We start from the raw sequence: 72,089 nt of genomic DNA, 5'->3' as shown, positions 1-72,089 counted from the left end.
CATATTAGCCATTGGGTTATCCTTTCTTACTATATGTTGAGATTTAAGATTCGACGTAGGCAATCCATTGTAACATAGTAATGTTAGGAGTGGAACAATTTGTAATCGTCCCAAGAAGAGGTAAACAATCTGTCTCCACAACCATTGGTACCTCGATAAAATACACCTCGTCACATTTCAAAGTGATAACCACTCCCCACAACTCTCTCTTTTGACTCTCATTTAGTACCTTTGCCCAAACCTAATCGCATACCTATTTCCCTCATCATCATCTTGCCCAATAGCCCAACCAGTGCCTATAGGACTTGTATCAATAGTGGTGATAATGGGTCTTCAATTTACATAATTAGATTTTCTCAAAGTAGATATAGTTTTGAACAATCTCTTTAACTCCCTCATAACCTTCATGTGCATTTTATCCCATTGGAAAATTTACCCTTTTCTCTATAACTTATAAGGGGCATCCCCAATATGCACAAAGAGAGGTATCTTGATAAGATAAAATACACATGCTCCCAAATGCCTCTTCACCTCTAAAATTGATGAGTAAGTCTCTTCTATCTTGTCAGTGGTGTCAACTTTTGATGGCCTTATGACGTATGGACCACACATATGCTTTGCAACAAGACCTTTCATATCCATGTTCATCCAATTCTTCATATTTACCTCTTTTGCATATCTTTTTATTGATATGTTATCCTAATAGGCATGGTAAGATGTACAATGTAATCCCACAATACTTTATTCATTACATTCATCATTTGAGCAATAGAACGGGTTACCCCCTTAGGTAGAGTGCACATCTGTACTAATCATAGTGGTGTCTTCATAGTAGTGAGATCCTTGCTTTCTATTGCCAACTGGAATTGATCATAACAAGAGTACAAGTCACCCAAATAGTATATAGCTCTCCCCCTAAAAGCCTCTGCAAACTTATCCAATAGAACTTGCTTCTAGGCTCCTAAGGGTTACACTTTATTAACCAATTGCATATCTTGAACAAATCTCAATGTCCCGGTTTTCTTAGGCATTGTAGAGCACATGTTTAAATGAGGAGCCAAAGAAGGCTCTAAAATCCACATCTTAATCTTTTCATTCAATAAATCAATCAACTTAGGCAAACGAGCCTTTGGTATTGGAAGTGGCCGGGAAGTTCCATGATCTATGTGGAATAGTAAAAATGACCATAGGTGCAACAATTCTTGGATCCACACAACCAATCTCATGTGGAAAAAATGCAAAAGCTCTTCCATGCCTAGACAACATATCCACAAAACATTACTTGTTTGCAATGGGTAAACAAAATTCATTGCATCCAATTTTCAACTCCTTGAGAGATTCTATAGTAAACTAGTGTCCAATCCCTTTCGGATCCTTCAAATTTGGCTAATAAGAAGCAACTCAATCATCTTCTCAATGTCTAGAGACAAGGGCAATGCAACTAGTTTTACCTTCTATATATGTAGTCTTGTACTTTGTGTTGACCTTTACTTCAGCATTGTCATCTGAGCATATGCATTTCTACTTCAGAAACTTTGCTATCACCTTATATATATCTAAATAGCATACTTATACCATGTTATTTTTAGATTTCAGCCTAGATTTTAGCATACATGAAATTCAAGTCATTGCATCAATATAAGAGGTCCTATCATACATCCCAAGTATGCACTCTTTAGGTTCCAATAGTCCATGTTCTTTCATGTTTTTCTTTGCCCTGAAAACATATTGTTTTGTAGCTCTCCTATTCATAGTTTCAACCCTTTGAAAACATATACAATTTTTTGCAAAAAATCCAATAAACCCTATAGAAAAAGTGCATGTCCCTACTATATGAGGTGAGAGCTTTTTCCATCTTGCACCATCATAGTTATGCTCTACAATGCTACCTACTCTAAACCCAGTTCACAAGAAAATATGAACTCCCTCAATGTATCACAATTCCTTGCATAATCCACACAAAAGAGTAAGGGAGGAGGATAAAAGAAGAAAGAAAAGGGTAGAAGGAGGAGAAAGGAAGAGGATAGAAGAAGAAAGAAAAGGGTAGAAGGAGGAATAAGGAAGGGGATCGAAGAAGAAGAGATAGGGAAGGAAGGAAGGGAAGAAGAGAAGGCAAAGAGGGGGGAGTAGTAAAGAGAGGGAAGAGGAGAGTTGAAAAGGAAAGAGGATTGAGATTATCAGTCCAAGAACCACTACCTTCGACAAAACTCTACTCACCTCAACTATATCATCTACGAACATCTCCTTCGTCTCTACAAGATCTCCATCTTGATTCAAGGTTTCCAATTATACTCTTCAAGACTGATGAAGCTCAGAAGACTAGCATATGAGAATCCCTATTGCGATGGCCCCAAAGAGAAGATATTATGAAGCGGGGAGGGTGGGAGTTTCAAATGGAATTGCAAGCATGGACAACATGCCATCTTTCCCAATACAATACCATGTTCCTTTTGTAGGTTAATGTTCATTTGTATATAAGGATTATGAACATAAATAAAAGATATTTCAAATGTTAGATGAAAAATCTATAGTTTAGCAAATAAGCAAGTTAAAATTTCAACAATAAAATAATGTTGGAATAAAGTAGGAAACATTAATTTATATTATAAATTTTGAAAGGAATGATAATTGCATGGCATCACAATGTATTGAATAAACTCATACTTTTTAGCTGCATGTAAGCAAAGTGCATCAAATAAATCAATATTAGATTTAGAAGGATCCGATTGTAAGTGCATCAAAATCAATATTAGATTCAAAAAGGTCCAATTGAAAATCCACAAAAAAATTTAACAAGAATTAGGAATCAAGTAATATTATCAAAAATGTTTTTGACATTCATGAATCATGTGAACATAAGGAAAAAGTGAATTAAGGTAGTTAGAAGTAGTTCATTAAATTTGTTGAGTAGAAGCACCCTCTTTGATAGGGAAAATCACACTTTTATTAGTTAAATTGAAATTATTGAATTGCCTATGTAGCCGTGAGAAACCTAGGATTTTCAAATTGACCTGTTTTGCCCATATAACAAAGTAAAGTACGAATCCTAGTTCAAAAGCAATCGAAGAACCGATGTGATCCTCTTTCGAGAAATTAGAATCTTAAATTTCTCAGAGAAAATGCTCGCCTTGTTAGCTTATTAGATTCCAAATATAAATTCAAGATTCCAAGGGTTCCAACTTAGCTTCCACAAGCTAAGACAAGTCTTAACCATACCAAGACTCATAATAAGGTCAATTGACCAACCTTCAACAAAGGTTTAGATCAAGAAAGATTGTGAACAAAGATAAAAACAAGCTAGAAACATTAATAGTAACCAAGGAGAGATCCAACAAAAAAGACTAATTAGACTCGAGATTTAAAGGGAGCCTAAGAAAAATCCAAGAAGAAGATGGACCAAGTTCAAAAGAATTGCTGCTAGCTTAGATCCTACTTTGATTGCCTCCTTGTTTGTGTTTTGCTAAAAAAGAATTGCTTGTGATTGCAATAATGCAAGGTTTTCTTGATGCACTTGGGAGATTTGATTGTACAAGATAGAATCCTAATGTACCTAATTTAGAATAGTTTAAAAGGAATCTCACTAGACCTCCCCCCCTAGGGCTAGCTATAGAAGTGTTCACCAAGTGGGTTGGTTTTTATTGTCTTTGAGAGAGTTTTGATAGGCCTTGATGGTGGCGAGAAGTGAGGGTGCCAAGGGGGCTTAGACTCGTAAACCCTTATGCTCTTAAGAATCACCTGATCCTTGCATGACTCGGGATGGACTCATTAAGAGCTCTGCTACTAGTTAGGGGCAAAATCTTGGTGGTAATAAGACCTTTGGTTCATTCTTCTGTATGGGTACAAGATGGAAAAGTTGTGTAAGAATTTTTGTGATAAATAAATTGGTTTCCAAAGGATTGTTTTTCTTATTTGTGTGTTGTTATTTAAGTCACGTGAATGAACTCTATGACTTAAAGGGATAATTAAGGAAGTTGATTTTATTTATTCAACATAAATGTGTTGGATAATTAGTTAACTAAAGTTATCCAATCAAGGGAAGCATGAGGACAAGATTCTCGATGAATCCATCCTAAGGCAAGGTAGACTTGGCAAGCCAAGAGCTTCTCCACAATTCAAGGCATTATAGTATAGGTTACATTGACAATATAGAATCAATTAGCACCCTGATTCTGTATCATTTTAGGGAAATGGAGTGAGACTTTGCCCAATGGACAGAGGGGTCGACGTGTCCATACTTTCCCTAATTCTCACTATCCTTGAACCAAGTGTGACGTGAGTCGGCGATCTAGCATAAGCACATGCTTGAAGACTTAAGCTGACTCAGTGAGACCATAGTTTACTTAGGATTCTTGCATTCAAGTCAGTTCTAGTGGGACCGGCCAATATCTTGCATTATGAAGTAGATTTGAGAGATTCTAAGCAACAAACCTCGTGTTATTCTAAAGAGTATTGAGTAATGTTGCTTAGAAACACATCTCAATGGACTACTAAGTCATGTCGTTCAGGATGTCTTAGTTGGGCACATCATAGTTTTTTCAAAATAAGTAATAAACCTTTTGAATAGCCTACATGACCTAACAATCCTCTTAATTGCTTCGAGTTGGTGGGTGCAATCAAGGCTACAGTCTTCTTTATCTTTGGTATATCCATTGCTATTCCTTGCAACAAGATAATGTGGACTAGAAGCACTCCTAAGAAGACTCCAAACATATATTTGTCGAGGATTATTGTAGATGCCCCTAGTGGCTACATAAAGAATTAAAGACATAATATTCATCCATATATACTTCAATAAACTCATGTAGATGATTCTCAAAAGTAGTCATCACATGTTGAAACATAGTTGGAGCATTGTATAACCCAAACGGCATTACTCTATATATGTAAGTTTCCCACTCTATAGTGAAAGTTGTCTTAAACTGATCTTGTTCTACAATTTGGACTTGATTATACCCACTAAATCTATCTAGCAAGGAGTGCAACTTGTGTCATGCAATTGTATTAAACAATTGATTTGTGGAAGGAATTGGAAAGTTGTGTTTCTTTGTCTTGGATTTGAGTTTTGGGAAGTCCATATAGATGTAAATCTTTTATTTCTTCTTTAGAACCACCACAATAGGAAAAACCCATTCAGTATTGGCAACTAGTAGGTAGTTGAAATCAACATCTAAGAGTTTTAATAACTTTGCTTTTACCAAAGTGGAATAGCTGGGATTCATACAGTGCTAGTGTTGTTGTACTAGCACATAATGGAATCAATCCCCTTCAAATCCTTATAGGACCATGCAAACACATCTAGGTTCTCCTTGAAAAGATCATGCAAGACCATCAACTCCTCATCAAGAAGATTAGTTTCCACTTTAAGATGTCATGTCCATTTGCAATAGTGAAAGTAGGTTGTTTCTCACTTTTCACTTCTCCTATAATGAAATGAACTTAGCCTAGACTAAATTAAAATAACAAGAAACTTAGGCAACGATAATTGAATCAAATGGCCTTAACCATGCCATAGATGAAAATGTATTAAATCTGCAACACAATGAAGCCATAGCTAAATGATATCAAAGGTACAATGAATTATGGATAAGAGGCTGTTGCAAGAAATCCACCTCTTGCTATGGTGGGCATTGAGTACTCTCAATGTTGGTGGGGAAGGCAAGAACCCTCAAGCTCCAAGAAATAGAGAAGTTTATAAATGTACTAAAATATCTTTACAATGGCACACTCTTGCTTTTTATACTCCAGGCCCAATTTTTCCTAAGCTAAAGGATACATAAATTATTTTATTATAAAGATAACCTATGTCATAGTTGATTTAAAGTCCTCCAATATATGAAAAAATTGCCCAATTTTCATCATGTATCTCCACATCTCCACCATATATGTGCATATCCCTCTAAATATAAAGCTACATAGCAAATTTTTGCCTCATCATGGCATGGATAGAGGGTAAAATACATTTTCAATTTATAAATCCATTCTTCAAGATCTGTTGGTGAGAAATTATCCCCTTTGAATTGTGGTATGTTGATTTTCTATTTGTACTCTCTATCATAGTAGTAATGATGATTGTTGTTGTTGGGTAAACCACTTGATTACTACCGTAGAGAGAGATTATCCAATATTAGTTGTCCATGGTTGTTATTAAAGGATTGTTGATCTTTCTTGTTGTTGTCAAAAGAGTAATGACCAAATGAGTTAGTTCCATGTGGCTAATGACTATGAGGGGACTGAATAGGTGAAATCATTTCCTCAAGATCATCATCATGCTGAAGTCTATTCTCTCTTCTTGAATCTTCATGAAGGTATTGACCTTGTCTATTCCTTGCATTAGGCATTTGTGAGTTTTGTGAATAAAACTGCTTATAGAAGGAGTCACACCCATGAATGTCTTCTTCTTTTTCAGTGTGCTAAGCTTTTTTAGCTATCCATGATCTTTTGAAGATTCAAAGTTTGTTCTTCCCCTATTCCAAGAGTTAGAAGGAGGTTGAAATGTTTCCTTAACTCTTGATGCACCACCTTGCTCATAGGTTGAGTATATGAACTGATGGGTTGTCCTTGACTTCACATTGTCATGTGAAATTGATGTCCCATTATCATTGAAAGGTGGAGTACTTTGGCACTTATTGCCCAAGTTTTTGAAAATAGAGATCATTTTATCAAACTTAGTGTCCAACAATTGATTATACTATCCAAACTTATCAAAGTGATTGACCATTTGTCCAAACTTATCATCAATTTTTTTGTTCAATTAAATGGTATCCTCGTTCATACATTCAATCCTATGAGAAAGTTGTTGGAATTTGTTTGAATCATGTGATCCATTCACTTGAGATATATTTACCTTATCAATAGGGTCTCTTAACCATTGTGATTCTTCATGTATGTTGACATCATTCCCATCCTTTTTTCCATGATTTGTGGCTCTAATGGATAAGCTTATCTCTATTTGATACTCAGCTAATTCCTCATTTATGCTCTCCAACATTTGCTCTATCTTCTCATATCTGCCCATTGAAATGGGTGTAGTAGAAGAAGACTTTCTGTCAATAAATGGGCTAGAACAAGAGTTGTACCCCTTCAATCTATGTGTTTATAGGGTCAAAATGAAGCTTAGTATCTGTAGGTAAGGAAAAATTTTTGAAATTTTGTGTGAGCTTCCGCTCGACCACCAGGACCCACGGACTGCTTGTTGCTCAAGCATTTTGAGCTGAATGCTAATGGATACCTCTTCTCACATAGCCGTGCGTACCCTCTATCCTATGAGTGTAGTGAACTTACCTCCATACCCAATCGAGTACCCTTGTCTCTTGAACCTTTCGGTAGCTCCATAATTCAAGATGCAAGCTCAATCAATCTCAAACCTCCACCTTCAAGCTCCATGCTCCATTGCTGCGCAAGACAATAGATGAGAAGAAGAAGGAAAGAAGAAAGGAGGAGAAAGTGGAGAGCTTCTCCACCACAATCCCTCACCCTCACACACTCACTCCCTCACTCGCTCATGCTCCCTCACTCACTCTCTCAAGCACAAGCAAGAACAATAAGAGAAGAAGAGAAGAAGAGAAGAAGAGAAGAAGAAGAGGAGAGTCACTTTTGCCACACACCAAGAATTAGCTTCTCTATTCACTTTTTGGCTTTTATAGACGCCCTAATCCCTTTTGGACACCCATCCCCTTTTTTACATGACTGGCCATCTAGCCTAGGTCCTCTTTTCCTATTCTCTTCTATTTACACTGTCCCTTCACCTATGCCCATCTACACATTACAAATTGCACAGGAGGGATCCTGTCACTGTTTTACAAAAATTTAGGGGTGCCTTTGCATTTTAAAATATGCCTTTTCTTTTTTTACATTTGCCTTGAACTTTCAAGGCTACCCTTGTGTTTCTAGACTTTTCTCCTCCTATTCCTTTTGTCGGGCCACCTTTTTCGCATTTTTTAATTTTCTTAAATTTTCTTTTGCTTTCTTTTTCTTTTTCCTTGCATTGGGGTTAACATTACCCCCTCCTAGTTGAGTCCCAATCCCATTACCCACTGATGAGGGCGGTGTGGTTGAAGGATTGCCATATGGGTCGATGATGGGGCCTTGTGGGGATTGGATGAGGCGAAGAAGCAATTTAAAATGGTGGAGGTTGTGGATACCAAGAGTGAACTAAGTGGGTAATGGGCCTCTGAGGTTGGTAGTTGGTTAGGGGGCATTGGATTCACCTAAAAAGGAAAAGAAGGTGCACTGCCAAGGGGGTGTGTCTATTTTACCATGCAGTGCATGTGAGTGGAATTGGGAGTTGGGTCACAAGTTTGGGGTGTTGTCCCACACTTGAGGACCCAATTCATGCATAGGGGAGGTGTGGTGGGTATAGCTTAGGGAGACAAGTCTAACTATAGGCAAGTGTGACCTCCCTAGGTGTGTCCTCTTGATGCGCCCTAAGCATGTGAAGTGGGGGAACAAACAAGGCTAGGGGGCTTATGCCTACCGAGGCCACTGGAAACACCTAACTCGGGGACCCCTAGGTGTGGTGATTGTGGCACTCATCAAAATAGAGATGCATTGCTTATTGCCTCTTTTGATTCTCTTTTCGTTTTCTCTACTCTTTTCCTCTTGCTTTTTCTCTTTTTTTTTTTGAAGATACGTGAAGAACTAGTCCTCATGTTCCTGGTCATGGGAGGAAGATGTTGGGGGCTTGAGGACTTACTAAGAAAGTTCTTACTTTGTATGTAGTCCTTTAGGTTCATACACACATTTAGAGGGGTTGTAGACAAGAATGGATGATTACATCTAGTGAACCCGCTATCATTCATATCTTCTAGTAGAGCCATGCAAAAAGATGGGAGAAGTGTGGCTCACATCATAAGTCTATCCATTGCGTGGTTGTCTATGCTGGCGTTCAAGTCAAAAAAGAGGGGTGGTGGTGATATTCATGAGAGGCAAGAGCCTGTGTGAGCAATACCCTAAGTAACCTAAGGTCATTGTAGGTTGCAATGAAGGTTGGGTCAGGGCAGGAGGAGAACTCACTAAGAAAGTGGGAGATGGAGGGCCTAAGGTCATCTATAGAGAACATGAGAGCTTCTTTTGGTTTAGTAGCATTTACATTATATATTTTGGGAAATTCATAGCATTCATGGATATTGGAATTGAAATCCACTCCTACCCTTCTTGGATATGGCATGTAGGTCAAGTCATTTCTCTCATAGGGTAGGGTGCTACAAAAAGACATCCACGTTTGCATCCCAAAGTCTTCTCCTCCACTTGGGTTGTGCTTCATATACCTTCACAATCTTTGGCACTTCCATGACCTTATCTTCCAAATTGTCTAATGATTTTGTTCTCCACAATGTTGGGTTATTTTCTCTTTCTTCATTCCATTAGTCCCCAAGTCTTCTGCCCATGTTTATCACCTCTTCCACCACTCTAGGGGATAGCACTGGGTTCATTACGGGTGGGAATCAAAAGGTAAACTCAAAGGGTTTGCATTTATTTTCCCATTATTCCCACGTCATGAGTTCCATGTTCCAATTGACAAGAAAGCACTCTTCTTTTTGTGGGGTAGGAACTTCTGGAACTCCTAGAGGTTGCACCGTTAGCCTTCTTCATGTTGCTCTAACATCTTCGCTCTCTTCCTTCTAACTTAGGATTTCCTTTTTGGAGTTGGATCTTCTTGTTGCGCTTCTGATCGTGGAGGGCTTGGTTGTTGGACTTGTTTTTCTTCTTGCTGGTCCACCTCGAAATCTAGTCCTCCTTCAGTGGGGGTGGCACTTGTTGCTGTTCTCCTTTTGTAGGCTCCAGTGGTCTTTGCTCCGCCTGATACCTTACCAACTCTACTTCTTGTGCCATCAAACCTACCCTTAGGAAGTATTCTCTTTGTTCTAGCTAGCTTAGACTGGTTTTTGCTTCTTGCATTTGGGCATACAAACCATGCCTTATGGCTATGTGGGAAATCTCTAGCCTCTTCTTCAAAATTTTTGTGGCCTCCTCTTCTAGTTGCGTGATATCTAGGATGGTGTTGAGGAAATCACGTTACTGGCTCAGCATCCTTGTCTCCACAGTCTCTGCCCTGCTCTCTACTAGCACTCTTTTGCTCTCCGCATGGGCTAGACAGCTTACCAATTCTTTCACTCTTTCCTTACCCTTAGCTATCCACTCTTTGGCTCTTTGCTTTGTTTCTTCTAGAATTTCGTTTTGTCTTTTGGCCAAAGCCACCATTCTTGGCTTTTCCACATCTGGGTAGCTTGTTCTATCTCCTCTTCCAAGTGCTTCATCTCACCTTTCAGTCTTTCTTACACTTCCAGTGCCGTTGACATCAGCCTATTCTCCATTTCCTCCATTTCTTTACAGTGATTTTCCTCTTTGTGAGATTTTCAGGTGTCTTCAACTACAAGCCTATACATTGCCTCCTCTATCCTTTCCAATTGCTCTCTTAATTCTTCCTATTGCACATAAGGAGCTTATACTCTCTTTGTAGCCCTATGAGCTCTTAAGAGTCCTTCTTCCTTGAACCATTCTTGCCAATTGTCTTTTTCTTCCTTAGCCTTAAGTTCTTCCTTCAGCTCGTAGATCTCCTTTTTTGATACCTTGCCACTTGATGCATCCTCTCCAATGACTAGAATGTTGTCGAGGCTTCCTTTTCAACCTCTAGCTCATCCACCGCTATCTTCTTTTATTTCTTTTCCCTTTCCAGTTTTGCATGGAGCTCCTTGACATACTCGTCATACCCCATCGACAATGGTAGTGTTGTAGGTATTGACATTGTTGATGCCTCTATTTTCTGCTTTTTAGGATCCTACCTTGATTCGGCATCCGCAATTTTCCAATCTCTTCATTCCCGTTGTTGGACCTCCTCCACTTTTAAGGATCCTACCTTGATTTGGCATCCGCAGTTTGCTAATCTCTTCATTCCCGCTCTTGGAGCTCCTCCACTTGACTTTGGGGCTATCTCTTGCACTCTACCCACCACTAGATACTACACCTAGGCCATCATATTGCTTTCATTCACCATGTTTGTGGTGCCTTGGGTGGTTGTTATAGTTGCAATCAAGGCCATGAGAATGGGTGGAATCGGATGTAGCAAGCCCTTGTCTTTTCCTTGCTCACTCTCTACTGCCTTGGCATTGGTGCTTGGTCCTTCGTTTATGAGCGGGCTCATGGCGGCTAACTTCTCTCTAGTGTGCTGTTCTATTGACATGCAAATAGCTTTCATCGTGTTTTCTTTCTCCTTCTTGTGCAATCTTTCTGCTTCTTCTTCCAATTTCATCACCCTCTCTTCTTTGGCCCTTCTTGACTCTTCTTGCACCTTTTGCAGGTCAGCATGTTCTCCTCTCCTTGGTTTCCTCTTGCTTCTTCAGAGGAATCTTAATTTGCAACTTCTTTGGCCCTCCTTGGCTAGGTGGCATCTCTTATTCTCCACCCTCACTCACTATTCCTTCACTTTATTGATCCTCCCTCATGGAGTGGTGATCTCTTAGGGGTCTTCCCCACATCCTCTGCACCTGCCACTTCTTCTACCGCCTCTTGGATAATGGTAGTTTAGCACCCCGCCAAACCCTATGATCAATGCTTTAGATGTAGGCATTCTGTGATTAGATTCGGAGGTGGCAGTCGGTGACTCACCCCCTGCCTGGATGCTAGTGCCTTGGCTAAAGTTTCAATGGATCTCCAAACATAAGTATTCAGGTTGACTTCCTTTAGGGCTCCTACCACGATGCTTTCAAGCATGGGCACTTGGATTCTCATAAGTGTATTGTACCTATGATTGGAGAAGAGTGCATGCACCAATTTCACTTGTAGCTAGACGATAGCATCAAGAATGTCCGCTAAGCTAATTCCATTGTTAGTGTGTACCCTTTCCTTCTTCATCTTCAACGTGCTATAAGACATCCCTCTTCTGTCTTTTTCCTTGGACATTTGCATCGAAGGTTCTCAAGAACTCTGTGCATCGGTTGTGGTCGATTTCTTGACAAGATTTTTCCACATATTTGTGAAGGTTGTACTAGTAAATTATCCTCTTCATTGCATCTTCAACATTTATCAGGTCCCTCAAGTTGACGATGCTACGGTACTTGAGTTGCTTGAAGACTCTTGTCTTGACAGCCAACCGATACCTATTATGCTCTTCTTTCGAGAATGGAATTTGTGCTGCCATTTTGGGTTCCTGCCAAGATACAATGTCTTCTATTAGTTCACTTCCAAGGCCATTTTCCAACATGAAAGCAAAAATATTGCAACTTTACACAATGAAACAAAGGGACTTCAAGGATAGAATGGAAATTTTTGCTTCAAGCAATCTGTATATTCCAAGCAAGCATTTCATGAATATTCTTCTTAAACACAAAGTACATTTATCCGTCTTTTTACTTTTTGGTTTTTTATCTTAAATTTTTCTTCCTGTTTGCTTCCCCTTTTTATGCTTTATCATTCATGTTCCTCCTCTGAGGTTTTCTTTTCCACCTTACTCCCCCTCCCCGCCTAGGAATGATGCAAAACCTTCCTAGGATTGAAGGATGAAGGGTTAAGGGCATTAAGTGCATGGGTGTGATGCTTTTACTTTTTCATGAGCCAAGCATAAAATTGTGGCCTATACTCTAAGGTAGCATGATGGTCCATGTCCTGAGGTCTTATGCCGATGCGTGTGATGTAGGTCAAGACATTAGTTAGGAAGTCACCAGAGTTGATCCGACTAGTAATGTATAGTTATTTCTCACTCAGGATATGATCCAAGTATCCAAGTAAGGATGGCCCATAACATGATCTTCTAAGGGTCGATTACAGGTGATGCTAATACTCTGAAGGAGGTAGGAGCTACATAAGTTGGATCATACTCCAAGGTTTTGATAGCGCATCTCTGCTTAGCATTCGTCATGATTTGGCAGCCCTCTTGTTCCCATTGGAGATGGAGAGCATACCATTTCCGTAGAAAAGAAGAGTCAGAGTCAGCTAGTGTTTTCAACTTTGCAAGTCCCTGACAAGTTGTAGAGACCTTGCTCTTGCTATAGGATGTGATTAGCCATTGTTTGCGAGCTCACTCTCGAGAAATTTCATTAGCAATCAACTCATCAGCTACCATGGGGACTTTAACAAACATGAATTCTAATTCTTCCTAGGTGCATGGTAGTGTGTGTACTTCCGTTGCTAATGGCTTGTCTAGGAGACCTAAGTCCCCAACTGGTCCCCATATTCTCAACTAGATCAGAGGCCAAAGTAAGCTGACCCTTTAGGGCACATGGTAGCCACTTGTGTGATAGATGTTGGTTGTGGCACAAATGTTGTGTTGCTTGCTCCTTGTAAAGCCGTTGGGATATTAACAACATTGGTTTGAGTTGGTTTAGGGGCAACAGGTTTCCGTATTGGTCATGAGATCGATTGCGGCTCTATGGGTTTGGTGGCTTTTGGCTCAAGTGACTTGTCAGCTCCAAGTGGCTCAGAAGGTCTTGGAGATGGATAGGTAGTAGACAACTGAGGAGCATGTATGCATTTCATGGGCTTAGGCAACGAAATCCAGTGGTTGTCTTTGTAGTAGCCTTAAGCACACAAGAGGTCTTTGGGCACCCATTGCAGCTTGGCTATTTGTTTGGTTTGATAGTGGTGCCAACTATGTCTCCTCGGCTTAAGGCGTGATGTTCTGTGGTTTTACGGGTTAACCTAATTTTTCCTCAGCTAAAGGATATAGAAATTATTTTATTACAGTGGACATGATGAGTTGGGTAGCTTTCCACATGATCATTTAGGGATAGAGTCGATCAATCACAATGGCCTAAGTAGTAGGATGATGGAACCCAAACAACCATTTGTTTAGGGGAATGGTGTAGGTAGAGAACTAGTCCTTGATATGGCAAAAGTTTAAACACTACCCCCATCTCTATCAACCAAGTGTGATGTTCATTCTCTCATCCTTGAGAGGCTGGGAAGTGGTCTCTTTAGGATGGGTGTAGACTCAAGGGGCGCACCTCAAAACATATAGTATACCACATGCAACCAAAAAAAGGAGTTACATTATTTGTCACAATTTATATAAATTTGCTACTAGTGCACATTTATAAAATGGGATTTGCAATTTGAAAAAAAAAATGTAAGTTTCTTAAGAAAAAGGGGTCATTTTTGTTGCCTTATGGCATGGAAATAAATACAATCTGAATGCACATGATATAAATGGCTTCCTATAGGCATAACCCCCAACGTGTTAGACTACGTTTCAATAAATCTTACAAGTTTATGGATTGGATATATAGGACCTTGATATTTCACTCTAAGATACACTTGGACCATTTCAAGAATGAATCCAATTGAGATCTTGATCTTCTTGCCCTATTGTTCATCTTTTCCTAGAGTTGCTCTCGACTTGCTTGGTCTCTCACATTCCATGTGACAAAGTTTTTTGTTATACTCCTCCAAGTCTTTGCAATTTGATGCCCTCAATTGATTCCAGGTGCGGTCTTCAATTTCATTGAAAAGGAACTAGTAACCCACATGTTGCAAAACTCCTACTTGAAGGATACACAACCTTTTGGTGCTTTTTTGTGAATCAAAATATTTCTCCACCATTTTTGACTATTATGTTTTACAAAAATACATGTCATATACACCTTGGACCACTAGGTATAGCTCCATTTGAATAAGCTATGTCAAATTGTGGGACAAAAGCAAAGCTCTCAATTTGTCATGCATGCCATGAAGGTCTCAAATGTTATTAATCATCATCCTTATTTATAGCCTACATGGCTACAAAAGTCAAACCTGACTTGCATTATGAATGATTTGGTCAATATCCCCAACCATGGGTGCAGGATTTGCATTATCGAATTGATACCAATAAATTTGGTAGAAACATCATCCCTCTAATCCCCATAACTAGATAATAGATATAAATTGTTTAGGAAAACCTTCATTCTATTCCTACTCCTTCTTAATTACTTTATTTGTTTGGTTGTATTTACAATTTAAGTATTTGCACCATGAGAAATGTTGGACTCAGTCTTATAAAATTGTGATGTCCTAGCAATGGAATGATGAAACCAGTGTTAGGTGAATCAAAGGACATTGCACCTTCACTTTGCAAGCACTTATTCTTAACCACAAAAATTCAACAACTAAAGGGCAAGATAAACAATGGAGCTAGAATGCTTCTACATCAAAACACGAAGAGAGATTGGCTCCAAAACTTGGCACACCTTATGATATTTCTTTATCATTACAATTATTCACAGATTTGTTGTGTTTTGCACCTATTTTCTTCTCCCACTAGTTGAGACCAAAAGCACTAAATCTAAACTAAATTAACTAAGACCTCATGAAGACACAAGAAGAATAATTTTCTAATAGTGGATCCTATAAAAAAGACCTCATTTGAAAGAGCCTATCATGAAAAATCTCTACAAATAACATTGAACCTAAGCACAAATTAATATGTGCACTTCTAAGATCCATCAGATAATCCAATAACTACCACTTCCAATAAGAATAGCTCCACCCTTGTTAGGATAGCCATCACCTAGACTAGGATAGACATCACCCTAACTTCCCTCAAGCATCAATCTTGTTTGGAAAGCTTTGGCTAGTGAATGCCACCCCATTTGGAAATGACTTTTTCAATAGCAAGAATGAAACAATCAACAATGGGAACAAGATCGTCATCTCTACAAAGCAAGGATCTTTTTCCAATACATTGATCTTTGAAATATAAAAAGCTATGTTCCTCGGCTTTCATAACTTAGCTTTTTCCTACATTAAAATTGCTATCCAAAAGAGTAGTTTGATAAAAAGTCGTGACTCAATTATTCAACCTCTTGTTCAGTTAATGTAGGTGTCCTAGCATGAAACTTGGACCCACACCTAAATTCTTTTAACCTAGATGAGACTTTGGCTAAATTATTTCTTATGACTAATCAAGGTGTGCATCAAAGGTACACATTGATTAGTTCCATTTGTAATTCTTAGTTTAATCACAGATGCACTCTCACTTGTCACACAACTCAATCAAATTTCTTGGACTTGTCTAAGGGAATGCCAAAAATCATGTCCCTATGACATGCTCATCATCATTTTCCCTTTTCTGCACTCACACACTCTCTCTCTTTCTTTGTTTGTGTGTTCTTACTTCCATAGCACACTCACATGTTATCATCAACACAAGTGTGTTGCATGAAGTGATACCCCTCACTTGCTTAGCATCAACATGTTCCCCTAATAGGGGTTTCTCTTGAAAATCAACTTCATCAATATCAATAGGGGCTCTAGTTAGCACTAAGGTTGCAAAGCCAATATAAGATTCTTTCTTTTGGACAAACCAAACTTTCATCGTAGTGCTCCATATATGATAATCAAGACCTTTAAGTAGTCAAGAGCCAAAGAAACAACACAAAGTTCAATAATTAGTAGTTCAAATTCTCTAAGAAAAAAACCAGTGGTGAAACAATGAATGGACTTTAGTGAAGACGCACTAAATCAATGTATAAGAATCCTCTAATAAGATCAAAATCTACATGGAGTCTGGAAGGCGAAAATGTGTGTAGCTACCAGAGTAACAACATAAAATTTGAGTCTAAGATCATGGATATCAAGGAAAAAGAACCCGTGTAGCCACCAAAAGGTGAGATAGAGCCATGCAGGGCAACGGAGGACGGCAGGACCCACTCCCAACACAATACAAGTTTCCCCTTAGAGGAGAAGGCCTGGAGCAACAAGAATAGAGCAACAATCTCACCACAATCCCAAAACACATGTACACCCAAAACACTAGGTTCTAGGATAGACTAGAAATATGATACCATGTGAGTGCATAATGGAAGCAAAAGCATAAAATATAAACATGAATATTGACTACATTGATTTGTTTTTTGTTTCAACAAGTTGTTATGCTTCAAAGTTCCCAATTTGGAAAAAAAAAATTAATAGATGAGTCATAAGTTTGAGCACATATTTTGCATGGGTAACCCCAAGAGCTAGGACAACCCAATAGACCATTTTGCATCAAGTCCCCTTGCTGCTAAAGTGTTTGCATGGGCCATTTTGATGATATCCAAATTGGGTTTCCATTTGTGAATATGGTAAACTTGATTATTATTGTCTAGTTTCTCTACAATTTGTGGCAGATCTTTTGGGTTACAATCTATGAAATGGAACTTCTCCTTCAGAAAGGTGTTTAGGCTCAAATTATAAGAATGGGTGTTGAGCAAGGGCCCTTGGCTGCACTAGATCTAAGGATGATGCCAATTGGATGTGGATCAACACTCAAGAGGAGAATTGATGCACATATAAAGTCAATTGCATGTGACTTAGCATGCAATGACAATTACGAAGCTTTAGCTCAAATTATAAGAGTGGATGTTGAACAAGGACTTTTTTAACACATGAAATCCAAGAATGATGTCAATTGGATGTGGATCAACACTTAGAGAAAAATGAAATCCGAAGGATGATGTCCATTGGATGTGAATCAACATGCAATGACCATCAAGAAATTGTACCTTAAAGTGCCTTTCTAATACAATTTTGGCACCTATAATTGATTGCAACTTTTCCAAAAGTATACCAATACTCCACTTCACTTATGTGCATTCAAGCTTTCATTCGTTTGGGACTAAAATGTGTTCAAAACCTCATGGATTAACCTCAAACTCTAAAGGATAAGTCAATTGTGCTCACGTAACCCAATATAGAGTGAAATAGGAAGAGAGTTTATGAACTTTAGATCCATCTTTGTGAACTTTTTTCATAAACCATTGTTGTCACTTGAATCGCCCTTTAGAGTAAGGGGCTGGAAGCATGGAAAGGAAGTTCTCTCTAGCACCAACTTAAAGGACTACTAGTACACAAATCAACACTTGAATCGAGAAATGAAGTGGGTGAATTACGTAATGGTATGAGAGTGGTACCAACTTGGTCTAGCAAACTTAAGCGTTACAAAATCACCAACCAACAAAAAAGAAAGCAATGTAATTGCGAGATGCTTTGAAAGTAAGATGTTCAGTGCCAACAGGGTCATGGCAATGGATCGTGTGTGGGTTGAGTTCAATGAGTGCATGAGTTCAATCCCTATGTCCCACATCCCCAAAGGCACAAATCTATTCACATCCAAAAGTAAGATGTTCTTTGTTCCACTCCAAGTTTATTGAAAGGGGGATTCTTCCAAGTGGTTTGCTGGCTCAAGCCGCACAAGTAGAAAGGGATTGGATATTGTCATGCTGAGTTTGGTACAAAGGAAATTTGGTGCACATTGTACCATGGTTTGTTGGCATCTCATGGTCTAAGATTCTTCTCTCAGAATGCTCATCTTGGGCCTCCTTTCTAGGGTTCAGTTTCTATTTTTGATGCTATAGTCAAGAGAATGATAGCTCTCTTGGCAAGGTTTTGTATGTATTTGCTCTCAAAACTCACAATCAATTTGGAAGTTTGAATGATTATGTAACATTAATTATCTACCTTTCCTAACATATCCTATGTGTGTCATCAAGTAGGCCCTTTGCAAGGGAACACATGGAAAAAGAAGGCAAAGATACCTCTATTTCTAACAAGTTTCAAAGACTGTTGCACCTCAATAAAGGGGGAAGGATAGGTCCTCTCAACTATTCCCATAAAGCCTTGTTAGTAGTTACTAGTAGGCAACCTCTACAACCAAAGGAGAATGTCTGATCGGTTAATAAGGAGAATGTTACACCTAAGGAGTAGATCAAGAGAGAAGAGGGGAAAAACCCAGATAAAAGAAAAGGTCAACAACAACAAAATATCACTTAAGGTGGTTAGGAGGTCAATGGGATTTAAAAATGTGCATGCCGCAGTGGAGAATCTAGGAACCAATTCTTTATTTTCTTCCAATATGTAAGGTAAGCCCATGGATGGAATGTTCAAAGCTTATGCTTCAAGGGGGAAAAAGGTATTGTTAGGTTTTCGTGCGATCTATATAAGCAAGATATCTTAAGTCTGCAAGAGGTAACAAGTTGATTCGACCCTTTATTGATGCTCCAATAAAGGGTGGTAGAGGTATTGTATTATTTTGTATATGTTTCCTAAGTCCAAATTCTTGACTGTGTTTTCCCCTCGATAAGGAGCTGGTGGATAGATTGAGTAGAGGAGTTGTGATTATCTCCAAGTTCGCTTCATCTGATCACATTTTAGTTCTCTTAAAGCTTTTCTTTTTCAAGAAAGGTTTTCTTAAATATTTCATGTCTAGCTAGAGACAAAGCTACAAAAAGGCCCTCCCCCCTTTAAACTTAACCACTCTTTTCTCTCTCACGCAGCTTTTAAATGTCAAATTGTTGATGTTTGGGTAATACTCTTACTAGTGAAGACCTTATTCTTACTCTGATGTTTGGGTAATACTCTTACTAGTGAAGACCTTATTCTTACTCTGATGTTTGGGTAATACTCTTACTAGTGAAGACCTTATTCTTACTCGTGATAGCAAGATTTTATGAATTACTTAGTATGAATTGTATCAGGTGGTATGTCTCATGAAGGAGAATAATCCCTTGGTAAAGATGGCCTTCCCATGGAATTCTTTTAACACTATTGGGATGTTTGTGGGGAAGAATTGACATTAATTAATGATGAAGAGGCAAGATCTCTACACAGGTTACTACTAGTGTGATCAACTTGTGGCCTAAATCAACTAGAAGGGCTCATTGCAAAGATTGGCATCTCGTGACACTTCTTAATGCAACATACAAAATATTAGCAAAGGCTTTGGCTTGCAAGATTTAAGTTCTTGCTTGCAGATATTGTCAACCATAAGCAATATGGCTTTGTTCATGGAAGGAAAATCTAGGAGGACATTCTCAACCTAGCCTTCTCAATTGACTTTTCTTTGGCTTCTAATTGAAATTTCATGGTGATTAATCTAGATCTTGATGAACCATATGCTACGGCTCATTGGAACTTCATCGTGCTAATACTAGCTAAAATTGAGTTTTAGTCTTCTACAAGATGGTTGGGGCCATTTTTCCAAATATGTCAACTTATCTATGTATTAATGGATATCTTTTAGGAGCCTCCCTCTTTTTAGTTGTTCTTAAGAGGCAAGGGCTTCCATTGGCACCCTTAGTATTTGCATAGGTCTCCAACCCCCTACTTAGATCTCTTGATTTGCTAATTCATAAGGTCCTAAAAGGGATCTCTTGAAGATGGCTCGACATTCAGTACACAAAAGTTTGCTAGTGATAATGCAAAGTTAATTAGTGAATATGAAAGAAACATTTCATCCCCTTTTCAACTATATGACAAAGTCATGAAGTGGTTTCATGCTATATATTGGAAAAGAAAGTATATACATTGGTCAAAGAAAGGGATCTCTTGAAGATGGCTCGACATTCAGTACACAAAAGTTTGCTAGTGATAATGCAAAGTTAATTAGTGAATATGAAAGAAACATTTCATCCCCTTTTCAACTATATGACAAAGTCATGAAGTGGTTTCATGCTATATATTGGAAAAGAAAGTATATACATTGGTCAAAGAAAGCTATGAAGCCACCAAAGTTTGAATGGCTATACCTTTCTCCAAAATTTTATCCTTCTTTGGAAAGTAACACAAAAAACTCCTTGCAAGGGACAAGTTAATAAAATGGACACTCATCCTTGTTATGAGTCTAACATGCCATTTGAAAAAGAAAACTATGTTCCATTTAATATAGAAATGCAAGAGCTCCAAAGATAATTGGAAAGAATACATTGATATGATTGGTCTCAACAAGTTTTCTAATAGAATAGCATAGAAACAAGCATTACTTCAACTTAAAGGGAAGATGGGAACCTAGATTTATCCCTTTTTTAAATGTGATTAGGCGTGATTTACATGCCTATATCGGATGTGATGAACAACTTGGTGTTCAAGGCATCTTCTTAGCTGATGGTGAACCTCCCACACCATTTTGCAAAGATTACCTCTTGAATACTTGAGTTAATCTTCAACTTAGAGAGAGAATTCAACTATGGTTGGTTATGTAAAGCTTGCCAATTCTCTCTAACCTTTCAACAAAACTACGATGCATCCATCTACCATTACCTCAAAAATATATATACTATTACATTTTTTTAAAAATATGTTATACAATTCAAATCATTGAATGAGAATTAATCAAAGCAATAATAAGATTTTAAAACCAAAGATATATTTCTAACCATTCAAGTAAAAGCAAATCGACACCTGAACGAAAAATCAATAACAATGGGAAAAAACATTACATAATCATAAAAATCCTATGTATTTGTTTAGTAAATCAATTGTAGAAACTAAACGTAGCTTAACCAACAAATTACACGAGAGACATTTGGAAACTTGATACTTGAATGCATAACACAACATTTAAAAAACCATGTACATGCTAAAGACATTTTAATGTACCTAGAATGAAAGATGAAAGTGACAAGCCATGTTGATATGAAGTGACGTCATGCAATCAATTCCATTTCATTATTGACGCTCGCTAGGATAAACGGACCAATATAATATGCTCCACTCAAATTTAGTGATAGTTTGCACAGAAGATGAATCTCTTTTAATGAGTTAAAGCTACAATACAAATTCTTTAAGCATCACATATGACCTTAATGTGAGTCAAATACCTTAACCATGTAAAATTGTTTTCCAGAATGGATTATGTAAAACCTTAAAACACGATATCCCATGGTACCACTATATTGGCCCCTCATGGTCACTCTTTTGTGAATACACAATTTAGATTAGGTTTGTCTATTAATAAGAATATCAAAATGGCCCAACTCCGTTTATACAAGTGCCATATGATGCATATAGTTCAACTATCAAAACAATTTAAGTAGCTCACTTGGAAAAGAAACGATATAACGGGAGATCATTAGATGCAACTCTATTGGCCCCTTCATCCTAAGGATCAAAGTGTGTCACTAGTGAAAACTGTCTTAGTATTGCCCTCATACCCTGTGCCTAGTGTTACACTCCATGAATATGCATGCCCCCCATCCCCCCAAAAAACAAAAATTGATTACACTCATTCCAGCATACAACTCAAACCAAGAGACACTGCTGAAAACTTGGGAGCTGTATGTTAAAAAATGAACCTCAAATTATTCTTAAAAACTGCATACAATCAGACATCAGAGATCAAATCCCTTCATCTTCCCCTCACACTGTTTCTCCTCATCACTCCTCAGTACCCCTTCCCAAAGTGCTAGATAAACCTGAAACAAAACATACGTCAATGCCAGAATTTGGAATGTGCAATATCCGTTACACACCTGGTTCTGAACATAGGGTTATATACACTGAAAAGCTATGTGAACTAGAACATACAAATTGTAGGCGCTTAACAGGCACATTACCATTTCTTACGAAATAGACCCAAACTTACGGCACAAGGTGTGTATACATGGGTCAGAGCTAGAAACTTCTGTTGAAAAGACACATTCTTGAACTCAGAATTATGTATTTGGTTGAATAATTATACAACATACTCAAGAGGGCAACACATGCTCCTCTGAAATAGTTGATATAAAAGGGGGAAAATCCTTTACACTGATGCTTTACACACAATTACCAACAACAATCCTGATATGGTAACTTAGTAACCTTTTCGAAGGGGAAAATGAATTGCAACAAACTTTGTGACAACTTTGTCACACACCTGGTGGCTTCATGATGGTGGCAGGATACAGATCATATAACTAACTTTCAAACAACAACACTATATTGAAGATCCTTTAAATCAACACTATACAAAATCATGGGCCCCTAGCCTTCAAGCTCATTTTCACCTCATGCACCCTGGAACCTGTGTGGTAGTAACTGCTGGGTATATCAGCTCATTAACCAAAAAGGATAAAAACACTGATAATACAGAAAGGTGTAGAATCATAGATCATGAAAAACCAGTTTCAAGTCACTGCCCTTGTAATTTAGATCACCACCACACCTCTTGAGATGTAGTTCGACTGCTGATATCAAGTGAATGGCATCAGTTTCAGGCAACGTCAGTAGGCATTTCTGACTACTTTCCAATAGAATGAACTGTGACATCAAGCTTGAAGCTTCAGTCTGTTGAAGAGGACAAGAAAATGTCGATCTGGTATTGAATAAACAAAACCAAGTTCCGCGCCACTTGCATGCCCAATCCCCTGAGAAAATGAGCTTATAAATAAATAGAAAATCCATGAGCAATTCAAGCATATTGCATTGTCATGTTTAAAAGACTCACCTTGCCATCAAGGACAACTAGTTCTCCATCCACCCATTTCGGGTTTTTGAATCCTGCATCTGCTAGCCTACCCTGGCCTTTATACCTTGCAGTCTGCAAGCAACTTCTTCTAAGACCTTCACAATTTAATCTATAAAAGGATTAAGGTAACCTAAAGAGCTATAGTCTAGAAGACAAAATGAAAACTTACTACTCCTAACTCCTCTGGATACACCCCACGATGTGGAAGCCTGTTTTCTTTGCCAACCTTGGCACGGAAAGTAACCTGTATATTGCTCATAACAAATTTAGAACTACCAGATGAGCTATAATATTAGTCTGATGCATAAAAAGCATGCAACATATACCTGGCCTGCAGGAACATTCAAATCTCCAGTAAGCTTGATAGCTTCCACATACTCAAAAAACTCAAGTTTGTCCTTGTTTAAGCCATTGTCTCCATGCCAATAACCAAACTTCCTTTTCAACTGAACAAGCTCCGTTGAATAGGGACCAAAGGCGCCAATAAATACACCTGTACAGGACACTCATTCACACACACACACACACACACACACTCTCTCTCTCTCTCTCTCTCTCTCTCTCTCTCTCTCTCTCAACAAGAAATCAGCAACCAGTAAATGGCAAAATTAACCAAAAATCATAAGGCATCACCACCATCTGGAAGCCACACATGGAGGGAGACAAGTGAACACTGCTCTAACATCCAGAGCATCTCAACGAAATCAAGGACATCAATGCACAAAAAAATGCGGGAGCAATCTGAAATGTTTGCAAAATCCAGGACCACGATTTGGAAAAGGTCGAATGATAAGATACGGGGAGACGACTCCTCATGTGAGGTGGGGAGCAATTCCACTACCTGTTCTAAGAGGGGTTTGGACCACTAAATCGAGTGATGGACTTCCCAGATCAGTATTACCTTGGACTTTTCCTCTTGGAGTTGTGCCAAGATAGAGAGCACAGGCTACAATCCCAAGGGAGGTACAACAGAGATGCACAACAGCCATCCTTACAGACTTTTTTAGAGCTGCAGCTACATCTAACACTTCAAGGTGCACCCTGGATAGACCAGTGGTTCCACCGTTGGGAGTCACCTTGGACAAAGCCATCAAGATATGCAGAGCACACTACCCATAGCCCACTTGAAACCAGTCTATGACTCACATAAAGCGGTAGTTCCTTCAATTAATACCTGGTCTTTTCACATACACACACAAACAGAGACCTCACTCCCTTGCTCAACACCAGATTGGCCCTGAAGTCCGGCACCCCCTTCGGTATTTCTTTATCAATTAAAAGATGGAAAGTTACAAAAATGAAATGTTCCAAAGTACAAAACCTGTGAGCAGTTGGCTTTCATCTTTCCTTAGCAGATTTCTGCTGCATAAGGGCAGTACAGCATATCCAGAAAAACATCCCAAGTAGGAAAACACTTTGTGTGACCATATTCAATAATTCAAGTGCAGAATTGCAGTCTGCAGAACTCTGTATTTACTGTTTTTTACTATCCAGCATATCCAAAACAACATCCCAAGTAGGAAAACACTTCCTGTGAGCATAACTCAATAATTCACGTGCAGAATTGCAGTCTACAGAACTCTGTATTTACTGCATTTACTGTTTTTACTGTTTCTTGACCTCTTCTCAGCTTTATTGCATTCCAGATCTGTTCCATACAAATTGAACTACAAACCCTTTGACCCTGGCATCATTCCAGCAGTAAAACAATCCCACAAACAGCATTAGATCAGAGCAAAAAACCCTATTCCCATGTGTCGTGGTCATCACTTTCTTTACTTCCTGCATTGGAGAAGCAATCAGCTGCTCTTGAACCTAGACAATGAGGCTCTTGCCTCAGAGAAGTGCAAAGAAAACACAGAAATAAGTCAGAGACGAAAAAGTACTCTCCATAGCTGATATACTTGCAGCAATCTGCCCTCAGCCCTTGAAAACTTCACTCTCAGATCTGCCCCTCTTGCCTATTACGTTTTTTTTTTTTTTTTTTTTTTTGCTCTCTCTCTTTTAGAAATTTGTGCCCAAATTGTGACACATGGCATACATGTAACAACTTTCCCATTTAAACCTTCCGGTCTAAAATTCTCCATGATCAATGCAAAATTTGACCTCGGCACAGACCAGAAAATTAATCCTCGTGCAAAAATGAAGATAATGACACGAACAGATTTTGGATACCAAAAATAGTAACTCCCTAAATTTTAGGGATGGTGACCTCTGCATTCCTCAAGTTATTCTGAGCAACTTTTATCATTGCAACCACATCAGAAAGTGTAATATGGCTCAATTACGGTGACTTTTATTCCATGAGCATTCTCACATGTGCATCTTCTGTCTTGGCCAAGCTCATTGTCCTACACCATCTCCAGTGGCTAAGCACACAGTCCCAAACCACTAGCATTCTATTCTTCAGTGCCCATTCAATCCGGTCCCAAGGCTCAGACAAACCATTAGTCCAATTTGTCCCAATGGCTGCCTCTTCTGGCCATGCAAAGATCCCAGCTTAATCCAAGAGAACTCTGGGGGTAAAAAGCACCAGCAACTAAAAAAAAGAAAAGTAAAATATTTATATAAGTAAATAAGGAAAGAAACTACAAAAAGTATCACCACCTGATAACACCACCAATCCACATCCCCACTTTAGGCACCATTAAAGAATACAGACACACAATACCGGCATGCCATCAAGCAACTATACCTAAAAGCTTCAGCTTATCCATGTTGGATAGACCCACCAAAGATATTATGGGATGACTCTAATCCTCCCTCCCCCGCGCCCCCACACCAAGTCATATCACTTCCACATTGTATTAAATCCCTAGTAGTTTTGAGTCCTTCCGTTATTTGTTCTTTCCTAGCTAGATGTTTCCTATTAGATTGCTATTTCTTCATTCTACTTGGGAAACATGATACTTCCCTGAAGTACGAATGTATGATAAGTGTCCATACGCTAGTTTGGCTTTCTGTAGTCTATCAATGCTGAATCAACCTGAGAGAGACATCATGGGATAATTTTGGTTCCCCTATCGTCTCTGTAGCTTGTCATATCAATTCCACAATCATTTAGTGCTTGCCCTATCGTCAGATGTATCAAATTTCTAGTTTTCATTTCTCCACCTTTTGTTCTTTCTGAGCTAGATGTTTCTTTTCACTTATGTTTTCTTTACTTTACTTGGGAAACATAATAGTTTGTTAAGTTCCAAGTGTACCTATTTTGCATATGATAGGCCAAATTTCAGAAACTCTCCCCCATTCCCAAAACCCCCTTTACCTTCTCCCTGCCTCCCCTCCTCCCTCCTATTCTTTTACACAAGCAGGGCCTAGATACTGTGTCAAATGTGAGAAATGCTCTGCTTAAGCACTTCTCGGAGAGAGCGAACATCTCCTATTTCCAACTTATTCCACAATTCACAAACAGTAATCAATGCATACCTATTGGCCTGATTGAACAGAATCTCTTTATGTCATGGCAAGCCTTTGCACAAGCCTTTCCACACGCACATTGAAGCTTAGAAGTTATCAGCCAGCCACGGTACGACAGATCTTTTCCAACAGGATATATACTCACAAAGCTTCTTTGATCAACCAGAGAATCAAGAACTAGAGACTTGTGTCTCAATTGATAGCCAAGGTCAACAAATCCTCTACAAATTATTCAAAAACCATAGGACACCGCAAGTATTATTGCAGCCTCAGTCATCATAGCTACACCCACCTAACAAGCTTAATGCAGCAAATTGCAGCACATTTCCCAAGAAGACCACAGAAAAATAGTTGTAAGATGTAACAGTAAATATGGTTATTTCCATTCACAATGCTAGAATCCAAGACTCTATAAAAAGAAAAGCAAAGAGGTGGCTAAAACCAAGACCAAACAATTGGAAACAGCTAAAGCAAAGAGGTTGCTAAAACGGAGAGTCAGTTTAGTACATGTGGTTGTCAGTTCCTAAAAGATAGAACCAACACATAAGTTAAAAGAATTGAAGCTGTCACTCTTATATGAATAAACCTGTGATCTGAAAGAATTGAAATTGTTACTCTTACATGAATATACCTATGATCTAACCTGTTAACACATCATTGTTGGAATCCATCAACTTTATGCGATTGAAAGAAGTACATCTAGATAGGCCACGTCTCCTCTGAACTTGGCTTACTGCAACTTTCAAAAACTCTGCCATGTCTTTAGACACCTGCAGCTTAAAATTACATAATAAGAAGAGAGCAACAGCAACTTTAATATCTGCATTAAAAAAGAAAAGGGAAAAGAGACCCTGAACTAGACTGTCAGAAGTACAAGACAAGAGTGGAAACTTTGTGTACACATGATATACTTTCTGCAGAAGTTGCCACATACAGCTATCATATAAAGTTTTTTTTTCCTTTGTTTGACCATTGACTTTAGGGTACTAAAGTTATTAGTTGAGTTTTCCGAAAATTGATGCCCAGAAAGACCACACATCAGTGGGTGAGTGGCAAAAGTCAGACAGAGAGCATGAAAAATCCTTGCTTGTAGGCCATCTAGGCCAATATGCATTCTGAAAAAGGAGAATTGAAGCTATGTATCTCTATTCTTGTATCACAAATTTAAGCGCCAAGCCTGGACTGTCCTTTTACAATGAAGGATCACTTTAAACAAGTAGAATTAGGTATCTTTCAATATGACTTGCCACCCACACACACACAAAGACAGAGACCACCTCTTGTACATCTACCTTTTTCCAATTCAACAATGTTATATTTTAAAAAAGGAGCGAGCGAGAGAGAGAGAGAGAGAGAGAGAGAGAGAGTGTGTGTGTGTGTGTGTGTGTGTGCGCGCGCGCTATGTTAATGTTTACAAAATGCCAAAATAACCTAGAAACCCAAAACATATTATACATCATGCTTATATCCCCATTGAGTGACACAAACAAATGAAAATGAATGCAATGATTATCCAAGCATACAACAAAAAGAGGGGGGGTGCTACTCTAGTATCAAATGAATGCCAACCCTACAATGTCCATCATGAGGCCCTATAATATAGAGGGCAAGATGCACGGTTGAAGTGGCACAATGTCTAGCTCCAATGGTGAGGAATATTGTCCTAAATCTTGCTGTGGTACCTCGGTTGTGATTGAGAGCCTCGTGAAACTGGACACTTGCTACACCGGGTATCCAAAGCTCTATCCAATGTCACCTGCTCAAGTGAGCTCTCAAGTAAGGTGGTGATAGTCTCATAACGCCATGGTGATTGGGGGTCTGAAGAAGTGTCTACCAGCTGAGTGGCTGGTACTCACGATCGTTGTGAGAGAGGAAATAGTCTCTCTCTCAAATCTCATGATAAGTTGGCCATCTACGAATGTAGTGCTCTATGTTGGCAAGTGAAACCAGCCCTCCTCCTTGGAGATGGTGGTAATAACCTAATTTAACAGTAATCACAGCAAGTAAATAAATCACATAAATTGAAAAGCACACTTTACCACTTTAATTTTGGACAATGGACAGCTTGCTGCTCCAAAATTAGTACCCCTTGTGATATTTCTCTTCAATTGCAAATGGATGGAGTACAACTGAGATTCACTAATCTCCTCCACTTATCCAAGTGCCTCTTGCTATCATAAATGACCAAAAAGCCTTCAAACCAATTTGCCCCTTGGTTGCTCAAGGATTGGCCTTCACTTTGCTCCTTGCAAGACAAATTTAGCCCCAAATTTGATATTGGCTAGCTGGCCTCTTGAATCTCCCCTAAAATTCCTCAATTTCAGCTATTGAAATTCAAGTCCTTAGCCCTCAATTTTGAACACGCATCTCAAGGTAGCTATCAAGACCCTAGTTTTTACAAAAAATTAGGATTTACGATGGAGATTGTCTGAAATCTCTTCCTTTGATGACTCAAATGGTTAAATTTTGCTAAGATAACTTGAGAGATGGCAGAGGATGAGAGAGAATGCTGAAGAGAGAGAAAATTCAGATTTCCATCGTGAGAAAATAGAAGAAATCAGCCGCTCTATCTAAACAGCCATGAAAATTGTCTCCCTTGATGGGACACCCTGAATATGATGTGGCTTGGCTGAAATAGCCCTCAAATTATTGTCACCTACTGTTGTAGGTCTTTAAATAATTGTTTTCAGCTTCTGGACAAGTCTCCAATGCTGTAGAATCATTCACAGCCTCTCCTCCCTCTCCAACAACCTCCTCCTCTCTTAGAATTGCTGGAATAGACCTACACCAACCCCCAAAAATGTTATTCCCACTTGTATGGGCAAGTTTTGCCAAGTGGCACCCTTGTAGTCCCATTTTTCAGCATTATTCAGCTTGTTAAATTAATTTTTATGCTCAAAATTTTAATTTTACCAACCAATAATTAAATTGGCTTGGCCAATTTGTCTCCCAAGAATCCTTGAGCAATTATTGACCCTGAGACTAGCATTAATTAATTAATTAATACCTAGTCTCTAATGTCACCCCATTGACGTTAATGGCCAATAATTTCGTCTAGGCCAAAATCTGATACCAGGTACCACCTAGTACCTATCAAGCATAGCTCATTACAACTCTTGCCTTTGACACCAACTGATATCTCAAGGTCTTGGGTTCCATGCTATTAAATTATGAACATGTACCTCACATTTGCAAGTCATATTTGCACATTTGATTTAACTTTTAATCAAATGCTAAGAAAAGCAATAAAATTTCATGTTCTCATGACAACAAGCATCTATTGATGTTGCCACATTGATTGCTTCTATCACACAGATATGAATTTTTATTTTATTACTCTGGCATAATTAAGTTGTGCACATGTAAGATGCACATGGCTAGCAAGTGCAAGTTATTTTAGTCACCATCACAATCCAAAACCCCAGTAGGACAATGGGGCACATTGGCCAAAGTTGTGATGAGTTATCTTGGATAAGTGTCAATGAGTGCCTAGTGATAATTATGATTCTAGGCATTAAATGAGCCCTTAGAATTCATTAATTTAATTCTTAGAACTAAAATTAATGAAAGTTGAGCCTTTCATGTTCAAAAGGCTTAGTATTTTACATTGCAAATGACATTGGCCAGTTTGTGGGGTGGTCCAAGAAAATTATTAAATTTCCACAATTAAAAGTTGCTGAAAATTAATTTCTAGAGGCTGACTTTTGCATGAGCAAGTGTGCCAGTTATCAAAAGGTGAGAGAACATGTCATGCAAGGCTGTCTAAGGCCATTAAGGGCTGGCAAAGCCACTATGAGAACCATTTTGAACTCTCTCTCTCTCTCTCTCTCTCTCTCTCTCTCTCTCTCTTCCCAAAACCCAAAAACAAAAATGTACATCACATCTTAGCAAATCTAAAGCATACAACATAGAATTGTTGTCATAAAGACTAATTGCCATTTGCATGTAGGGTTTCTCAACCACCTTGTGAAACATGTGTTAAGCTAAAACACGTTTTACAACTGATTAGAATTTTTAAACAGCCCCAAAACACGCTTAATTAATGAAAAAAACAACTTTTATGCACAGTTTGAGAGAGTTTTAGTGGTCCCCCAAAACCCTAATTTTTTGGGGCACCCTCCAACATCTATGAACAATTGGGCTGCCCACCTTTCAGCCTTATCCTTTTGTGCAAGTTTCTCATTCTATTGTGCAGATTTCAGCCATCAGCCACCCACCATCTCTTGTACAACCATCACCCGCTGCACTCCATCACTATTGAACCCTTGCGGCTTGTTTTCAGCCATTGCTTTGGTATTTAGAGATCTCCATATGCTGCATCATCATAGCACCTAATCAGCCTGCGTTTTCAGCATCCTTTGCTCCCCCTGTCCCTATCCCTCCACCATGGCCACCTCAAGGGGTTACCATGCTCATCCCCATTCGCCCATGCCCACATTTGGATTCACTATGCATACTTCTCATATGCATGGTGGGTACTCTACAATTACTTCCTGAGTGTACTCCACTCCACCTCCCTATCCACCCTACCTCCATTATACACCTTCATCTCCTAGCACTACCACTTCTATTGCCACGGCTGAGAGCGCCTTCACTGATAAGACGCGTTTTAACGGGTTGAATTTCACCACTTGATCAAACTTCATGCAACAAGTGCTTGAATCTCAATGACTTTGAGATCTCATCCTTGGTATCGAGCCTAAACCCTCCATTGGCGCACCCCAAATACATCCGTCAATGGAGAGCCCACAACGCCATAGCCAATGTTAAGTTCATGCATGGGTTGCTTCCTAAATTTCACTATCAGTTATCTAAGCATTGGAGTCATCTCATTAACTGCTATGTGGCACAAGATCACACTCAACGTATCAATCTCAATTTTGAGCTTCAAGAGTTTTTCATTAAGAAGATTCGAAAGTCAAGTTGACCGACTATCGACATTTACTAGCCGAGTTTGCCACTACTAAGTCCCCGAAGTCAAACAACGATCAGGTCACGTTCTTCTTGAACAAGGTGTCCTCCATAACCTGTGAACTGTTGGTTTTCATCTTTTCTGAGTAAATCCCACAATACAGCATGACCAGAACAACATCCCTTTTAGGAAAGCATTTTCTGTGACCATAACCCAATGATTCATGTGCAGAATTGCAGTCTGCAGAACTCTGTATTTCCTGTTCTTACTGTCCAGCATATCCAAAACAACATCCCTTTTACCCTGGCATCATTCCAACAATAAAACAATCCCATAAACAGCACTAAATCAGAGCTGAAAAACCCTGTTCCTGTGTGGCATGGTCATCACTTTCTTTAGTTCCTGCATTGGAAACCCAACAGCTGCTCCTAAACCTGGACAGTGAGGCTCTTGGCTCAACAGTAGTCCAAAGAAAACACAAAATTGTACCTTTGTGGAATCATCGCATCATGCAAAGCATTCCCTCTGAGAATAGAGAGAGAGTTGACCAAAAGGAGCAAGCTCTACCTCCGTACATGAGTCAAAGATGAAGAAGTACTCTCCATAGCTGATGAACTTGCAGCAATCTGCCCTTAGCTCCTCAAAACTTCATTCTCAGATCTGCCCCTCATGCCTATTACGTTTTTTTTTAAATGCTCTCTCTCTCTCTCTTTTGGGAATTTGTGCCACATGGCATACATGTAACAATTTTCCAATTTAAACCTTCAAGTCTAAAATTCTCCATGATCGGTGCAAAATTTGACCTCGACAAACCAGAGAATTAATCCTCGTGCAAAAATGAAGATAATGACACGAATAGATTCTGGGGTCCAAAAATAGTAACTCCCTAAATTTTAGGGATGGTGACCCTTGCATTTCTCAAGTTGTTCTGAGCAACTTTTATCATTGCAACCACATCAAAAAGTGTAATGTGGCTCAGTTACGATGACTTTTATTCCATGAGCATTATTACATGTGCATCTTCTGTCTTGGCCAGACTCATTGTCCTGCACCATCTCCAATGGCTAAGCACACAGTCCCAAACCACTGGCATTCTATTCTTCAGTGCACATTCAATATGAAACCGGTCCTAAGGCTCAGACAAACCATTTGTCCAATTTGTCCCAATGGCTACCTCTTCCAGTCATGCAAAGATCCCAGCTTATTCCAAGAGAACTCTGGGGGTAAAAAGCAACAAAAACTAAAGAAAAGAAAAGCAACATATTTATATAAGTAAATAAGGAAAGCAACTGCAAAAAGTATCACCACCTGGTGACACTCAACTTATAGAAACTGCTACTATAGCCAACACATTGCTGCATGGAAAGGATGCAGGATCCCACGATGATGATGTCATGTCACATGTTAAAGAGGCAAAGGCTGAGAAAAAGAGTAAACCTGAAAATAAAGCTGAACATCAAGGCAAATCTGAAAATAGGGCTGGAAAGAGGAATAGATCGCAAAGAAAGAGTGGGAACAGTGATGCATGACATAGGGAGCTGATGGCTGCAAATAAATGCTATAGTTGTGAACAAGAAGGACATAAGGCATGCAGCTATCCTAATAAATAGTAAGCTGAAAAGGATGATAGTAAGGGAAAGAAAGGCAAAACCACTATTGGTTTAGTGCTTGATGCAGTAGCAAATCAACCTAATCAAGATAGTACTGAACTTTGCAGGACATGGGGCAAAATCAAATATCAACATGCATTGATTTTTCTTGATCCAGGGGCACGGTCAAATTCCATCTCTCTTGATATGGTAGCTTCTTTAGGCATCAAAGAGGATGAGATGGGACCCATGAGTGAGATTGGTATAGCATGCAAGGGACATGCAAAGCTTGTCACTCCTATCATTGGAAAGCTTTGTTTCCACATTCAAAGTTATGTGGACAGCGAAGAGTTCTTTATTGCTCCATTGGAAGAATGTGATGTCTTGCTCGGTACGCCTTGGTGTCATCGTGTGCATGCAGTGAGGGTGGTAAGAAAGTACCCCCTATTTTGCACACAAAAGATCTTTGACACTGATCACCATGTGGAAAGCATGGATGCAGCTTATCAAAAAGTTAAGTATGCACTTCAAAGATCACAGGATAAGCAAAAGAGAGTAGTTGATCATCATAGGCGTGCTTTACACTTTGCAGAGGGCGAATATGTATTCTGCAATTTGAAAAGGCACGGCTGAAAAGGTACTAATTCCAAAACCTGCTAAAGCCATCATTGCCTATGGACCATTTGAGAAGTGGGGTTTGAATTTTATAGGACCTTTTCCTGATACAAAAATAGGAAAGTCTTACATCATTACTGCAGTTGATTATATGACCAGATGGCCTGAAGCTAAGGCTATAAGGAATTGCAAGAAGGAGGATGTAACTCAGTTCCTCGTGGAGGACATATGTTGCAAATTTGGAATACCACTAGAAATAGTGATAGATCAAGGTCTTGGCTTCAAAAATAAGCTACGGTGAAGGACAAAGAGCAATTGTTTCCAAAGCTATCTATGAGATACTATGGGCCATTTCAAGTGTTGGAGAGGACCAATGATGCATTCTATAGGCTGAAATTGCCTCCACACTGGCGGATACACAATGCCTTTCATGTGAGCTTGCTTAGACCTTTTCACGGAGATGTGCCAGAAGATGTATTTGTTGAAATTCAGCCGGAGGTTGAAGAGCTCAATGAAATACTGGTACCAAAGCAGATTTTGGCACACAAAGAGAGGAAGATCAAGTGTAAGGATTCCAAAAGGTACTTCGTGAAGTTTCAGAATTATTCACCAATGGATGCCAAATGGATGGAGAAGGATGACTTGGCAGACCATCCTCAATTGTTGCAGCTTTACCTTGATGCTTTCCAGTTAGAGCCGACTTTAGTTCGGGCTCAATCAGGTTCAGCAGAGCAAAGGTCCAAAGTATTACCTAATGCTTGTGAGGGAGCTAGCACATCCACTCATCAGTAATGGACAGCTCTAGAAGTAGTGGATCTCGAATGTATTCAGCATACAATCAAGGTATTGTAGCTGTACAGTATGTTTGCCAGGAGATCCCTATTCAATGTACTACTTGCCATGTTTGGTAGGCAAACCGGTATGGTTTTCACTAGAGCTTTGAAACTGTACATTTGCATCCGTTATGCTCAGTGTGTAATCCATTATGCTTGGTATGGCATTGGTTATGCTTGGTGTAGCATCAATTAATGATCATCAGGGGCTGATTATCGAATGTTGGTTTTCAACGTATAATCATTAATATTCAATGGTATTCAGCTGGTTTTGTGGACAGCAACATGTCTTGTGATGCCATTGATGTTTCAGCCATGGTTTATGCTTGGCTTTCGCTATACTATGGTTTGGTTTTGCCAGATGATTTGAGCTCATGAGAAATGGACATGTCACATAATAATCAGGCAATGTTTTTAAGATTCTTTGTGAGTCTTATGTTATGTTATGTTGGCTGGTAATTTTCAACATATGTTGGGCATATGGAGGAATTGTTGAACAGCAGTGCGCAATGTTGTGTTGACTATGAAACTCTATGGAAATTCCAATGTGGTACTTTGCTTTTGATGCATTTGGCAGTGCAATCGAGGACGATTGCAAGGATTTCAAGAGGGAGGTCTGTCATGAGGACATGTATTTTTGAAACCTCACTTAACATGTGGATTAATTTTTAATCACATGATTAAGTAAATATTGCACGTGAGGTGCAACTAGGGTAAGAGTAAATTTACGAGCCCGGGACCCAAGAAAATCACGGGATATCAAAGGCAAAAGTGGCTATAAGTTATGTTGCATAAGTACTTGATGGTATCTGGTGTCAATTGTTGGCCTAGGTCATTCATTTGGCCGTAAGTGTCAGTTGGTGATACTAGAGATGTGGCGTTTAATGGTACCTAACGCTGATCTAATGGTCAAAGATGGCACAAAAAGACTCAGGAGTGGAAGATGCCTAGCCAATTTAATTATTGGCCAATCATTATTTTTCTGGGCACTTAAATAATTATTAGATTAATTTTCAGTAATTAAAGGCTGAAAATTAATGCTTAATGTTGCATAATGTTAGAAAAACCATTTGGAAAGGCTGCCACTTGACAAACTTGCACATACAGGCTGGAAAAAGGCTAAAGAAGAGGAAAAACAAGATGATTCTTGCAGTAGTAAGTGTGGGAGAGCTCTGAGTAGCCATGGCCAGTCTATTTTCAGCCATTGCAACCAACCACAAGTAAGTTTTGAGGAGGTGATTGTAGATTCGGACCCTCCACAGCTAGGCAATTGCATCCGGGTACAAGGTAACAGCTGATTTGGATGTCTCAACTGTAGGCGACAGCATTTCATGTTGTTGTGGCAGGGCAGCAACTAGCTGCATTTGATTGATTTTCAGTCATTCTTCGAGACAAAACTCCGAATTTTCTCTCTCTACAGCTTTCTCTCTCATCTCCCAACCATTTCACAACGTTGCTCCGAAAATCTCAGCATTTGGACCCTTGGAGGCTGAGAAATTGCAAATGTCTCTGCTGTAAACCCTAATTTACAACAAAATTTAGGATTTAGCAGCAGCCTCAGGAAGCATGACAAAAATTGGAAGCTCCAAGACTTGAATTTTTCAAGGCTGAAGGTGAATTTCAGCTAAATTCAAGAGGAGGACTAGCCAGCCATTGAATTGGGGCATTTCCATCACTTACGAAATGGGTGAAGGCCGATTAAGTGCCCGAATCAAGGGGCAAATCAGATTGAAGACTTGCCGGTCACTTTGGACAACAAGTGGAGTTTGGATTCCGAAGGGGATTAGGAGAATCCCATTGTAAATCAACTTCTTCTTCAATAAAGCTAAAGAAATACCGAAAGGGACGCCAATTTTAGGGCCGATCGGGTGTGCATTGTCCAAGATCAGTAGTTAAATTTGTATATTCAGATTTGCATTTATTGTTTGCTGCTGTAATTAAGTTGTAATCAAGGATTTACCACCCATCCACAGAAGGAAGACTAGTTTCACTGGGTACATGGTGTCATTGCATTTGAAAGTCACAAACATGATGAAAAAGAGAGGTAAATGCATGTTTATGGCCAAGAAATGCTGGCCATCATTCGTGCTATCAAGAACTGGCACCACTATCTCTATGGCAGCCGGTTTAGAATGAAAAGTGACCATCGAGTGCTCAAGTACTTTCTAATGCAATCAAATTTGACTCAGCAGCGCAAGTGGGTGGCAATCTTACAGAATTATGATTTTGAGATCACTCATACTAGGGGAAAGGATACTATTGTGGCAGATTCACTCTCTCATATGTAGGAATGCAAAGTATCATCTATTACTAAGCTTCACAGTGATTGGATAGAGGAGCTCCAAGAGGCTTATTTGCTCAATTTCAACCATATCTTTCAGAAATTACAAGGCATTGTGGAAGAGAACTCCCAATATCAACTCAAAATGGCCTCATATGATCACATACCAAGATTATAATCCCTCATACCTCCCCTTTTACACAAAAGATAATAGAAGAGATGCATTCTTCACCTATTGCTAATCCCCTGAGTGTCTTTAAGACCTATGATAGAGTCTCAAAGAGTTTCCACTAGAAGGGCTTATGGAAGGATGTCAAGGAATTTATAGCAAGGTATCATGGAAGAGAACTCCCATATCAACTCAAAAATGGCCTCATATGATCACATGGCAAAATTATAATCCCTCATACCATACCTCTCCTTTTACACAAAAGATAATAAAAGAGATGCATTCTTCGTCTATTGCTAGTTACCTAGTTGTCTTTAAGACCTATGATAGAATCTCAAAGAGTTTCCACTGGAAGGGCCTATGGAAGGATGTCAAGGAATTTATATCTACATGTGTGCCATACTAACAAAACAAGAACATCGGACTTTAAGCCAGGGAGTTTGTTGCACAGCTATTGCCTATCCTTGAGGGGAAATGGGCACACATTACGATGGATTTAATCACACGCTTGCCCATGACCAAGAAGGGTTGAAATAACATCTATCTAGTGGTGGATCGGCTCACTAGAGCAGCCCACTTTATCTCCACTAAGATGCAATATACAGCATCTAAGTAGCCATATATTTTATGGAGTACGTATTTAAGTTGCATGGGCTTCCACATGTCATTGTACATGATTGAGATACTAAATTTATGAGCCACTTTTAGCAAACAGTTTTCAACTCCATGGGGAGAAAATTAGCTCCATCTATAGCATATCACCCTGAGACTAATGGCCAGACTAAAAGAGTCGACAAATGGCTTGAGACCTACTTGAGAAATTTTTGACATAATGTACAACATATATGGGATTCATGGCTCCATTTGGCTAAGTTCACCTATAATAACTCTACTCGTGCTAGCATTGAAGTGTCCCCATTTGAGATGTCATGAGGACATGTATTTTTGAAACCTCACTTAACATGTGAATTAATTTTAATCACATGATTAAGTAAATATCGCATATGTGAGGTGCAACTAGGGTTAAAGTAAATTTACGAGCCCGAGACCCGAAAAAATCACAGAATGTCAAAGGCAAAAGTTGCTATAAGTTATGCCGCACAGGTACTTGGGGGTATCTGGTGCCATTTATTGGCCTAGGTCATCCATTTGGCCTTAAGTGTCAGTTGGTGACACTAGAGAAGTGGCGTTTAATGGTACCCAACGCCAATCTGATGGTCAAAGATAGCGTAGAGATACTCGGGAATGGAAGTTGCCTAGCCAATTTAATTATTGGCCAGTCCGATTATTTTTCAAGGCACCGAAATAATTATTAGATTAATTTTCAGTATTTAAAGACTGAAAATTAATATTTAATTATGAAAAATGCTGGAAAAACCCTTTGGGAAGGTTGCCACTTGTCAAAAATGCCCATGCAAGACTAAAAAACGTCTTTAGAGGCTGAAAAGTAGCATTTCTATAAATTCAGCCTACAAGGGAGAGGGAGAGGAGGCCGGTGGTCTGATTTGCAGCCATTGGAGGACCTTTTGAGGCTACCAAGGGCAAGAGAAGACCAATCAACGACAGGAGACTGCATCTACGGGCTGTTGAGACAGGGCAGCACATGTAAATGACTAATTTTCTTTAGTTCTTTGTATCTACAAGCTGTTGTGGCAAGGCAACAGCTACACTTGACTGATTTTCAGTCATTCTTCGCGACAAAACTCTGAATTTTCTCTCTCTACAGCTTTCCCTCTCATCTCCCAGACATTTCATAGCCTTGCTCAAAAGATAGCATTTGGACCATTGGAGACTGAAAATTTGCAAATTTCTTTGTTGTAAACTCTAATTTACAGCAGAAATTAGGGTTTAGCAGCCTAACTCTAAAGATCTCAGCATTTGGACCCTTGGAGGCTGAGAAATTGCAAATTTGGTACTGTACACCCTAATTTACAGTAAAAATTAGGATTTAGCAGCAACCTTGGAAAGCGTGCCAAAAATTGGAAGCTCCAAGACTTGGATTCAACAAGACTGAAGGTGAATTTCAGCTGAATTCAAATGGAGGATTAGCCAACCATTGAATTTGGGGCATTTCCATCGTCTATGAAATGGGTGAAGGCCAATTGAGTGCCCGAATCAAGGGGCAAAATAGGTTGAAGACTTGCTGGTCACTTTGGACAACAAGGGGAGTTAAGATACCAAAAGGGATTGGGAGAATCCCATTGTAAGTCAACTTTTTCTTCAATAAAGCTAAATAAATACCGAAAGGGGCGCCAATTTTGGGGCCAATCGGGTGTGCATTGTCCAAGATCAGTAGGTAAATTTGTATTTTCAGATTTGCATTTATTGCTTGCTACTATAATTAAGTTGTAATCAGGGATTTACCACCCTATCCGAGGAGGAAGGCTGGTTTCATGGTTCCATTGCCGAGATACCATCAAATCCTTTGAATTGGTGGACCCATGGTACTTGATTGCAACTTTGGACTATTGCATTATTGCTGAAATTGTTCTCAGCAGTGAATTACAGCAAGCATGTCTTCACATGGTGATACGGGATCAAGTGGAGAGGATGCATCACTCCTTGGTCAATCACATGGTGAAGGGAGAAATGCAGTGACTGATGTTGGGTATGGTTCTCAGCATGGACAGCATGCTGAAAATGTGGGAAATGACCCAAATCTTGGCACTTCAATGCTTTAAGAGGCTGATCACCAACAAGGGGCTGAAGAATTTGATGATAGCTTCAAGGATCGAATGCGTACAGCAGCAAATCTTTTTGCTGAATTGGCAAAGGATCCCCAATTTACTCGATTCTTGAATGCCCCAAAGGACAGCAAAGGCAAAGAGAAGAAAACACCTTCTACAGCTTTGGGACAGCGACAAGAACCGAAGGAAATGCCTAAGCCTTCTTTAAAAGAGCCCAAAATGCCTGATGAGCACAAACAGTTGGTATCCGTGGGGCAACAAGTGCAAATGCATGGCCAACTTGGTAGTGCCAATACATGGGAGCATGGACAGCAAGGCAATTATGCACATGCAAGCATGGGACAGCAAGGATACTTTGGTGGTGGTACCATTTTTCATGCTATGGTTGGACAGGCACCGCATACAAGAATGTATGACACAAATCTCTATGGTATGCAGCAGCCAATGCATGGCTCACAACACCCAATGTATCCGAGTAATGCAAGTGGAATGCCTAATCCCTTGTATGGCAACATAAGTATGATGCTTGGGGCACAAAGCGGGCCATATGGATATGTATCGGCACCCCCAAGGACTGTTGGAGCACAAGGATTTGGTGCTGGTCATGTAGGTGCTTCAGATAGTGTTGGTTTTCATGCAAATACAGCCAATGCACCCTTTTTGCAGCAGCCCATTTATGATAACTTGACTCCCATAGGTCTATCGAAGGACTATGATGAAGGTGGCAAAAGCATGAAGTTTGAGCCTTTCAGTGGTGCACAAGATAGGCCGAAAGCACTTGTTTTTATTCAGCAGTTTGATGCAGCCTATTCTGGAGGCAACTTCACAGAGACATCTAAGATACACAAGGCAACCACATTTTTGAAGGGAAATGCATTGCAGTGGTGGTCTACACTTCTTATTCAAGGGAAGTCACCTACCACTTGGGTCCAATTCAAGCAAATGTTTGCTTCAAATTGGTTGACAAGTACCTTTGAAGTAGACATTATGACAGCTTGGAATCAGTTGAATTCCAAAGATTGCAAAAACTTGGATCAGTATAATGAGAAGTTTTGAGATACATTGTTGCTAGTTACTTCTTATTGCACAATACCCCTCCATGAGCAGGTGGAGAAATATATTTGTGGTTTGCCAAAGGAATCAATGATTTTTGCATTAGGTCCTCTGTTTCCAACATGTCTCAACTTATAGAAAATGCTACTACAACCGACACATTACTGCGTGAAAGGATGCAGGATTCCACGATGGTGATACCAAGTCACATGTCAAAGAGACAAAGGCTGAGAAAAAGGGTAAATCTTAAAATAAAGCTGAAAATCGTGGCACATCTAAAAAATAGGGCTGGAAAGAGAAACACATCGCAAAGAAAGAGTGGGAAAAGTGAGGCACTGTCACGTAAACCTCAGATGTCGACTGTCAATATAGTTTATCACACTGAGCAGGATGCCATGAAAGAGCAATATGTTGCTGATTCGAACTTTGCTAATGTTTATGATCAGCTTTGCAATGGCCAAAGGCATGGACACTTTGTGTAAGAGATAGATTTCTGATGATGCATGGACGACTGTGTGTCACAAAGCAGTTAAGGCCTAGAGTTATCACTGAAAGTCATACTCCTCCGTATGTAGGACATAGAGGTATTGATGTCACGGTCAAGGCAGTGGAGCATTTCTTTCATTGGCCAGATTTGAGGTATGATGTAGAATAGTTTGTTAAGACATGTATCGTATGCCAGAAGGAAAAGCATGAAAGGCAAAAGATGTCGGGTTTGTTGCAGCCCTTGCCTATTCCAGATAGGCCTTGGCGGAGCATTGCAATGGACTTTATTTTTAAGCTTCCTAAGACACCTACAGGGAATGATGGGATATGGACTATCATTTGCAGGTTTAGCAAACAAGTCCATTTCATTCCGGTGAGGAAGAAAATAAAGGCTGATCATATGGCACGATTGTTTTTGCAGCACATCTTTAAGCATCATGGTATGCCAAAGTCGATCATTAGTAATCAAGACCCCCGGATGACCAGTTTATTTTGGAAGGACTTGTTTAAAAATATGGGTGCCATGCTGAAATTCTCATCATCCTTCCATCCGTAGACGGATGGTCAGTCTGAGGAAGCAAATTCCACAGTGTTAGATCTTTTGAGATGCTATGTTCTAGACCACAAGACACACTGGGAGCAGTATTTGCGCTTGGATGAGTTTGCTTAAAACAACATAGTGCGTAGTTCTACGGGCAAAGCTCCATTTGAGGTGGTAGAGGGTGGTAAGAAAGTACCCCCTATTTTGCACACAAAAGATATGATCTTTGAGTTTGATTGCTACATGGAAAGCATGGATGTAGCTTATCAGAAGGTTAAGTATGCACTTCAAATATCACACGATAAGCAAAAGAGGGCAGCTAATCGCCATAGACGTGCTTTGCAGTTTGCAGAGGGTGATTTTGTATTACTGCGTTTTGAAAAGGCAAGGCTGAAAAAGATGAAAGGAAGAGAAAGAATGTATCCGAAGTTGAGTATGAGATACTATGGGCCCTTCCAGGTGTTGGAGAAGATCAACGATGTGGCATATCGGCTGAAATTACCACCATATTGGCGGATATACAATGCCTTTCATGTCAGTTTGTTGAGGCCTTTTCGTGGTGATGTGCGAAAGGATATGTCTGTTGAAATTCAGCTTGAGGTTGAGGAGCTAGATGAGATTTTGGTACCTCAGCAGATTTTAACACACAAGGAAAGAAAGGTCAAAGGTAAAGTTTCCAAGAGGTACTTGGTGAAGATTCAGAATAATTTACCAATGGATGCCAAATGGATGGAAGAGGATGACTTGATAGACCATCCTCAGTTGTTGCAGCTTTACCTAGATGCCTTTCAATTAGAGCTGACTTTAGTTCGAGCTCTGTCAGGTTCAACAGAGCAGGGGTCCAGAGTATTGCTTGATGCTCAAGGGGGAGGTGGCACTTCCACTCCTCCAGTTATGGACAACTCTCGTATGTAGTGAATCTGGGATGTATTCAACATACATTCAGGGTACTGTAGTTGAACAGTATGTTTGCCAAGAGATCACTATTCAATGTACTAGTCACTATGTTTGGTATGCAGATCAGTATGGTTTTCACTGCAGCTTTGAAACTATACATTTGTATCCGTTATGCTAGGGGTGTAATCAGTTATGCTTGGTATGGCATTGGTTATGCTTGGTGTAGCATTCTGTTAATGATCATCAGGGGTTGATTATTGAATGTTGGTTTTCAACGTATAATCATTAATATTCAATGATATTCAGCTCAATTTTTTATCAGCTTGAGAGCCGTTTATGGTCACTTTTTGGGTTAGTTGTGCATCAGTTTTTGCACTCATTGCTGGTCAATTTTTGCAATGAGTTTGTGACCAATTTGCGGTCACATTTGCATCAGTTTGTGATCAATTCTCAGATTAGCAAGTAATCAATTTATGATCAGATTATGCTTAGTTTTCAATGGTTTACATCTAGTTCCATGGACACAGCATATGTTATGATGCCATTGATGTTTTAGCCATGGTTTATGCTTGGTTATGCTATGCTATGGTTTGGTTTTGCTAGATGAGTTGAGCTCATGAGAAATGGACATGTCACATGATAATCTGGCAATGTTCTTGAGATTCTTTGCGAGTCTTGTACTATGTTATGTTGCTTGGTAATTTTCAGCATATGTTGGGCATATGGAATGGTTGAACAACAGTGCACAATGTTGTGTTGACTATGATGCCTTATGGAAATTCCAATGTAGTACTTCGCTTTTGATGCATTTGGCAGTGCAATCGAGAATGATTGCAAGGATTTCAAGGGGAGGGCTATCATGAGGACATATATTTTTGAAACCTCACTTAACATGTGGATTAATTTTAATCACATGATTAAGTAAATGTCGCACATGTGAGGTGCAGCTGGGGTTAAAGTAAATTTACGAGCCCAAGACCCGAAGAAATCACAGAATGTCAAAGGCAAAAGTTGCTATAAGTTATGTCGCACAGGTACTTGGGGGTATCTGGTGCCATTTATTGGCCTAGGTCATCCATTTGGCCTTAAGTGTCAGTTGGTGACACTAGAGAAGTGGCGTTTAATGGTACCCAACGCCAATCTGATGGTCAAAGATAGCGTAGAGATACTCGGGAATGGAAGTTGCCTGGCCAATTTAATTATTGGCCAGTCTGATTATTTTTCAGGGCACCGAAATAATTATTAGATTAATTTTCAGTATTTAAAGACTGAAAATTAATATTTAATTATGAAAAATGCTGGAAAAACCCTTTGGGAAGGTTGTCACTTGTCAAAAATGCCCATGCAAGACTAAAAAACGTCTTTAGAGGCTGAAAAGTAGCATTTCTATAAATTCAGCCTGCAAGGGAGAGGGAGAGCAGGCTGCTGGTCTGATTTGCAGCCATTGGAGGACCTTTTGAGGCTACCAAGGGCAAGAGAAGACCAATCAACGGCAGGAGACAGCATCTACGGGCTGTTTTGAGACAGGGCAGCACATGTAAATGACTGATTTTCTTCAGTTCTTTGTATCTACAAGCTGTTGTGGCAAGGCAACAGCTACACTTGACTGATTTTCAATCATTCTTCGCGACAAAACTCTGAATTTTCTCTCTCTACAGCTTTCCCTCTCATCTCCCAGACATTTCATAGCCTTGCTCAAAAGATAGCATTTGGACCATTGGAGACTGAAAATTTGCAAATTTTTTTGTTGTAAACTCTAATTTACAGCAGAAATTAGGGTTTAGCAGCCTAACTCTAAAGATTTCAGCATTTGGACCCTTGGAGGCTGAGAAATTGCAAATTTCTGTACTGTAAACCCTAATTTACAGTAAAATTTAGGATTTAGCAGCAACCTTGGAAAGCGTGCCAAAAATTGAAAGCTCCAAGACTTGGATTCAACAAGGCTGAAGGTGAATTTCAGCTGAATTCAGATGTAGAATTAGCCAACCATTGAATTTGGGGCATTTCCATCGTCTATGAAATGGGTGAAGGCCAATTGAGTGCCGAATCAAGGGGCAAAATAGATTGAAGACTTGCTGGTCACTTTGGACATCAAGGGGAGTTAAAATACCAAAAGGGATTGGGAGAATCCCATTGAAAGTCAACTTTTTCTTCAATAAAGCTAAATAAATACCGAAAGGGGAGCCAATTTTGGGGCCAATCGGGTGTGCATTGTCCAATATCAATAGGTAAATTTGTATTTTCAGATTTGCATTTATTGTTTGCTGCTGTAATTAAGTTGCAATCATGGATTTACCACCCTATCCGAGGAGGAAGGCTAGTTTCAAAGGCCATGTATGGTTAAAGAGTGCCCCTTCCTACGGTCATATTCGGTGAGAAGTTGAACTCTCGTGGAAGAGAAGAATGGGATCACATGCAAGCCCTACTTCAGTAATCTAAGATGAATCTCATGACAGCCCATAAACACATGAAGCTCTATGTTGATGAGAAAAAGCGCTCCCTTGAGTTTCAAGAAGGTGAGTTGGTCCTTCTAAAAGGACCCAAGTCCTGATACTCCACACTCAAGGATGAATCTAGCAACAAGTTGGCACACCACTACTATGGGCCATACAAGATAGTCAAAAGAGTGGGCAACTTGGTTTATCAACTCCAACTCCCTTCTTCCACTAAACCTTTTATTGGGTCCCCTAAAAGGACTGTGGAGGAGTTCCCACCCATAGATGAAGTGGGCATCATTTAGTATATTTCTAAGGCAAACATTGGACAAAGAGAAAAGAAGCTTAGAACTCGACCAATCCAAATATATCTGATTAAATGGCAGGATTTATCCTTGGAATAAGCTTTTTGGAGACCAGCAACTAATTTGGAGGAGTTTCCCTACCTCAAAGATGCAATCTTAGCTGAAGATTAGCTAATTTTGGCCTAGTTTAAACTACAAACAACACACTGTTTTGAAATAGTTTTTACCTTATATTAATGACAGCCAAATGTAACTTATATGGACTGAAGGTACACATCAAGAGCTTCATTTTGTACATATCAGATGTCTCATTTGGAACCGCCCACACAAGGTTATGGCCAATTTCCTACAATAGGCCTATTATGGGCAACATATTATCCACTATTTGTAAGACCCTAACTGTCAAGAATTGATGGAAAAACTTAAACAAATTGCCAACTCTTAAATGATGTACATATCATATACACATCTATATGCCCAAATTTCAAATGGATTTGAGCTTCCCCACACACATATTACCCTTTATAATGTTGAACACAGTAATACTCTATAGCCCCACTATTGAGCCACACCAATAAGTCCTCTTTTCGGTTTTGAGGGCAAACACCTTAGGGGTCAAGATGGAATGTAAAGAGTGGGATAGACACAATAGACATGGGTTTAGCATGGGGAAAATATCCGGTCACACCGACCAGGTACTTAAGGTGTTAAGAGAGTCAATTAGGGCATCAGTTTTATGAATAATCAAGTCTCTTCACCCTTCCCTTTAGCTTTCATGGCTTTCTTTCTTTCTTTCTCTCTCTTCCTATCTCTATCTCTTTCTCTAATCTATCTCTTTCTCTCTCCTCTCTGCAAACTTCTCTCTCCTGTCTTCTCCCTCTCTAATCCTCTTCATTACACATTCCTAAAACTTCCAGATCTGTCACTCCCCCCTGTTTCGTCTCTAAAGAATAATCCCAAAACCCCCCCCCCCCAACAAAAAAAAGAAAAAAACAATCCAACCCTAGGGTAACAAGGGTCACTAAGACTGCAACTATAATAGCAGGGGTTGTGCTTTGTCTGTTAATTTAGGTAAATATTAGGGACTATTTTTACACAAGACCTGCAATTAGGTGCAATTGATTCCAAGCTTGAAAAACATTAGGCCCTGACCAGAGAAAGGAAATCAATAACTTTTTTGCCTGCATCATGAAAGCGGTATATGTGCAAAAAGATTTGTCAGATCACACGTTGATATCTCAGAAACAGTGCTCATGTTCAGAACCCAGCAAATACAGAATACCTTAACTGGTAGTTTCTCAAGATTCCATATATTCTTGTCAGCATCTGAAGCACCAGAATCTGCAGATGTTGATTTGGAAATAGTGGCAACCTTCACAGCTGAGGAGACCTCCTGGCCCAGCCCCTGTTGAGCGGTGGTCTCTTCAATATGAAAAAGAAAAGAATCACGGCTCCGATACTCAATCCTTGCAGGCACTCTGATTGGAGCTCTAGGTAGCCTTTCTTCAGATGCATTTTGAAGCATTCCCCCCACAATTAATCTGACTGGTATCTCCTTTTGATTTACTTGTGACACATCACCACTACCGACTTTATCTTTCATTTCTTGTAGAACATCATCAGCAGCTCCTGTGTTCTCCTGATTTATCTTATCCTCGTCACTCTTCTGTGTTGCAACATCATCCAGTATGTGTTCAACTATCTTAGGCAAATCTTCTCCATTTTGAGTAATAACTCTAAAGACCTTCAATTTCACGTCAGGTATCCTCTCCTTCAAAAAATCTATTATGCGATTCAGCCCCTCGTCCATAACTGCTGCATCCTCAATCTTTCCTTTTTCCTCTCCCAGGGCTTCTGACAAGTCCTTAGCCTTTACCTCTTTCCCATCTTTGTTCAGTGACTTCATATCCACTACATTCAGGTCAATGTTGACACCCAAAGATTTTGTTGGCCCTGCTATTGATTCTCCTATCCCTGTGTCCCGTTGCAAGTAGACCGCCTGCCGAAATTAGAAGAAGTAAGACTTTCCGCACAGACCCAGGGCCATCCAGTGGCATAGCATAGCTCCTGTCAAGAACTACAGCATTTAATTTGAAATTATTGACTCGCTGACCTGCTGTTGATAGCCTTTTTCAGGGTCTCTTCGAAGAAAGACCTCAAAGAGAGGCGCACCAGGTGCTGCTGAGGCCAACTGCCTGAAAATAAAAGCCTTCTATCAGTAGAAATCAGAGACACACTAAATGAGTGAGAAGACGTGAGACTACAAGCTGCATTTCTAGAAACAATGCCCACTATCTGAAAAGGGGAAAGGGAAGGGGTGGGGGCGGGCCGGGAAAAGGGCGCTCAAAAGCATCCAACTATGTTTCAAACATGCCTTGCTGTGTAGCCCCTTGCAATGAACCTTCCATGTGCTGGACTGATATTAATAATCCGGCCATAAGGATCACTTTCCCCTTCAGCAAGTCCTACCCACCAGCCCACCTGCAAAATTATTAGACAGGCAAAGTTGTTGATTTTTTCTTTGAATCAGGCAATACAACCTTCTAAGCATAGAATATATGAAGGTGCCCATTAAAAATAGAAGCTCTTATCATTCAACAACCAATGAGTTGAGCGCTAGACAGTGGACCAAAACAGTACTAACCAGCCGGGCTGCAGCATCATCTCTCAGCCTTGTAGCTTCTTCATATCTTTCCTCTGCCAACGCGTTCTACAATCCAGAATAGATTATGTTGGAGACTTGGTCGAGCAATTATCAGTAACACAACCACTATGCACTTACCTTCAACTCTGTAAGAACCTCGGCCACTGGATCACTAGCATTTGCAGCTTGCAGGGCACTTTTTAAACGTCCTGCCTCCTGAAAGTCTTCAGCACTGATGGCATCTTCCAACTGAAACTGTTCAAGCGGACAAAAGATTGCAAGCAGTCGGAACTTGAACATGGTCAGAAGCTTCAGATAGCAGTACTAAAGAAACCCTGAACAGGTTAAAAGAAGAAAGCCATGATTTTGAGACGATCCAAACGGATATCTATCAGGAAAGAGCCAAGACAATTCAAACAGATATCTGTCAGGAAAGAGCCATACCTTCAAAACTGATACCAAATTATCTTGCTCTTCTACCACTGTAAAATGCTCTCGCCATCGCTCCCAGTCCCACTCAACCTTCTGCGTGCATGATTCTTCGGTAATTTCTTCGCATGTGTCTACGGAAGCCTGGGACCCCCTGTAAATATCGAGATGATTTTGCATAACCCTTCTCACACTGCTGAAAAACTCACGCAGAGGGTCTCCAAGTCGAACTACGGCTTCCTGCCATTGCTTGCGATAAGTTTCGAGATCCCACACTAATGATTCTCCTTGCCCGCTGGGTGCTGTATCGTCCCCGCAATTAGCTCCACTATCTCTATTGTGCAGCTTGGAGCCTTCCTGTGGGGAAAGAGGCTCCTCTTGTCCATTGCCGGAGCCTTGAGAGCAGCTAACTGAAACCATTCGCCCAGGTGCACGCCTATTTCGCGAGAAGTCATTAGGCCACATGCTGTTACGGGAGTCCAATAAATAGACAGGCGGTCGACTCTTTCTCGCAATAGGGCAGAGGCATCCATTCATCAAAGCGGCTCTGCTGAGACTGAAGGCTAAGCATTCTGTATGCAGAGGAGGAGATGTGTCTATGCAGGCCGGGAGAAGAGGACGCACCGCACTCATACCTGCTCCCTGAATGACTCGAGAGCTTTCACCGGCAGAAAAAGTATGGAGGTCTACGAGTCGCTGCAGATTCACAGAGCGGGGGCATAATAATCTGCAGTGTTGAAACTACTCCCCCCCCCCAGAATGAGAGCTTCCCGAGCTATGGTAGACACGATCTTGTATATGCTGGTGTGAAGACACCAGATGATGATGATAACGACGACGACGACACAAAAATCCCAATTCCTCCTCCCCTTGCCTCTTTCTACCTACATATTATAGTCCACCGGCGATGATATGGATTTTGGCCACGTGTTTTTATTTGATTCGTCAAAGGATTTTCTCTTTCTTTTAATTAGAAGAGACGAGAGAATTTTCGACCATTGTCCTAGGCCTGAATCGAAACAACACACCTGTGCTCGTTAACATGAGCTCCAACCACCGGAGCTACACCTCTCTCCTCAATAAATCTTGTACCAATTTAGTTTCATTCGTTCGTTCGAAATCCCATAATTTAATTTTATGTTCTTCCTTAGTGCTTTGATTAATTATTTATATCTAGGTTTGTCATACATTTTAATGTTTTTGATGATTTTTAAATAGAAACATAATATATTATATATAAAATATGGAAGTAGGTGTTCGAAGCTTCCCTTTGGCATATTCAATATTTGTCCAAGGCCTTGGCTTTAAGAGAACGATCTACTTCTCTCGCCAGTCTCAAAACAACTTTGTAATCACTCAAATGAGCCTCAAAGGCATTATCATCTTTCCTAAATCTAGGGCTGCCATGAATGTTCGCATTCCTGATGAACTAGATTTTCCAGCACACTACTCCGTGAATGATGGCCCAATTTTGGCATGAGGGCCCATTCATGCTAGCCCTATCCCTAAAGAGTGCATATTTCCATCTAATAATGCTATGAAGGCCAACTTCAGACATGACCTCCTCAAACCTTTTCCAAATCTTTTTCACAAGGTTGCATTCCCAAAACAAGTGGTACACACTTTCCTTCCCCCTATTGCAAAAGAAGCTCCATAATGAGATGCCCATAAACTTCCCTTCTAGTAGGTAGCTTTCTCGAAAGCGCTTACCACAATGAAATTTTGCATTGCTAGAGGGAGTGACCTTCCACAATTTATTATTGCTCTTTCTTCAAACTTGAGTGAGTAGTGAGGGAGATATTTCCTCCAATCCTATTGCAGCTTAGCCATATACTTCATACCCTTCTTTTGGAAGTGTGCTCTCCCCTTTACCAGTTCCTTTTCTTGATGCACAATAGGAGAGAGAGTGGCCTTCAATGATGTTGGGTTGTACTAGAGCTCAAGAATAGGACATAGATTGGCACATATTCTTTCATGTGTTTGCAATCTTTGTTGCTCAATCTATCTCTCAACAACTAGCCGGTCCACACTCTTGCTCCAAACTAACTAGTCCTCTCCTCTCAATCCCATGAAAGAAAATAATCTAAACAATTCAAAAACAAATGTAGTGAGCATTCTTGTAGTCCTCCTACATTTGTTATAGTCCAATCCATCTCATGGTTTTCCAAAAGGCTCCTACAGGAATGTAGTGAGCATTCCTATAGTCCTCCTACATTTGTTATGGACCAATCCATCGCATGGTTTTCCAATAGGCTCCACAATTTGAGTGTGTCTCCTCTTGATCCACCATTGCTCCCTCCTTTGATACATCTACCACTACCACTCAATGACAATATGAGAATAGAGGGGAAAGAGAAGAAAGAGAATAAGAAGAATATGATGGAGAATGGAGCTTCTCCCAATTGGTCCCTCACTCTCAATCTTTCTCACTCTCTCCCTCACTCAATCCCTTACTCTCATGCTCCCAACTTCTCAAATGTTTGGATAGTACATGGGAAGAATAACACAAATAAGACGAATAATGATGTGTAGCTTCTCTTCCTTCAGTCCCCTCACTCAATCCCACTTTCTTCATCACTCTCAAGCTATGTAAGGAACTAAGAAGAAGAAGGAGAATAAGAATAAGAATAAGAGGCTCTCGATAGTTTGTATACATGAGAATGAGCTCTTTGTACACTTTTACAAATTATATACATTTTGATTATGGTTTCCACTTTAGGTTTTACTCCCTCTACCTAAATTCCACTTGTGACTAGTCCTTTTTACATTCCACTTTGGGCATTGTGGTTATGGCCTTGTGGTAAAAGCAAATAGAGTTGCCTACCACCTCCTCATGTATTTGAGTCTTTTAGTTTAAACTTGGGTGATATTACATTTGTGTGAGAGTGAGTCTAGATCTCACTATGTTTCTACAGAAATATAGAGTCCCATATTTGTAGGTAATGGATAGAAAACTTACATATTCACCATGTTGGCATATGATGCCTAGAGGAATATACAAGAGTTTTCAAAATTTACAACTCTTTCCAAAAACAACTTTTGGCACACTAATTGACCTCTGACACTTCTAGACTCGTGTACTACTATACGACTTATTATTTTTTATTTTCTTGAATCAAGTTAACATTTTCCCCCTCCTCGATGAGTGCTAGTCCCTTGGCACTCTCTGTCTCAAAGGTAACATGCTTGGCTCACATCATAGATGTAAAATGCAAGGAATTAAGTTGTAAGATTATGGGAGAAGCAAAGGGTGTTATTGATGGTGAGGATTGATATAGCAGTGGATGAGAGATGCAGTTGTCCTTACTCTTAGATGGGATTTAAATGGTTGATTTGTTATGAGGATTGTGGGTCTCATAGTTATTGATACCCTTGACTAGTGATCCTTCCTAATGGGGTGGAACCTAAAGGGTTATTGAGGATGGATCGCAAGGTGTGGGAGGTTAAAGGCTTGCTATAGAAGTAGAGTGATGGTCTCCAAAAAAATTTGTGCCTATAATAAAAACCTCAAGTGCGTTCAATTCCTAGGTAAAGTAAAAGTCATTAGTTCTCGTACACAATATATATTTTGTCAAGTTGGGGGATGCTTGAATTGCAAGCAAGCCTAGAGTGTTGTCCTACACTTGAGGACCTAATCCATGTATACATTATGGTGCAAATATTATGTGAGTGCCTATGCTTATATAAGTCCTACTTCATTCAAATTCTTATTGTTGATGGTGGTTGTTGTTGATGAAGCAAGGGGATCTCCTTAGTTGAGGGTTAGAAAAATCCATCCCTTATGAGAAGCAATAGATGTCACAAGGTGAAATAGATATTTGCCATTGGTTACCTTGCTAAGAACATGTTTGATGCTTTGGCACTTACCCTTGCAAAATCTTGTCTAATAAAGGATGGTTTTTTATATCACATAAGAGCTCGTACTTCTTGGTAGGAGACATCACTCTAAGGGAAGCAAGAGCCATATATGTTGGATTATATTTGGATGCCTTTATGGCCCTCCAATCTTTCGTGTTGGTCATGATTTGAAATCCTTTTCACTCAAATTAAGCTCTAAGCTCATACCATGTTTCTAAGAATGAGGATGTGGCATTTTGTGCCTTCTGATTTAACTATAGGAACTCTTCCTCACACTGATTAGATTGAGCTTGCTCCTAAATGAGGCGAGAAGCTTTGTTGCTTTAGTAATGTCCTCTAGTTAGGCGACTTTAATTCCATATATTATTGTTTGGTAGCGGGTAAAGATATGCTCATCTTCCTCCCAACTATCAATCATAGCCTTGAGAGCATTATCTTTCTCTTCATTGAGAGCACCAACATCTAAGAGAGAATATTCCAGTGCTAACAAATCAAACAAGCAATGTAGAAAGATTGTAAGCACTTGATTATGTCTAAATCTCATCTAAATCTAACTTGTTTGGCACTGCCTTGACTAGTTTAAGTAAAAATCTAATTTCATAACTTGGTTTCAAATTAGCAAGAGGTTGAGGCTTTGACTGACTCACTTGATGAATTTAGTCATCTAACACCCCAGTGGATCCACTTGTTGTTGTTTGAGATTTGTTGATCATCTTTTTTCCCTTGGCTTTTTCTTTCATTAAATGCTTAGCAAAGTTGACAAACAACTACAATGTTGGTTCCACAATTTGATGGGAATTATTTGGAGCTTGTTGCGTCTTTGTGGAGTGGAATGGGGTTGCTACCATTCTTTTGAATCACGAGTTATCAATCTCTTTGATTTGTAGACAACCACTACATTTTTGTTCTTTAGCTTGTTGGAGTTGGTGAGCTGACATTTGGAGATCCTACACAAGGTTTTAGCATCCATGGGTAGCCAAAGCATTAAATTCATGTGGTAGTATCCTTGAGCTTGGAGTAGAACTTTTGGCACCCATCTTGGTTTGGTATTCCATCTCCAATAGTTCTTGCTCTTTTTGTTGGTTTCCTTCTCTTCTAACTTCTTGAATTGATGGACCTTGAAGGGTTTCTTGTTCTATTTGCTTGTCCTTGCTAGGAAGGAGACTTGGTTGACAAGCTTTTAAGTCCTCTTGGGCATTCCTTAGGCGAGTCGTCAATTGTCATTTCCCTTGCTAAGAAGGAGACTTGGTTGACAAGCTTTTAAGTCCTCTTGGGCATTCCTTAGGCAAGTCATCAATTATCATTTCCCTTACTAGATGGTATCTATAGTTGTATTCGATCTTCCTACTTTGTTTTTCTTACTGAAAGCTACTATTACACATGCACTGTGTAGTGTCAAGAGCACCCCCATTGCAATGCAATCCACATTGCAACTTGTTCTTTTCTTAATGGTCTATCAAGTAGTGCTTATTTTCCAATAGCCTTACAATTAGGTGGTGTGTGGAGCAATATAGGAATATTCTTAGTCTTTATGCTCATCACGCTCTTGCACTTTCCCAATAATTAGTATGGCTTACCCCCATATAGGTTGATTTTGGCATTGGTTGGTAGAAGACCATGTTATTTGATTAGGGTCCAAGCTTCATAAGCATGTGTTGTCATCTACTCATTAATCAATGATATCATTTAATATTGTTTTTTTCCTTGCAATGAGCCAAACTTTGAGGCAAGCAAGTGGTATTGTAGGCTCATGGTTAGGCTAAGTTTCATCAATTGAACCATTCTAACATTGATTCCTTCATTTACATTAGTCCTTAGTAGGGGCATGTTCCTGTAGTCAATCTCAAAATTTAACTTTAATTTATTGCAACTCGATGGATAGGTGCACATGCTAAGGTCCTCTACTTAGTCTATCATTGGCTAGTCTTCCTCTATGAATAGTAAGTCTAAAGTGACCAAGATGAAGGGGATGCAATGGCAGTGGAGAAGGAGAAGAGGAAGATGCGGGAAAGAAGAGCACACACAATGTAGGTGATGTCCAAAATTATATGACAACCTTATTGCACTATCTCATATATATGAATGAAGAATATGGGCGGTCACTATACATGGGCAGACCTAAGGGCCTTTTACCCCATCACTGAAAGAGAGCCAACATGGGCGATCACTGAAAGAGAGCCAACATGAATGAAGAATATGGGCGGTCACTATACATGGGCAGACCCAAGGGCCTTTTACCCCATCACTGAAAGAGAGCCAACATCCCGAACACTCGTCTAACACACTCGTCCAACAGGGTCTCAAGACTACATGTGGCCTCAGTGAAGCAGAAGACTGACATATGGCTGGCTGTCCAGCCTGCAAGACTATAAGAAAATGGCTCTCATGAACCTGCAAGGGGTCTAGCAATTGACCACTAACATCCTGACCCTGATTGTTATGCATAGCTACGTCATCTGGGCCAATAAGTGCCTCATTTTCAGCATAAACAGCTTGCTGTAATGGCACTATAGCTGCTGTAAAATTAGCCATAAAGCGTATTGAACACTCATCAAGAGGCCTAAGAGTTGTGTGCCTGCCATACAAGACAGCATGACGGCTGTGTATGACCTGCTGGGCATCCAAATCCCATAACTTGTAGGCCTTAAAGTCACCATCTCCATAACCAAGGAGGATACATCTACGCGACATAGGCTCATGTGGCATACGTACAGATGCCTAACAACCAAACATCCTCAAGTAATCATAGGAAGGCTGTATGCCACTCCATGCCTCATGGGGTGTAATATGATCCAAGGTCAAGCACAGTGTCTTGTTAACCAAATAGACAGCCGTCATAAGGGCCTCAGCCCAAAAGCCATAAGACAACCTAGTTGTGGTAAGCATAGAAGCAACCTTTGCCTATAAAGTCAGGCACATGCCATGAGCAATCCCATAATACTGTGGGCACAAGAAACCAACGCCATACTATTGACAAGAGGTTCGAAAGCTAGGAGAGAGAGCCTGACTCTCATAATCCGTCTGCAAGCACCTAGGCTTGCTACCACTAGAATCCATAAACCTGTCAAGCATAACTACAGCATCCTCAATCTGCACCAAGGGAAAAGCCCAAACACGATGGGTAGCATGATCAACAAAGGTCACAAAGTACGATGCTCCACCAAGTGACTGGGAAGCCATAGGTCCATATACTGCACAATGGACAAGATCTAGAGGAGCATACCTCATACGATTGCCATAAGCAAAGGGGGCTCTGCAAGGACCAAGAGTACAATCAGGGCAAGCATCAAGATCTGTAAGTGACATAGGAGGCAACAATGAGTCTAAACAAGACAAGATCTCCATCTCTCTGTGGTGCATATGGCCTAGGCAATAATGCCATAACAATGTATATGGTATCCGAATAATTACAACTCTAGAACCTCTAGCCAAAACCAAGCAACCACGACAGATCTTCCATGACCTATCCTGAAGAGAAATATTATATTTTGCATTATACAACTGACTGATGGAAATCAAGCTCTTATTGAGCATGGGAACATGTAAAACATCCCTGAGTATAAGAAAAGTCCCATTAGGCAAAGCTAGGTGTATATCTCCTGTACCAACAATAGCATAAGACTACTCAAGGCCCAAATCAATACATCCGTCAACCTCCGTGTAAGAAGAGAACCATGCTCTATGAGGGGTAACATGACAAGATGCCATAGAGTCCAAAAGCCAATCAAATGCATAGGCCTGATCACTAAGAGCAAGTAAGTTGTAGGGAAACAAGATGATAGGAGTACATGCTCAACTGCATCATCATGGGTAATTGCATGTACCTCACCACTAGTAAGAGTGGTAACACCTGCTGCATCTGCTGTATCTCTGACTCTCTGCTCATGTTGAGTCTGTCTCTGTCTCTGCTGCTCTTTAATCCGTCTAAAGCATTTTCTTTTAACATGCCCAAGCTTCCCACAATGGAAGCAAACAACATCTGAAGTAGAAGAACCTATAGAAGACGACAATGAATCCAAGTCATCATGAATAGGGCTATCCATAGCATCCACGGAGCTCAAGCAGTCCAGGGCTATCCCAACAGAGGGAACCTGCTCATAAAGACAATCATCTGCAAGTACATCAATGGTAGAAGCATGCTGTAAAGGCTCATGAAACCTCAATAGATGGGAGGACATAAAGGTATCAACCAAGGATGAAAAAGCTCCCACATGAAGAAGAGTCGTAGCCAACTTTATGACATGACCAATCACAATACGGTAAAGCATAAGACATGTCATAAGAGCATATGGTATTCAGCCATGAAATCAGCCCATAACCGTAATGGCAAACATGACTCTACAGTACATCAGACCACATAGTAGCATCCAAGTCAATGCAAGACCAGTAAGTGGCATAAGATCATGCAATGGCCAAGCTACAAGAGAAGCCCAAGTATCTGTACAACAACATCCAAATAAGTGGCTCTGTAAAGTACATGACAGTAGACAAAGTGCATAGCTGGGTAAGCATCAAGAGCAACTACTCTCTGACATGTATGGGCAAAAGCAACCCAACTAGCATGGAAGTTGGCAACACAGAAGCAACAAAGCCATAAATGCTAAACCCAAGCACTGTCAAGAAGTCCATTGATCAAGGAGTAACCCGCAAAGAACCAAGCATCAATGAGCAATGAAAGCTCAATAACCAACTGCCAAGACAATGGAGCAAGCACTGCTCAAACATATATCTGCATCCAAGTAAATCCAAGATCCATAATCGGGGCATTAAGGGCCAAATAACATCCAAGCTGCATAAGTGATAAGCCAACCAAATGAAAATTGCTCCACAAAATTCTCAAATGCAAGTCGATTCAAGCCCAAACATGTGCCATGAACCCAAAAGCATCCACATTAAACATCACTTCCATAATGGGTAGCATAGGGCATAAACCTTGTCAAGTGAAATGCCAATTGCAAAGAAAATGACAGTGAACCAAGAATTGAACTCTACTCTTTGCTCAAGAAGCATGTAGGAGCATAAACATCAAAGTGGCATCATCCAAATACATCAACGTATCATCCCAAGTAGTCGGGAGCACCCGTAGACCATAGGCATAACCAAACTGGAGGTAAAATAACATGTCAACAAAGGTAGCATAAATCCCAACCAACAATGAAGTTTTCGCATCCAAATCAAGACTACAATCAGATTGAAATGTGCAACATCTATCACCAAATTTTCCTAAGCCTTAAGAACTATGAAAATAACAATGCTAACATATGCTCATGTGTCAACATTCCCTCTTCCTATGGTGTCACCCAAGGCAAGCATTAACAACTTAGCATCTCTATTAGCTCCTTCCCAAAGGATTGTGACTCCTAAGGCTCAAGGGGTGTGTCCAGGTGCCAAGTTTGGTTTTGGGATGCTAGATTGGTAGGCTTTTTCTTGCTCCTTGGTGTCTATTTCTTCTTGTCCATCCATCCATGATTTGAAACCCCTACACTTGAGCATCAATTGTAAGGGAATGGTAATAGTAGTAGAGGCTAGGTTTGCTATCATGCTTAGATTTACATGTTTGTATTTGTTCATTTTGGCTCTTCTGGTATGTAACCCCATCCTTGAGATGGCATAGGTTAGATTTTCTCTTCTTGGACTACCCATGGGTTAGACTTCACTCTCCCAGATATGTTTGGACCTATCAGAATTAGTTGTGGAATTATGCTTGAGCACTTGGTCAAATTCCACTACATGGTCTTCAAACTCCTTTGGAGTATCCTTTACTCAGCCTTCCAATTTCTCAATAAACTTTAGTTGTTCCTTAGGGTTAGGATACTCACTTACATTTGTACTCTCAAGTTTGTCGATTTTAGAGACTAAGGTTGACACCTTTGCATGTGTGGCTACTTGTCCTAAATAAGGGCAAAATGGTTAAGCTTTCACTTTTGAGGCCGACTTTGGTTGACCTCCTTTTTGTTTTTCAATTTCACTTTTTATTTGGGATCCATCCATTATAGATGGTCCTAGAAGGCTAATTTCTACTCTGTTTGAGCTCTTGTCATGGCATCAACTAGGATTGAAATAGGGTCTTTTTCCTGACTCCAAAAAGACTCAAGGGAGCAAAGGGTATGGTTGCCTTGCTTATTGATGCCTTCTACTTAGGGCAATCAACAAGGAGGTGAGTAATGTCACATTTAGTACATGTCTACTCTAGGTTTTCATATCTATTTGAGCCCTAACTTATAGAAATTGCACTACCAAGTGACCTAATTGTCTATAGTGCCAACAAGCTATCGGTCCTTTTTGTTGTTCTATGCCTCATCTATGACCTCTTCTTAATATCATCACTAGAATTCATTTGCAGTACATAAGGACTGCATTGCCCTCATCATTGTGAGTGTCTCTATTGTTCTATAGCTCATTTGTGACCTATTCCCACCGAAACTATCACGGGAATTGGTCGAATGCATAAGAACTACACTGCACTCATGATCTTAAGTGACACAATGATTTATGTAGGTTTTATCCTCTAGTGGTTCTTCAACATAGTTTGTTGGTACATCAGTAATGGGTTGATTACAATGAAGATTGGTTGATGTAGGATTCTTGATGGGTTGATATTGGTTTTGGGAATAATGGGTCTAGGTTTTGGAGGGGTTGGTAGGGTAAGAGGAGCTACTCTACCATAGGGGAATTCTCTATTGGCTTAGTAAGGATCATTAGGGTAAGAAAGACTTCTTGGCATATGACAAATGGCTACATCATGACCATACCATCTACATTTGGAACATACTCTAAGCCTAGATTCGAGAGATTCCAATGATAAGTGAATGTCACCACAATGAATGCATTGGACATGGGTTCTAAAAGGTCTAGGTGCAAGCTTATCATTGACTCTTGCAAGTTCTTGTCTTAATCCTTCCACCTCTCACGCAAGGTTAGCTTCTTTCTCCTCACCTTTCTTGTTATGCATCATGATTACACATGGTACTTGAGCTCTTCCTTTACCTCTTCTTTGAGTAGGATAGCTCTACTTGAATAGATCCTTCAAAATATCCTCCTAGGTTGATTTGATATAAGGTTGAATTGATAGCTAAGGCTTTGTACAACTCTTCACTATCGTGGATTTGGCAATAATGAATGTTGAGATAGCCTTTTGATTGGGCCGCTCAGTCACATGCATTCTATTGTAAAGACTTTGCACATAGTGACATAGTCACAAATGGGTTCTCTCTCTTTTTGGCTTACATTCATAAGCTTAACGATTTAGATTCTCTATGTAACTTCCTTTGGAGAACCATTTGATGAACAAGGCTTTAAGTGAAATGAAATCGCTACTTTTGGTGGTTACTAGATTCTATTTCCTTGTAGGCATAGCTTAAATGCCTCCACCTTCTTATTGCCAGATTTGAGATTTTTGGCCTCACACACTTATTTGACCTACTCCATAAGGCTATAATTCTTGGCCACTAGTGGAATTTTGGTTTGCTCTTTCATTCATAGACCCATGCCTATGCTAATCAATAAACTTGTTGCCATGGCCACATTGCTCAACATTATTGCAATCTAGCCTAAGAGTTTTTGGAGTAAGAGTTTGCTAGTTGTATTTGCAGATTTACTAGTTATTGTAGCCATGGGAGTATATTCTTGAAAGATTTACCTCCTCCTTTAGCTTCTCTTGGCTTTTTGTTATTGTATGTTCCATTCTATGATGTTTTGGAGGAGTTATCTGCTCACTCTATTAGCATTTTGGGTCTTGAGTATTGTATTACGTTGGGTGTTGCCCTTACGAGATTCTTACTAGATTCTTAGTTTACAAGATTTTTAATTAAATCAATAAATGATGGGATGGAGGTTACTTCAAGGAAGCTCTCCCCTTGGGAAGATAGCATTAAGGCTTATATATTTGGGTGATCGAATGTTAATTTTGCTTTGGGTGAAAATTTGTGCCTTCTTAGCCCTTGTCAAGGCAAAAGGCCATTGTGCTTTGGCTACAAGATTTGATCTTTTGTGTCACTCTTTTCCTAAGTCACTTACAAGTATATCAATGCTTCTTGAGAGCAATTGATGGTTGCCTCTCCTTAATGAGTTTCCAATCATTACAATGACCTTGACATAAGTCATTGTTAAGTATAGTTTTTGGGTTACACTAGTTAACTGAAAATTTCTTTGAGCTAGTTGGATTTGATATGCCTCGAGGATCTTTCATCTTAAGATGTTTTTAGGGGGAGGGTAAGGAGCAAACTTTTGGAGTGGCTTTTGAGTGAGCTTTTTTGGCAAACCCCTATTTTTATTCTACATAGTACTCTTGTTCCAGACGTTGGTGCAATAGCAAAAAGGGGATGTCAAACCCCTCCTTTTTGGCATAATTTTTTTCGAATCCCCACTCTCTCTCTTGTCGTGAAAAGATTTTATGCAAAAAAGAAGGGGATGTCAACACCCTCCTTTTTGGCATAATTTTTTTTCAAATCCCCTCTCTCTCTCAAGGGTCATGAAAAGATTTTATGCAAGAAAGGGGGTGCTGACACCCCCCTTTCTAGCATAAAAGGTTTTATATCCCCATCTCTTTCTCTCTCAAGACTTCTCTCACTCAAACACACTAACATACTCTCTCTCTCTCTCTCTCTCTCTCTCTCTCTCTCTCTCTTTGGTTATGAAAGGATTTTTATGCAAGAAAGGGGGTGTTAGCACCCCCTTTCTGATGCCAGGAGGCATATTCCATGATGGATTCCGTGAGGTTTTGCAGTGGATTCCATAAAATCATATTTATTGCCGGGGCTCATACACAAGGTGGATTCCTTGTGCGAAAAGTCGATGGGGACGCCTATCCTTTTCGGGCGTCTTGTTAATTTTATGTGCAAGTGGGTGATTCCATAGCAGGTGATTCCGCAAAATACATATTTAAATTAATTGACGTTTATGAGTTTAGAGTGCGCACTCGTAATAAATTAAGGTTAGGATTGAGTTCTAACCAATTTATTTATTTTGTAGCTGAAGACTGCTAGGTATTCACTTTTATCGGTTTAATTTTATTATTTTCTAACAATTGTGAATACTTCAATTGATGTGTAGAACAGGCAGCGATGGCGTTGGGAAGCATTGGGCGATAGATGTATTCAAGCTATTTAGAAGAAATTATCATTTTTGATGGGCGCGTATCTTAGGCGTGGCGCCAATATTTATTTTGATGCGCTTATTTATTGAAGCGCCTAACATTTATTTATTATTTTGTATGCACATGGGCGCACGATTTAAATATTTGTTATTGGACATTGTATTTGGGCACAGCCCGACTCTTTGGACGCCCAATAGCTTTAAATCTTTAGTGGGACAAAAGCAAACACAAAAGCTAAAGCGTGCTAATTATAAATTGGGCTATTTTTTTGAGCTTGGAGATGAATAATATATCAAATACGTGCTTTGTGGAGCGCTCACACAAGGCATGGGGGGAGATTGTACCCAAGTGGTCTTTTGCTTCATGTGGTGCAAGTTTTCTCTCTTGTTTTTTGTGCAAAAGTAGAGTTCTTTTGTTCTTGGGGACCTTCCGACACTCGCTATGTGCGCATACAGCATCTGATCTGTGCACCACTTTCTAGCATAAAAGTTATTCACATTCTTCTCTCTTTCTCTCTCAAGACTTTTCTCATCCAAACACACCAACATACTCTCTCTCTCTCTCTTATAGCCCCCCTTCCCTATTTGTATGTGACCATCATCTCGATCTCTCATTGTGCATGTCTTTGCCAACTCAATATATGTTGCTGTATATATTAATATTCATAAGCTATAAAATGTAGTTAAACTCTTTGAACTAATATTGTGTGTGTATATGTGTTAGGACTTCACACACACACACACACACACACACACACACACACACACACACACACACACACACACACACGTGTGTGTACATATTGATTGATTTATTGTGACAATGGTTTTGAATAAGAGAGAGCAATAGAAACTAAGTGTTGATGAGCACGAGAGAGAGAGAGAGAGAGAGAGAGAGAGAGAGAGAGAGAGAGAGAGAGAGAGAGAGAGAGAGAGAGAGAGAGAGAGAGAGAGAGAGAGAGAGAGAGAGAGAGAGAGCTTGATCCTTTTCACCTTCTCTTTTCTTATTTACATAGCTTCTGTCATCCCTTGTGAGGGAGTGGGTTCCTCTAAATCCTAGTATATTTTAAGTGCAAGAGGTGATGGTGATGGTTCTTCTATGGTGGCCAGAATGGATTCTTCATTGGCCACAACCCCAATCAGTTTTTGATATTCTGTTGAGAGTCCAACTTCTCTTAACTGTAGCATTTAATCTTCCCTTGTCATTTTGTATTTCAGCTTGGGTATTTTTGTCTCCAAGTTGTGTTTAAGCACCTTTTTGGTGAGTTGCATCTTCTTTTCAAGGCTTTCAATAGAATCCTCCTCAAACAAATCAAACACTTGAAGCAATGTGTTGGTAAAACTTTGTTGTTCGATTCACATCACCTCTTATATTGTCTTGGCCCTTGCATTTGCCAAATTATGCTCATGTCAGAGAGAGAACTAGGGAGAGAGAAAGAGGAGAGAGAAAGACTGCAGAGGAGAGAGAAAGATTGCAAGAAGAGAGAGAAATAGAGTGATGAGGAGAGAGAAAGACTAGAATTGGAGAGAGAAAGACAGGAAAGATGAAGAAGCCATGGAAGCTTGGAGCAAGAAGGGAGAGAAAGATTGTAAATGTATTGATTTGTCAAAAGATGTGAAAAATTACAACTTCTCTCCTTATATACCAGTGTCAATGTGACATGGCATATTATTAGCATTCTAAGTATTCCCAGCTTCTTACAATCCATCCCTTCCCAAAAGTTTTTGTCCCCAAAAACAAAACTAGAAAGAGCTAAAGAAAAGATGGATAGAACAGAGTACTACTCTGTTTTACAGCTTTACAAATAGGGAATGAGTGAAGAATTTATCATTACAAGGGCTGAATTTGAAGTACGGAAAGTGGACCTTGCTATATACATGATTTGAAGAACTTTAGAAGCCATTGGAGCCATAGAATCTTCAACAAATAGTTCCAGAAGAAAGTAGACAGCTTGCTGAAATAACAGTCCCTGCTAGACCAAATCTGCCATAACTTTTGATAGAAGTGTCCAAATGAGATGTACCACATATCAAAACGAAGCTCTTGAAGAGTACTTTAAGCTCATGTAGATAGCTGAATTCCGAAAATGAAGTACGGCAAAAACTGTTCTAAAACAGCGTGCTGTCCTGAACCAGTCTGCACCAATACTAGCTCCATAAGCAATAGGCTTCAGCCACCAATGTATCCTTCAAGTATGGATACTCATCCAATATTGAATCAGGTCTCCAAGAAGCCTCTTCAGAGGGTAAACCTCTCCATTTAATCAAATATTCCACAATAGAATGTGATCGAAGCTTCTTTTCACACTGACCTATAACAGCCTCTGGGATGTACTGAACGATACCATCTTCATCAATAGGTGGCAGCTTATCAACTAAATCCACTAGATCACCATAATAGGCCTTGAGCTGACTAACATGGAAGACGTTATGAATCTTTGTAGAAGAGGGAAGCTCTAGTCTGTATGCCAAATCTCCAATCCGCTTAAGGATCCTGTAAGGGGCATAGAATCTGTGGGCAAGCTTATTACTGGATCCATCTTTCAATGTAGAGTACTTGGATTTGGGCACCTTCAACAAAACCAGCTCTCCTTCCTGGAACTCTAAAGGCCTCCTCTTCTCATCAGCATACATCTTCATCTGATCTTGAGCCTTCCTTAGATTCACCTTGCATTGCTGAAGAAGGGTTTGCATTCTTTCCAACTCTTCCTTCCCATGAGGGTTGATCTTTTCGTTAAAAATGACTGTGGGTAGGGGCACCTTGTAACCATACAAAGCCTCAAAGGGTGAAACTCCTATGCTCGTATGAGTGGAATTATTATAAGCAAACTCAGCCAGGTGTAACCAAGAATCCCATGAGGTTTGGACATCATAGCAAAAATGGCGAAGATAAGTCTCCAACCATTTATTAACTCTCTCTGTCTGTCCATCAGTTTGGGGATGATAAGCTGTAGATGGAGCCAACTTGGTACCCATAGATGTAAATACCGCTTGCCAAAAGTTACTCATAAACTTTGAGTCCCTATCATGGACAATCACCTGCAGTAATCCATGCAATCTGAAATATATGCTCCATAAATTGGTTGGCCACCTGAGAAGCAGTAAACTGAATTTTTGTTGGGATAAAATGAGTTGCTTTGGTGAGTCTGTCAACCACCACATAAATACTATTCCACCCCTTATTGGTAGTAGGTAAGCCAGTGATAAAGTCCATAGTAATATGAGTCCATTTACCCGTAGGAATAGGCAATGGCTGCAATAAACCCCCTGGCTTATGGGTGCTATCCTTATTTTGCTGACAAGGCATACACTTCATAACGAAGTCCTTGACATCTTTCCACAGTCCTTTCCAATAAAAGCTCTTGCTGATCCTGTCATAAGTCTTGAAAACTCCCAAGTGTCCAGCTAAAGGCGAAGAATGCATCTCCTCCATAATTTTTCGCTTGAAAGAAGAAGTAGAGGGAATAACAATCTTGCCCTTCCACCAAATAAGACCATTTTTAAGCTGGTAATGTGAGTTTTCTTCCATAAGACCTTGCTATAATTTCTGAAAGATTTGGCTGAATTCCTCATCTAAGAGATATGCCTCTTGTAGCTCTTCAATCCAATCACTATGTAATTCCGTCATGGCTGATACTTTGCAGGCCCACATACGAGAGAGAGAATCAGCCACTATGTTATCTTTGCCCCTTGTATGAGTGATGTCAAAGTCATAATTTTGTAATGTTGCTACCCATCGTCGTTGCTTTGGAGTAAGATTTGACTGAGTAAGGAAATACTTGAGTACGCGATGATCACTATGTACTCTGAATCGGCTGCCATATAAGTAATGGTGCCATTTCTTGATTGCATGCAAAGTAGCCAACATTTCCTGATCATAAACATTCATGGCCATCTCCTTATCAGTAAGCTTACGGCTTTCAAATGCAATTACTCCATGCTCCTGAAGCAAAACAGCCCCAATGCCACAGCCATTAGCATCACATTGTATAGTAAACTCTTTAGAGAAATCCGGGCATACAAGAATAGGAGCAGAGGTAAGTAATTCCTTTAACTGGTTGAAGCTGCTATCTGCAAGAGAATCCCAAAAGAAAGCCTCTTTCTTCAACCTGTCAGTTAAAGGGGCTGCAATTGCCGCATAATGCTTTATAAATCTGCGATAGAATGAAGATAGACCAAGAAATCCTCTAAGAGAGGTAGTAGTAGTAGGCGTTGGCCAATCTTTTATGCATTGCACCTTCTTGGGATCAGCCTGTATTCCTTTTTCACTGACTATATGTCCCAAGTATTCCACTTCAGTCTGCATGAAAGAACACTTCTTCTCCTTAGCAAAAAGCCTATGATGTCTCAACACATCAAAAACCTTCCTCATATGCGACAAATGATCCTGAAAAGTCTTGCTGTAGATCAAAATGTCGTCAAAGAACACTAAGACAAACTGAAAGAGGAAAGGTTGTAGAATCTTATTCATCAGGCTTTGAAAGGTAGCTGGAGCGTTTGTAAGGCCGAATGGCATCACCAAGAAGTGGTAGAGCCCACGATCAGTCCTAAAAGCAGTCTTGACCTCATCACCCTCTCTCATGCGAATCTGATGATACCCTGATCTCAAATCAATCTTCGTGAAGAATCGAGCCCCCTTAAGCTCATCAAGCAAATCATCTATCCTGGGTATAGGATACCTGTTCTTCACTGTTATCTTATTGAGATCCCTGTAGTCAATACACATTCTGAAAGATCCATCTTTCTTTTTGACTAACAGGACTGGGGATGCATACGGTGAAGAACTTGGTTCAATGAATCCCATTTTAAGAAGCTCTTTGATTTGCTTGGCTACTTCCTCTCGTTCACATTTTGATAATCTGTAAGGTGGCTTATTGATCGTCTTTGAGTTGGGTTCCAAATCAATGGGGTGATCCACCGCTCTCTTAGGAGGCAACGAAGTAGGTACTTCAAATAAATCTCTATACTCCTCAAGAAGAGCTGTCAAGGCTGGATGGTTTGCTGAATTATTAGGCTGATCCTGTGCTTCTTTGTTCAAATGCAATACAAATATCTGTGAGCGCTTCTTGTACTCTTTCTTGAGTTATTGAATGGTGATAAGCTGAAAATCAGATTTACTAGGGATCCCCTGTAAACGGATGAGCTGTCCATTGGATAAAAACTCCATATATAACTGTGAGAAATCCATAGTAATCCTGCCTAAGGTCATCAACCAATCACAACCAAGTACAATATCTATGGGCCCCATTTCCAAAGTGATCAGGTTTACTTTGACTCCAAAATTTTCAGCCATCTGCAAAGAAACCTGTGGGCAAATCTGTGTGCTGATTTCCTCTTCACCATTAGCCACTTGTACTCTAATGGGCTGCTGTAAGTCGGTGGGAATACAATTCAACTTGTACATAATGGATTTATTGACAAAACTGTGGGTACTGCCACTATCTATCAGGATGAACACTGGCTTTCCACATATGCTTCCCTTCATACGAAGTGTATTAGGGTTCTTAGATCCCGTCCAAGCATCCATAGAGATAGAACAATTAGTGGCAGCAGGCAACTCATTACAAAATCCACCAGGATCAAATGGGATATCACCGCCTGGATCAAAAGGAAAAGAGTCAGATGGATCATAGAAGTACTCCTGTCCACCATCATCCTCGAAATCTTCATTTTCAGCATTGATTGTGACTGCATTAACTTCATCTATGTCATTTTCAAGGTCCTCAAGAACTAGCATACTCTGAATTTTTGGCTTGGCATTTTTGTATACACACTTTGAAGCATGGTCAGGAGTATACTTTTCTCCACACTTGAAGCATAAGCCTTTGTCCTTTCTTTCCTTATAAAGATCCATGGGAATATTTCTAGAATTTGTATTGGGCTGAAGTAGACTTAGGCTTATTGTCACCTTGCTTAAATTCAACCTTTGGACTGTTTGCTGTCCTGAAATTGCTTTGAAGCCTAGAAGCATTAAATGGAGGATAAGTTGGTATCCGTAAGCTCCCACTAGGCATATGATTGCTGCCATAATTGTTACCAACTTGCCCTTGCTTTAAAACAGTCCTTGGCTGTCCATAACTTGGCTGAAATGAAGACTCTTTCCTATACTTCCTTCCAAAGCGCTCTGCAAGCTCAATAGCATTGAAAAGTGAAGTAGGATTCTGCGCCATAACATCAGCTGACAAAGATTGTTCTAAACCATACATGAACTTGTGTAACTTGGCCTCATCACTGATATTTTCCACATACATGGTCAAGTTGAGGAATTGGTTTGTATATTCTCTTACACTTAGGCCCCTTTGTTCCAAAGCATACCATCTTCGTTCTAACTTCTCTTTTTCAAGAGGTGAAACAAAGACTTCAGCCATAAGTGCCTTGAAAGCTTCCCAATTCTCAATAAGTACATTCTCTTTCTTGATATACCTCCACCAAGTGTGGGCAAATCCTTCTAAGTGCAAGGAGGCAAAGTGTATCTTCATATCATCAGTTTTAGGGAATATGTCAAAATAAGACTCCATCTTAGAGGTCCATTCCTCTAATTCTGATGGTGAAGATGACTGGCCATTGAATTTGGATAAAACAAATTTATCCTTGAATTCTCTATCATGGAAAGGTTGCTGTCCCAAAACTGGCTGATCAGAATTTCTAAGTACAGAACCCCCAAAATGAGATTGAAATATTTCAACAGGTGGCTGAGAATTACCATGTAATCTTCCTGTTGGTAAAGCATCCCTAGAATGCTGAGTATGCAGTCCAAAAGCTTGAGTATTGGCGCCGTTCAAACTGCCCAAATAGTCATCATGCCTTTGTGAAGCTTCTCCCACTTCATATTGACTATTGGGTATGCCTCTTCTTCCTATGATCCCATCTCCATAACCATTTTGGTTGGATGGCTGAAGTGGAACTGAGGGGTCACTATTTGAACAAGGCTTCTCATTTGCTTCTTTTGATCCCTTTTGTGATTGCATGAGTTGAGAAAATTGTGCCATAAGTTGGACATTAGATTCTACCAACTTATCAATGGAAGCATTGGTTCGGTTATTTGATTCCATCATCTTCTCAACAGTAGACTTCGTTTGATCAAATGATAAAATCATATGCTCCATTGCTGATAAAATAGTCTCATGACGTTCCTTATGTCTTAGTTCATGGGCACACAAAGCGTAATTGAGTATACTAATCTCTCCTTGTTGAGGCTCTTCAGGGTTCTCTTGAAGTGTGCTTTCCATTATAGAATCCCTGATTTGCTGTGCATAGTCCTCCTGGACCTTATTTTTGCCTTTATGCCCTGCCATACTAGTGCAGTCCTGCAGTACCCCCTGTCAGTAAAACGGCTATAACTTTGGCTAGAAAACTCTGATTGCAAAACTTTTTTGTGCGAATCGAAGCTTACAATGCCCTCTTCGAGATGAGCTATAGTACGCTATAACAGGTTTAGGACAGAAAATTCTGTAACTGAATTTCAGAGTCTGAACTGTCCAGTCCTGCACCCTGTTTAGACCTGTAAGTGCCCTGTTTTGACCCTGTAATGCAAGAAAGTAACCTCAAATGGCTACCAAACCCTGCAAAGGGGTATATAGGACCTGTGGGTACCCTGTGGTACTTGCACCTGTACTTCAGTATCAAAGGGTGTACCTGTATCCACCTGTAAATACCATGTGGGTAACCTGAAAATGCCCTGTTTTACCCTGTTTTACTCCAGTAGGTACTTGAGTCGTTGGAAAGTCTTCAATCTTCAATTCTCCACTCGCTGTACCTGTGTGAGGGATAAAACGGCAGGACGGGCTCCCTACACGGGCTCCCAATCACCGGGAGGTGGGCAAAGTTCCCCCCGGGTTGGTTGGTTGTACCCCTTCGGGATCTTTGATAGTGAGGGAGGGTCACCTCTCTTTTGTCCCACTATCTCCCCCGACATCCACCTTTTTCCTCGGTGGGAATATCAACATGGCAGAGGCTAGTGTGCTAAGCAATCAGCATGATATGCAATTGAAAAAAATATCCATTCAGCCTTTCATGAGATGCAATTGATTGAGATAAGGAACTTGAGATGGAAGAAGGGTTTTACCTATGCAATTCAGTGACTCACTGATTGCTAGTACTTACCCTTTTACAATTTTCCAATTTAGGCAAAAGAGAATCAACCAATCAATTGGATTAGAGTAAACAAAGGCACCAATCAATGTATTCAGTCAATAAGATTCAAGTGTTATGTTGAAATCTCATATTGAGGCCTTTGATTCACTGATTGAAGCTAATATGCATTAGGCAAGCATTGCATTCATGAATAGATGAATTCAAGCAAAGGTTGGCTGAGAATTTGATGAAAATGTTCAATTCTTTAATCTCTCAGTCAAATGGCTTAAGCTCAGCAATTGGATTAATGAGAGAGATTAAAAATTGAAGAGAAATACCTTGACATGGCTGAAAATAACTTGCCAAATGCTTGATAGGGCTCCCGGTTGTCCAATGTTAGCAAAATAATCCATAAGGCTTGCTTATCTGATGGTTGAGACCAATCTTGAAGCTTCAAATGCTTGAAATTGAAGCATTAAACCCGTTTCCCCCAAATTTTTGCTCCGTAGAAGCTCTTGATCCTCAATCTTTAGCCATCCCGTGCTTAATCCTTGCAATTTGTTGAAGAATCCTTGCTGAAATGATTCCACGGGCCAAAAGGATGAAGAATCTTCAAGAAATTGTCAAGAAATGGAAGCTTGGGCTGAAGCTTTCATGGCTGCCCATGGACTGTTCATGTAGGGTTTCAAGAGAGTGAAAAGCTGAGAAATAGAGCTCTATTTTTGGAGTAAACACACCAAAACCTTGAAGGAATCACTACCAATGATGAATTAGAAGCACCATAGCTGAAGATTGGCTGAGAACTAGAGGAGAACAGGGCTGGAAAAATCAGCGCAAATTTCGGGCTGCTGTACAGGCCACGTGGCAGCTTCTACAGGGCATGAATGGTGCTCAACTTGTTGCATTTGATGCCTAGAGTGCCATTATGCAGGCCATTGTTGATGGAGAGCAAAGATCAGTGAGAAAAGAAGAGATCTCAGCCCAGCAAACTCCATGAAACTTGGGCAGAGCTTGAGGAAAGAGTTTCGGGAAGACCTCTTTTGAAAAGTAACTGTAGTTTAGTCTCTAACTAAGCCCGGTTAACCATCCTTTACCCTAGTTACCTCCATTTTTGCATAAAATTTGATGACGTCCAGCCATTTAAGCCTTTACCCGCCATATCTGACCTTGAATATCTCCAGATGTAGTCATTGCTAACTGTAGTTGACCTGCAGCACTCCACTAGTCACTGTCTTGTACCATTTTTGTCTGAAATTGGTTTTGAAATAGGAAAATAGGAGTGAAAATGGAAGAAAATAATGGATCAAAGACTGTAGCTCTGATACCACTTGTCAGAGAGAGAACTAGGGAGAGAGAAAGAGGAGAGAGAAAGACTGCAGGAAGAGAGAGAAATAGAGTGACGAGGAGAGAGAAAGACTAGAATTGGAGAGAGAAAGACAGGAAAGTTGAAGAAGCCATGGAAGCTTGGAGCAAGAAGGGAGAGAAAGATTGTAAATGTATTGATTTGTCAAAAGATGTGAAAAATTACAACTTCTCTCCTTATATACCAGTGTCAATGTGACATGGCATATTATTAGCATTCTAAGTATTCCCAGCTTCTTACAGCTCATAGTTGGATTGGCCTAGGTAGATGGCCAAGTCCCACATGATGTAAATATTTCTCTCCTCTCATTGGCCCATCTTCTCCTTTGCTTGCTCTAGCCCCCTATTCTGCCACTTTATGAGGATTTCTAGTGTAATCTACTGCTTCTTCTAAGCTTGACTCAATGTTTTCCTTTGTTGCATTCCATACTCATTGCTTTTGTAGTTATGTATAATTATGAGAGGCCTTTTCCATTTCATTCTCTAGTTCCATGAGCTTTCTATTCCTTTGTTGAGCCTCTTTCTTTATCTATTTTCCTCTTCTAGCTTTGCAATTAGTTATCTTGCAGCTATTTTAAGGCATTTAGGTCTCCTTCTAGCTTGGCTTTATCCTTAATGGCTTGTGTATTGACTTTCAAAGCTGCATTAGTTTTCTCTCTTGATTTCATATTGTTCTTGCTAATCTTAGTTCTTCTCTTCTTTGTCATTACCCACATTTAATCTCCCTAGTTTTTGGTTGTCAATATGATCTCTTTTTCTTTTTCTAAGGTGGCTAAGGCAACTTTTCTTTCTTCCTCTTCCAACTGGTCTCTTTGGTCCTCTAGCTCCTTTAGCGACTCTTTAAATCCTTCTATAGGTCTTGGCATGACTAAAGGCATGGAGGTTGCCGATCCTTCAACCCTAAGTACTTTAGGTACCTTTTGCTCAGATTTTGCATCTACAATTGCCATTCTCTGTGTACATGTGGTTGTGGCATCTCCTCATATTGCTGGCAAACCTGTGATGCTAATTCATAGATAATATCCTCCAACTTGCTTTACACATTGTTTTTTGCTATGAGCCCTAGAATAGAAGGTGTGGTGGCTACAATTAGTGGGAGAGGGGCTTCTAATGGGGCCTTTTCCTTGCCAATTACTAGTGGTTTCACTAAAGATCTTCTACACTCATGCCTATTTGTGGTACCATTTCAAGTGTAATGTTCATGAGTGCTAACTCCTCAAATCTAGAAGGCAGC

The 72,089-nt window shown here is 39.9% G+C and overlaps 1 protein-coding gene across 3 annotated transcripts; it reads right to left on the bottom strand.

Moving 5' to 3' along the window:
- Positions 1–22,364: 22,364 nt before the first annotated feature.
- Positions 22,365–49,338, bottom strand: LOC148025177 (protein EXECUTER 2, chloroplastic-like). Of its 3 annotated transcripts, none has more exons than XM_087694947.1 (11): positions 48,485–49,337; positions 48,179–48,295; positions 48,041–48,106; positions 47,767–47,877; positions 47,510–47,587; positions 46,685–47,395; positions 27,237–27,363; positions 23,500–23,666; positions 23,343–23,417; positions 23,153–23,245; positions 22,365–23,072 (listed from the first exon to the last, which is right to left on the bottom strand). In XM_087694947.1, exons 1-11 carry the CDS (start codon positions 49,100–49,102, stop codon positions 22,974–22,976), a joined length of 2,262 nt encoding a protein of 753 aa, XP_087551073.1. In that variant the 5' UTR covers positions 49,103–49,337; the 3' UTR covers positions 22,365–22,973. The 3 variants fall into 3 exon arrangements, with proteins under 3 accessions (XP_087551073.1, XP_087551072.1, XP_087551074.1); XM_087694946.1 differs by having other exon boundaries at positions 46,679–47,395; positions 48,485–49,336; XM_087694948.1 differs by lacking the exons at positions 22,365–23,072; positions 23,153–23,245; positions 23,343–23,417 and having other exon boundaries at positions 23,529–23,666; positions 27,225–27,363; positions 46,679–47,395; positions 48,485–49,338.
- Between the last annotated feature and the right edge of the window lie 22,751 nt (positions 49,339–72,089).

Source organism: Lygodium microphyllum, chromosome 15 (genome assembly GCF_053477565.2).
Source record: "Lygodium microphyllum isolate KBCC chromosome 15, Lygodium_microphyllum_v1.1.10, whole genome shotgun sequence".
In the NCBI taxonomy this organism is placed as follows: Eukaryota; Viridiplantae; Streptophyta; class Polypodiopsida; order Schizaeales; family Lygodiaceae; genus Lygodium; species Lygodium microphyllum.
The sequence above is the reverse complement of the archived record's forward strand: the minus strand, read 5'-3'. Positions and strand labels throughout refer to the sequence as shown.

What these genes read in the sequence shown, in the direction of transcription:
- LOC148025177 (XM_087694946.1), bottom strand. Translation starts at nt 49,102, where the DNA reads ATGAGTGCGGTGCGTCCTCTTCTCCCGGCCTGCATAGACACATCTCCT. An exon ending in ATTTGGTATCAGTTTTGAAG is followed by an intron (nt 48,296 to 48,484) that starts GTATGGCTCTTT and finishes CCGCTTGAACAG; the next exon opens with TTTCAGTTGGAAGATGCCAT. An exon ending in CAACAATGATGTGTTAACAG is followed by an intron (nt 23,667 to 27,236) that starts GTTAGATCATAG and finishes TGTCCTGTACAG; the next exon opens with GTGTATTTATTGGCGCCTTT.